This window comes from Nuphar pumila, chromosome 2, assembly GCF_984573655.1.
Source record: "Nuphar pumila chromosome 2, dmNupPumi1.hap1.1, whole genome shotgun sequence".
Taxonomy (NCBI): Eukaryota; Viridiplantae; Streptophyta; class Magnoliopsida; order Nymphaeales; family Nymphaeaceae; genus Nuphar; species Nuphar pumila.
In genome coordinates, this window is record NC_143250.1 from 139,089,505 (window position 1) to 139,144,878 (window position 55,374).

General features: G+C 36.4%; 1 protein-coding gene across 1 annotated transcript; it reads right to left on the reverse strand.

Annotated features, from left to right (window-relative positions):
* Positions 1 to 16,293: 16,293 nt before the first annotated feature.
* On the reverse strand, positions 16,294 to 41,719 carry EMB2804 (tubulin folding cofactor B). Its single transcript, XM_089996927.1, has 7 exons — positions 41,420 to 41,719; positions 40,214 to 40,332; positions 38,836 to 38,897; positions 38,578 to 38,619; positions 32,969 to 33,102; positions 17,422 to 17,491; positions 16,294 to 16,514 (listed from the first exon to the last, which is right to left on the reverse strand). Exons 1-7 carry the CDS (start codon positions 41,671 to 41,673, stop codon positions 16,467 to 16,469), a joined length of 729 nt encoding a protein of 242 aa, XP_089853053.1. The 5' UTR covers positions 41,674 to 41,719; the 3' UTR covers positions 16,294 to 16,466.
* Positions 41,720 to 55,374: the final 13,655 nt, after the last annotated feature.

Sequence of the window (55,374 nt, forward strand, 5' to 3'; positions counted from 1 at the left end):
CAAGCCCCACCACCTAAACTAGGATTTTCCCTTATTAAATATCAAAAAAACAAAATAGCTTAGAAACCAAATAACAATGAAATGTAACATTAACATCTATAGTTTACTTGTCCATATCCAAACCCTTGTTGATTCACCGTTAACTAAGTTGGGCAGGTTGTTGATCACTCCTAAAGACCTTTTTCAATGCAATTTTTTTGCTGCTAAACACGAACATCATCATCAGCACACCAATGTTTGTTGAGTGTTTGCCCTTAACATTTTTCAAAGATTTTATATATATATATATATATATATAGAGAGAGAGAGAGAGAGAGAGAGAGAGAGAGAGAGAGTAGGTGCTTGAACATTATATGCTTGACGATTGTACGGGTACTTATTTTCAATTTTTAAAGTATTTTTTCATTTTATTTTTAAATTCTGACCATACATACTTGATTTTATAAGGATCAGCTTTTCAATAAAAGAATGTGTATATATATAAAAGAGAGAAAAAGCGTAGGGGTAGATGCCTACTTCTATTTGTGCCTACCGCCAATCTATCGGGCTTCTAAAGGTTTTTTTCATGTTTTTCTCAAACTTGACTATACATATGTATTCTACATGCTTGATTTTATAGGAATGGGCTCTTGGAATGTTCCTCGTGGATTTTTACAAGGTTTGAAAATCGATAGTTTATCATTTTTATCAATATTCAAGATGAAAAATTCACATTATTTTATTGAAAAAACAAGATCGAAGTGTCATTTTCTAGCAAACCCCAAAGGGGTTGAAGTAGTAAGGTTGACCCTTGGCTATTAGGTGAGTGGTCAATGTTTGAATCTTGTGGGCATCACCTTCTGGTATAAGCCTATATATGCCTACTATAGGCCCTAGGGAAAAAGAGTCCTCGCTACACAGTTTTTCCCTCCTGAGGTGGATCCATGATCTACCTGTGAGTAGGCTGTAACAAAAAAAAGTGTCATTTTTTTCTAGTACAAAGACCATGCTAAATACATCTATGTTGTGAGATTTGTGAAAAATACCTTGAAAACCCTGGTTTGCTCACTGTAGGCTAAGTAGGCACCTATGTCTCACGATATATATATATATATATATATATATAGAGAGAGAGAGAGAGAGAGAGAGAGAATGGGGATTGTACTGTCCCTTTTTTTAGTTAGGTCACCGTTAAAACCCTAAAAAAAATCATAGTTTTAGGTGTTTTAAACTATATCATAACCATTAGATGTGTCTATCATTTCTTATTCAATAGAAAACATGTTTTTGATGAAGCATATTTGTGCTCAAATTGTATTTTAAAGAAGTACAAAAATTAATAGTTAATATTGCACTAAAATTTGATAATAAAATATTTACATTTTTGCATCAAATTCATTTGAAACAAAGCTTGTATCTTAATGAATAATCCATGATAAGCACGTGTAACGGTTCAGATCTCGCATGAAACACATAAAACATGAATTTTGGAAGGATCTACCGGTGACCTAACAAAAAAAGAGAAAGCACAATCCCTATTCTCTCATATATATATATATATATAAAGCAAAGAACCAACGTGGGGCTCCCCGTGGTTGGTAGGAGCTGTTGGCGGAATGTTGCAGGTTCAAAACCCAATGGTACTTTGAATCATAACTGGTGGGGTCCCAGCTTACCTTTTAAAAAAAAAAGTATTCCAAGAAATTTATGGTGGACAACGTCAAAGCCTATTTAAAGCTAAAAAAACTACCCCTTATCTAGAAACAAAATTAGATTTTTGGTTCAAACTTGGACTGCTGTTTCGGAATCGCTAATAATAGCATTTAGCGTGTAATAGAAGATTACTTGTATCATAATATTTTTTTATATTTTACAAGAAAAAATAGATTTTGGATCAAACTCGGACTGTTGTATACTAAATAATTAAGTGATAACATTCACTGCAAGAAAACCCGTTTTACTAGTGCCAGCAAAAATCTTTAAGCAAGAATGCGCCAGCAATAGGTGCCATGAAAGGTATCGCTGTTGATGCATTTCTTGGCGCAACTTTACACCGCCATCAAAAATAAATTTTTGCCTGCGCAAATTTGCGCCAGCAAAAAGTTAATACTAGTACAGAACTGTGCCAGTATAGATCTTTCAAAAAAATGGAAGGATTGTTTACTGGCATAAAATTGTGCCAGTAAAAACCGCAGCAAAAGTCTTTTTTTACTGGCGCATAAAAATGCGCCAGTAAAACTACAACTAATGAGGGGCTTCTTACGGGCACAAAAAATGCGTCGGTAAAAGGTAAAGTTTTTACCTCCGGAATTTTTGCGCCAGTAAAAACAAATTTTTTAATATATTCTCTGTCACTATATACCAACGTCATAAATTTAGATATTATATGGACAATAAATTGAAGCAATATGGGCTCAAATAGCATTGATCAATTTCACGACAGTAAAACTTAACAAAAATATATACAACGCCATAAATGAAGTATTAAACACAAATATTTATCGATAATCAGTGTCAAAAATATCAAATAAAGCTAAAAAGAAAATTTTAATCCATTAAGTGAATCAGAAATTTGGGATTAATAGATACAGATGACAGCCTTCCATCAATTGCCTAACTGTATATAAACAATCAGGATTCCACTAAAGAGACCAAACTCCTAAAACCATGATGAAAAAAGGAATACAAATCCAATCAAAATGCTGCATTACTTCAAAAAATTTCAGTAGGCATCAAAACAAACATTTTAAAATAGAATACATGAATGATGATCTAATACAAGAAAAAAAGCTGATCAAAGCAATTGCATCTTAGAAAAGAACAAAATTAGAACTACCACATCTGTAACTAGATCATCAAGGAAAATCCAGAAAAAAAAAGGGAAAAGAGAATCTGAGCTCTTACGATGCCGAATCCGACCGGAAGGGTATGATGTAGGAGGGCCACTGGAACTATTCTCTGTGTCATTGACATGTTTTCTTTCCCAATATTTCTAGCCACAAGTTCTAGATCACTGAATTAAGGAGAGGGCAAGGTGTTTGACACGATTAGACAAAGAAAAGTCTTACAAATTCAGGTGGAACAATCTATCAACACTTGATGGCTATTGAGATAAGAAATTACAACAGAAATAACAACAATAATATGCCATGCAACCATTATAGAAATACTAATCAGACCGTCAAAATGGTTATAAATCGTTGATAAAAGGTTAAAAAAAGAACCAGCATGACAATTCCATAGAAAAGACAGCAAGAACATGATCGGATTTACCGATGCGATCAATGACGGTTCATGCAATTTTCTCACGGAAAACGTAGCAAAATGATCGGATCAAATCCACAGAAAAATGAATTAGGGCGAAAAGAGATCGAAAATGAATAAATTCCAGAAAGACGATCGATCAAGTCATCTACCATCAGAGTCTTCATCATCAGTAAACGGGGAAATCCAGCCAGGGTTTCGGATGCATTGATATGTTCCTCGCAAAGGTCAGGACCTCCTTGGTGAATCCAACGGCCCCGACCGCCGACTCATCATCAACGAGTTCCTCCGAGACATCCTCATCTACGGAACTGAACGGGAGGAAGCTCGAAGCGAACCACGAGATCTCGGACAAATCGCTGTTAATCTCGGCTATCTGAGGTGAATTCCTGGCAGCCGAAGCGTCATCGCCGGATTTCTTGCCGGAAGAAGGGGGAAACCAAAACGATCGCATGCCAAAGAAGAAAATCACTCGAAACCTTAGAAAATCCACATTCACAGATCCAGGGTTGTGAAAAAGGCCGATCTAGTTGGCGTAGAGAGGGATGGTGTCGCCTTGCTTGTACCTGTAATCCAGGAGAGAGAGAGAGAGAGAGAGAGAGAGAGAGAGAGAGAGAGAGAGAGAGATGGTTGCGTTGAACTTAAGGGAGGGAAATGTTTAGCGCAAATTTCAAAAGGATTATTACTGGCGCAATCTAACGCTGCGCCATCTAAACTCTATTTTTACTGGCGCAGCTTGCTGCGCCAGAGAAATCATTTTTGCTGGCGCATTTCTGGTCTGCGCCAGAAAAAAAAATCTTTTCATTGGCTCTGTAATTTCTTCGTTACAGAAAACTTTTCTATGGTGCAGTGTTCGCCAGTAAAAGTTGTTTTTCTTGTAGTGATTTTGTCATTAGCAACAAATGTTTACTTGTAGCACAATCCTTCTTTAATTTCTTTTTTGGTAAACACTTAAGCAATGTTGTCACTATATATCGGCATCAGCCCTGTATCGTTTGGCCTATACCGGTACTCAAGTGAATCGTTCTGAATGGGTCAAAAATTAATTAAAAAACATTACACATGTCTATCAAAACGTAACAGGTGTTAAATTTATTAAAATAATATTAAAATTAATTAATTAATTTATTTATTAAAAAATAGCCGATTCATGGGTGAAGCCTATCGATTTTCTGCATGCCGATACTATACGCAGGCCGATACGCACCGATAATGACAATATTGACTTAAGCTGTAGCGTAATGAGATGAAAGATGTATCACACAATTAAAACAGTACGTGGGAAGGACAACAATAGTTTCACAAGGTTTTCTAGAAGTGAATATTGTCGCAATATATGTTGGCAATGACAATGACAATGACGAGGAGGATGACGATGATGAGGAAGGTGGCGATGATGATCACGATGACGTTGGTAATATCATATAAAAATACAGTTGATTTTTACAAGTTACCTCCATGTGGCCTGGACAGCCAAACTGGGGATGGCCTATGCTGGGATTCAAGCCACAGTCTCATATAATATATAATCGATAGTTTGTTATATTCAATCCCCACCACACATCTTACTTGGAAACTATGTCATTTCAGGAAACGTGAGAGTGTGGTCACTCACACGTTCATCAAGTGATCGATGTCCGGTGGTGATGGAACACAACTTGGTTATATACAACACTTCAATTAGGGTGTTTGATGACCTCAGGTCCAAGGATATGATGTGGCAAAAATACTTGCCAGTTCACCAACAGCACGTCTCCTTGTGGTGGGACGTTGTAGGTTCAAACCCTAGTGGTACATTGAATAATAACTAGTGGGGGTATGCTTAACTCCAGCTTGCCTTTAAAAAAAAAAAAAAGACTTGTCCTTCCGGTGCAACTCATCCCCTATGTCATCTTTCATCTTAATTCCCTTAAATCTTATAATGGAAGTTGTTTTGATCAAATCTGATTTTATAGATGGATTCAGCATGGTGAATTTAATAAGAATCGACCATTGAATCGTATTTTCTTGATGAAAAAATGTGATTTTTAAATCATAAAATTTTGTAGTTTGACAGCCGTTAATTTTTGAATCACCAAAAAATCCAGCACACAGGTTGGATTTGGGCAATTTAAACTTCAATCTTTACTATATGAATGATGTAGATCACATTTATGGAGTCCGATTCGATCAAAACAACTTGCATCAACGAAATTACAAGGACGGGTATTAAGACAGGCATGGGATAGGAGATGAGTGGAACAAGTTAGAGGACTTGCTGATGTACTGTGGGCCCCATGCCAAAATCTAAAATTCCATCAAACAACGGATCTCAAATCCAAGGGTAGATCAAATATGAGATCCTTGAGACAAAAAGGAGAGAGATGGTAGGATTTGAAACCCGACCTAAGGGCTTCGGACTTGAGATCCTCGGATCTTGGCTCCAATCCGAACATTTTCATCTTGAACACGGATCCCATCATTTGAAATATGATGGGTTACATCCTACGTTCAATCCTAGCCATTCATTCAACGGTTAGGATTGGTCTGCATTTTCACTTGGATCGATGTGGACTGATTCTAGCCGTCCAAGTGATTCTGTTGGATGGCTAGGATTGAAATAGGATGGAACTCATCCTATGTCAAATGATTGGATCCGTGTTCTTGTATCTTGAGATTAGAGGGATTCAAATACAGCCTTGGAGAGTGTGACCATCGCCAAACATTCATATTTAAATCAAACTTGGGTTGAAGGGGTTCACTATGCTATAGTATACCCCTCTTACTCTGTGTGCGTTCATGCGTGCGTGCGTGCATGCATGCATGCATGTGTGGTGAAGAAGCTACCATATGTCAAAGCATTAAATGAAACTTTATAAAATCTCTTGCATAGAGGATATGCATGAGCCGACCTGAGAATCTTCCTCTGCAAGACCCTTCATCTACAGTGCCAGAAGAAGCTTTAAATAGATGCAAAAGTTTCTCAAACTCTCCATCTCTCAAACCATGCTCTGCTAAAAGCCGAGCAAAAGCAAATTCACCAAAAGCGTTCACACAAATATTGAATTCAATCACACCACATTTACTAACAAAGTAGGGCTTCTCTGTGCAGGGATGTCCGTGTTGGTTTTTCTGCTTTTCAGGATCATCAAATTGCAGACCGTGCTGGGGTCTGCGGTCGGGATAACGAGGCGGGCGGTTTCGAGCTCGGTCTTCATGTTCTTCACCTGCAACGTGATCATCATCACTCTCATGTTCTTCGGTCACAGCCATCTTCTTCTTCCTCATATCCATCAATTGGAGAACTGTAAGTTCAGGTCCATCTCCACAGAGGATGAGGAAGTCGAGAGCGACGATGATGATGAGGAGGAGGAGGAAAAGGTGGTGATGGAGAAAGAAGAAGAACAAGAAACAGATGATGAATTCAATATAAGGGTTGAGGTGGAGAAAGAAGACGAAACAGATGATGAATTCGATATAAAGGTTGAGGTGGAGAAAGAAGACGAAACAGTTGATGAATTCCATAGAAGGGTTGAGGTGGAGAAAGAAGACGAAACAGTTGATAAATTCCATAGAAGGGTTGAGGTGGAGAAAGAAGAAGATTCACTCAAAAAAGAGGTGGAGAAAGAAGACGAAACAGATGATGAATTCAATAGAAGGGTTGAGGAATTCATTGCTAAGGTGAAGAGAGAGAGAGAGAGGGAGAGCGAGCGAGAGAGAGAGATATGCTTAAATTGAAGTGATCATATATTCTTTGACCTTGCTTTTAGTTAATCGCTCGAGATGAGGTTTTAAGTAGTGATTAAAGAAATTGGTAGCCGGCTCAATAAAGACGCTACCTGGAGATCATAAGTGCCCTTTCAAGACTTGTAGTAAAGGAAACCCGTTGCTTCTTTTGTAAGTTGTGTTTCTGAATCTAAATCTTGTACTGGCATTAGGAGTAAATACAGTAAATAAATAAGTAAAATTTTGTTACCTGTGTTTTTCAGATGGCATACTATCACCATTGAATCCACTTCTGCCTCGGGGTTTTACACTGTCAGGCATGGCAACCATAGCTCAGCAGGACTTCCTAGTCCATATTTCCGGTTTTTCGGCAAATCGGTTCTGTTTATCCTCAAAGTCGTCTCTATCTTCGCACCCTTTCTTAGGATTTCATTGATGCAACTTGTTTTGATCATATCAGACTCCATAGATGTGATCTGCATCATCCCCATTTAGTAAAGGTCGACATTTAAATCGCCGAAATCCGACTTGTGTGCAGGAATTTTTGGTGATTCGAAAATCAACAGTTGACAAAACATAAATTTTTGTGATTTAAAAAAAAACATATTTTTTTTCATAAAAAGTATATTTCAAAGGTTAATTCTTATTAGATTAATCATGCTAAATCCATTAGAAACTCGAATTCGATCAAAACAACTTGCATCATAAGATTTAAGAAGGGTATGAAGATAGGGGATGAGCGGAGCCCAACTTTCCCCAGTAAAAAAAAACAACCATCCATCCCATTGTGCTAATCTATGTATTTTATCACACAAAATGTGGACTTGACTGCTGTCCATTTCAAGGATGCACATCTGCAAAGCTTGTGAGCCTCTTTCTCAATTGAAAGTAGACCACTTTTTTCTTCTTCAGGTAGGAAAGTTCTTTAGAGCTTTGGGAACATACAGCTCATTTTCTCAAAGGAAAATGACCGAATAAGACGTTTGTATCTGGCATGAGACAAAATATTCCTGTCAAAGTTCTCTGATCCGCGAGAAGCAAATCTCAACCACTTTCTCAGGAACAGGAGTCCACTTTCTCGCTTGCAAACAGGAAACGCAAATCTCATTAGTGCTGGTGAGTGGTGACAACATGTCCTGTATAGTGGGACCCACCGGCTACTTTGGATGTCAAACAAGGAATAGTTACCAACTTTTTGCACGGGCGCTTTACAAGATGTAGGTAAGGCTGGTTAACGAACTGAGCAGCTCGTTACTGGGCTCGGTTAGGCTTGTCACGAATCCGGTCTTATAGTTGGCAAGCCGAGCCACGAGCAGATGCTTTAACTTAAACGAGTCGATCCCGAATACAAGGTGTTCAGCTCGGCTTGGCTCAGCTCGATAGTGCTCCTATAGATAAAATATATATTTTTATGAATAAATATTTTGTGTAATATATAAAAGGAAGATTGCATAAAATATATATATATATATATAACAAGGATGAATGAAAAATATATACATACTTTATATAGACTATTAAGTGCAATTTTATAAAAAGTTAATATATGAAAACATATGTACTATATATAAATAACATAGAATGTTTTTACACAGCCATCTCGTATTCTCATTCAGGGAGGAGCCGAGCTCAAGCTTGGCTCGGCCAAACATGAACATGAGCCGGGCCATGAGCTCAATCCACTAATAAACGAGCTGATCATGAGCATGCCCTGTTTGGTTCGTTCAATTCATTTCCCAGACCTACCTGTAAGATGTCGTTTCACCCAATGTTGTCAGCATCAGTGCGAATCGGCCTATTCGTTTCCTATCGACAGAAATTTGATACGATACTAACCTGAATAGGTTGTTTTTTAATAAATAGAAAAAATGCTTACAAATATTTTTTAATATAATTTTAATAGTTTTAACACATGTCACGTTTTGATTGACACAAAATATCTTTTTTATTATTTCACCTGTGGAGCTCTTTTTTAGTACTCTTTCCAATTTCCAAACCCATAACATATGTCATAGGGACACACTACGTACTTTGGCTCTGGTGACACACACGAATGCATGGACACGGACACTGATACATATGGATAATATTTTAATAATATTTTTAGTTTTTTAATAAAAATATATTTTAAATATTAAAATATCATAAAATTAGTTTTTTATTAAAAAAAATAAAAAATTTGCGCTCGTGTCCTATTTTTCAAAAAGTTTTTGAACTTACTACTCAAACCCGTATCATGTCCACGTGTCTTTGTGACATAGCTCATGAGTAAAACACTGTTATAAATTATTTTCACATGTACATCTGATTCTCTAAATGCGATCTATATGTTTGGTTTAGTGGAAATGGCTCTTGGATCATATTCTTTTGACATGTAGATTAGATTTTTCATGGGTTAAAAAATCAACCACCTATAATGTATCGAATTTTTAATCTTCAAAATTTCATATTTTGACATTGAAAAATACCAACCAAGTGGTGATTCCTACTTTTTGGTCCATGCTGAACATATCCATGAGGTCAGATTTAGTCAACATGACCTGCTCTTACAAGTTCCAGCTGGGGGTTTATAAGTAGGGGTGTCAATGGGTCGGGTTTATCCTGATGCGACCCGAACCAAACCCTATATAGGGTCCAGGTATGGTGACAAATAAGAAGACCTAATTAAGACCCTAGTCCGAACCTGAAAGTCCGATTAATACATCCGGGTATAATTTGTAAAATTTTATATCAGACTTGAGTCCAACCTGAGTTCCTATTAAGACCTGCAATTTTTCAATGTAAAAATGATAAAAAAAATATTATTTTACTGGGTATGGTATGGGTCTGAATCATGTAGTTCTTATCGGGTTCGAGTATGGTTTCTCTTACAGCAGACCTGATTAAACCGGGGTCCAAACTCGATACCATACCCAAAAATCTGGTACAAGTCTGGTTCCACCTAAGTCGGAACCAAACCCCAAAGAGTGTAGCCAATATATTCTCCCATCCAAAGGTGAATCCCAGCCTCGTGATAAGAAGCTGGCCAAGTGATCTAATCGCAATGTAACAATACCGAAAATAAAGTCATAACTTTTTGATGTTCATGCTTTAGTCATGGCAAATCTAAGGCTAATGTGAAATTAGGTTTTTTTTTGTAAAAACAAATGTAGTGATCGCAACTTAAGTGTGGCGACTCCCTTGGGGCAAGGGGTAAGTCCTTAGACAAAAAAGTGATCATAGGTAGGGATGGCAGTGGACTGGGTGACAACGGGCCCCGCCCCGCCCCGTATGGACCAGGCCGGAATGAAGGGCATGAAACAGGGATTGAGGCGGGGATGAAGGTTAAAATCTATCCCCGTGCGGGGATGGGGGCGGGAATGGACTTACGCTTTTCCCCGCCCCGCCCCATCCCAGTCCCAATCCCCGCCCCGCCCGTCCCATCCCCAATCCTTCAAGGGATGACTATAGACTAAGGGGAAACGGGGCCCCGCCCCGCCTCGCCTCCGTTTGGACCGGGGATGGAGGACATGAAATGGGGATGGAGGTGGGGTGAAGGTTAAAATTCATCCCCGTGCAGGGATGGAGGTTCGGATTTTGAAATGGGGCGGGGGTGGAGACCTTGTCCCCCGCCCCCGCCCCGGTCCACTACCATCCCTAATCATAGGTAGCCAGTGCGGATCCTAATGGTGGTTTCTTCGTATAAATATCAAAAAAAAAAACGTACCCACTTATTTATATTTATAGTAATTATTTTTAATAATTGCAATGGCTTCTTTGTCTCTTCATGTTAAAAACATACAAATTTGTCTAGGACGTGATGGAACACAATCTTATCAATGTATTTTAATCAGATTTTCATTTCATATTTAATGTGAATGGTGCAACATGCGCATCTGGACACAAATGGAAATATATAGATGTTCATTAGATGGTCCTTTATGCATCTATACCTTGACTTCATTTCAACATCAACAGATGGATGATATATGTATATAAAGAGTGACAGACGAACATATTAGGCCCCTCTTTTCTGGTTCTGCCCCGTTAGGCTCCGTAGTTTGAAGTGTTTTATGATAGATCCGAACCATTAGATGTATTTTACTTGATCCATTTAGTAGGAATCAACTCTTAGATCATGTTTTTTTATGAAAAAAAAATGTACTTTTATGAGCTAGAAAATTTTGATGCCTTGATAGCCATTGACTTTAGATTACAGAAAAACCTGTATACAGTTCAGATTTCAGTGATCCAAAATCCGGTTCCCACTAAACAAAACCGATAGATCACATCTATGGTGTTAGATGTGATGAAAAAAATACCAAAAACTATGACTTTCGAAGGAGCCTAACGGAGCAGAATAAAAAAACTGGGCAGAAGGAGCTATATATATATATATATATATATATATATATATATATATATATATATATATATATATATATATATATATATATATATATATCATCCTTATGTTGAAATAAAGTCAAGCTATAGGGGCAAGTTACTTTTAGGCACCTGATATGCCTAGAAATAAGTTATTGTTTGTTCAATAATTTTTTATTTTTATTTTTATCCGCTGAATTTTTTGGTTGTTGGCAAGAAGTATCATTCACCGATCCCTAGTTTGATGACCTCAGCGTAAAACCTGCCCACCGAGTTCAACCCCAGGTGAAGGATACTCTCGGGTATCGAAGTTGCGATGTCTCTTCAACCTATGACTTGCTAGCCATCCCCCTAGCCGGGAAGATGAAAGATCAGGTGCAATGTGATTGCACACTTACTTTTGGCTTGGCTGCTGCACCAGATCACCCTCCATCTGTTGTTGGGCGTTACAACTAACAGGCTGTACCCCAAAGCTAAAAAGGTGACCGTTTGGACCAACCACCATGCAGAGCCTCTCTTTGTGGAAACAAAGTTCGACCAACCACCATCCGACTTGGTTTTCTCTGAAAATAAGGTACTCCTATTGAAAAAATGAATCTGTAGCAGAGCATGACTGACCAGGTCCAGGATCCGTTTGGACCCATTTTGATTACTTAGGCATTTATGTAATTATTCAATTTGGATCTTATCTATGGATCTATCTCATATCCATAGTAAGATTAGGGTTTTAAGGTTTTCTTTGGGTTTGCTATATACAGTCATTGTAGAGAGGCCCAAAGAGTCTTTGATGAATGAATTATTGATGATTTTAGTTATTTTTCATGTAATTTCCTGTTATTTTTCTGTCTTTTCATAGCTTTTTAGCTTTGTAGCTGCAGTAGGGTATCAATTTTGGGGTTCAAGAGTGATCCGTGTTTCAACAGGAGATTGGGGTGGCCAAGTGCATATCTGCATAAGCCACCCTCTTTTTGTGAACACAAACGTACCTTAAGAATATTCATTATTGCTTATCAAGCCAAAGAAGAGAGAATAGGAGGGATTTTCTCTCTTGGATGCCTATAACATGCTCTGTGCATCCTTGACACTCGAGGTTAAGATAAGCTTCTTCTGTAGGGATGGCAGTGGATAGGGGGAAAACATGCCCTGCCCCGCCTCACCCCGCTTGGACCGGGGATGGAGGACATGAAACGAGGATGGAGGTTAAAATCAAAACCCTTGAGGGGATGGAGGCAGGGATGGACTTACCCTTTCCTCCACCCTGCCCCGTCCCCATCTCAATCCCCGCCTTGCCCTGCCCCGTCCCCAATCCTTCTTTAGAAATGAAAATAGATCTGGGAAAACGGAGCCCCGCCCTGCCTCGCCCCGTTTGGACTGGGGAGAGGCGGGATGAAAGTTAAAATCAAAACCCGTGCAGGAATAAAAGCGGGGATGGAGGGCAGGATTTTGAGACAGGGTGGAAGTGGAGACCTTGTCCCCCTCCCCCACCCCGGTCCACTGTCATCTCTATTCTTCTGTGGCTGAATACAAAAAATGAGCGTGAATAGCTATATATAGGGATGTAAATGGGTTGGACTTACTTTGGACCTAGGCATCACTAAATCAGATCTAGCCTAATTAGATTCGGAACCAAGTTAGCAATTTGATATATTTTATAATCGATTGGACCGGATTATTTGTTGAATTTGGATTCAGATTCGAATGAAATTCAGCATATTGAATTCAAATCTGCCTATTAGTTGATTTCTATTTGCTTTACTGAATCTGGCTAATCGGATGTGGATTCAATTAGATATCTGACCTCCAAAATCGATCCATTAACACCCTCTACTACCACATCCACAAGTCTAAATGATCGAAAACCAAGACTCTGAGTACGTGACACAAATTTGCAAAGTTTTTTGAAAAATAAGGCATGCAGACACAAAATTTTAATTATTTAATTGATTAAAAATATCTTAAAATATTTCAATAAATAAAAACTCATTAGAAATATAACCAAACTATTAATAATTTAACTAAAATTGTAAAATAATATCCATACATGTCATAACCTGCCACACGTGTGTCTCAAGTCCTCTAGAAAAAAAATGGTGTTCCTATGACATAAAGTCTAACATGAGAGTTGGCTCTTACATTTTTTCCCTTAGGAGTGTGTATGGATTCAAGTGGAATTTGAATCCAACTTCACTGACATCTTTCAGACACAAAAAGAATTTTAGTGGAATTGGATTCCAATTCTACTAAATTGCTTGAATCCAAACAGGCCCTAAGGAACCGTTTGCATGTCACAGAAAAGGGAAGGTTTCGGTGGAAACGCACAAATCACAAAGCGTTCCGGCAGGCCCCACCGTGGCAATGCAAACAGAGGGCCCTCTTTCCATGAATCAACGTTGCCATCCCCCTTTCGGTGGAATAGCTTTCCATAGGGGGTGGTATGATTCTGTTTCCGCAGAAGGGCGCACTTGCCCAAAAGTGTGTACCATGGAAACCAGGGAGTTTCTGCAGAAACAAACCGCAGCCACAGGCCTCCACTGCAGCAATGCAAACAGGGGCATTTAATTTAGCACATAAAATAGGCTAACAATAGCGCATAAAATCTTGCGAAATGCAGCAAATTTGAAAATAGTTTTCATCCCTAGGTTATACAATCATGGAACAAAGTACTGAGATCCTCTTAGTAACGATCAAGAGTATGTTGACTGCCCCCACAAAGTGAACAGGTAACCCATAAGGCACTATTTCCATGTCCTCCACAAATATAGCAGAAGAATTTTTTTCTCCATAACTCTAATTCCATTTAAAAATACAAGGTATAATGGTCAGGTTCTATTTTAGCTACACAACATCCAATCAACTGTACTTCCTAATGCCTCATGCCCAATGGAGAATTTTAATTTAAAGGAATTCTTATTGCACATGTTGAAGCTCCTATTCTTTGTCAAAGCAGACTGGTAGCAAGTAAATTTCCAATGATGATCTTATGCAAGAAAGAATGGACACAAATATTATGGTCATGGAACTATGTGGACCAGTATTATCAAAAACGCACCTTGAGGCACAAAAGGCGTGCCTTGTCTTGCGGCAAGGGCACCTCAAGGCGCCAGCATGAGGCGCAAAAAACAAAAAAGAAGAAGATATTATGGATTCAGTTACTTTTTATATGTTAATCTCATATATTTCAACTTTTATAGGTTAATCTCATGTTTTTTTAATACTTATTTGAGATTTTCTATTGCTTATTGGTTGATCTCATAAATTTTAACTTTTATAGGTTAATCTCATATTTTTTAGTACTTATTTGAGATTTTCTATTGCTTATTGGTTGTTGCTTTAGGACATTCTATTTTTCAATTATACAATTAGATTTCCAGTTATGTAATTAGTTTCTTAGATAATTTTATGTGTTAATATCATATTTTTAGTACTTATTTGAGATTTTCTATTTCTTACTGGTTGTTACTTCATTAATAAAGCATTTGTTTATTTATTTGTATTTTTAGATACTTTTTTATAATTTTTTAAAAAAAAATACAACAACAACAACAACTATGCCTTCATCCCAAAACAATTGGGGTCAGCGATATGAACCAAAAAAGAAATTCATTTTGGGTCTTCCACATAAATCCTTTTCCTCCAATCATTTCTATCCAACGCCATGTCCTCGGTGAGGTTCAAAGCATTCATATCCTTTCCTATCATCTCCATCCAAGTCTTCCTAGGCCTACCCCGACCTCTTTTAACTAATATATTTTTCCATTTCTCCAACCTTCTAATTGTAGCATCATTAGGCCTTCGCCGAATATGTCCAAACCACCGTAAACGATTCTCTCGCATCTTATTTTCAATGGGTGCAACACCTACCTTCTTACGTATCTCTTTGTTCCGAATCTTATCTTTTATTGTATTTCCACACATTCATCTAAGCATCCGCATCTCAGCTACACTCATTTTTTGAATATGATGTCTCTTGGCAGCCCAACATTCCGTACCATATAGTAAAGCGGGTCTAATAGTCGTCCTATAAAACTTTCCCTTCAACCGCAATGGCATTCTACGATCGCACAACACTCCAGTAGCACTTTTCCATTTCATCCACCCAACCTTTATCCTATGATTTACATCTCCATCAATTTCTCCACAAAAAAAAAATTTGACGCTTATGCTTTACGCCTTGCCCAAGTTTTAGGTGGAGCACCTCACTACGCCACACTTTTCACAACACTGATGTGGACTTTACGATAGGAAGATATTAACAGTTTAGTAAGTGAAACAACAGGTGATAAGTTTTGGTGTTGCAGTCCACTGAAAGTGAATGCTGTAGAGCTTAAGGACGTGCATTTCATTCGAAATGTGCCAGCACTCAAAATAAACATTTCATATGAAAGGGGGCTGAAATAAACATTACGTAGATGAAACACAAAAAGGAAGACTTTGCCAAGCCCCTAGCTCAGTAGCTGCAAAATCAGTTACTGCATTTTACTCCACTCCAAGTAGCAGTATGGATCCAACCATGAATGCCATAAAAATTTCAACCATATCAGTTCCTCGAAGATTAAAATTGGCTCGATGCAGATCTAAAAGGAACAGGAAAATATAAAGAAACTACGCAGAGACGAAATTAAAAAAAAAAAAAACCAGAGAATATAAAAAATAACCAGTTGTTTCATTAACAACAGACAGCCATTTGAAAGGTGGTATGTCCAAAATCACATGAATCATGAATGAATAATATGAAGAAATAATGTGCTTCAGCAGACAAGGTCAATAAGATCCTTTAGGAATCTTTTGGATCCATTAAGCAGACACAATGACAAGAATCAAATTTTGCATCAGAAGAAAAAAACAAAAGGCTTTGTCTGTTGCATTGACTTGGTAGTGGTTCGACGTGGTGCATAAGGAAACAATATACTCTGAGAAAAGGATTTAGGACAGAGGGTTGGATTGGAACTGTGTCCAGCTAAAGAAAACATATTGTGCAAATTTTCCAAGAGAATGAAAACGTGATAACTTTGAAAGAACTGCTTAAAGGTGTTTGATACACTTCAAGTAAGCTACACTAAACGTCGACTATGACAAACAGATTTGATATCAATCTTTAACACTGAAGAAAAAACATGGTAACTTGATGTGCAAACGTTGCTTCATGTTTACTTTCATATTTCATCTTCCTCAAATGGATCACGTTCAGGATAATCACCGACCTACATAAAAGACCACAAATTTAAGAATAGTAGCAGTGGCTTAGTTAAAAACAACAAATTTGATCAATTAAATGAAAGGCACTCGAACATTTAATTGACAATTAGAACAAAAGAACTCCAAATAACTAGCGAAGTAACGTTTCAATGGAAAAAAAAAAAGCATCCTTTCCAAATTCATTTTCCAATGACTCATACAACAATGCAAGGCCTACTAAAGTTACTTTTCCAACACTTGTCTTCTAGTACATTCCTAAAATTACCAAACTGCATTTGCAGATGAACACACGCTATACGGAATAAAACTATGACATTGAAAAGTCATCCTGTCATGGCATATTAGTTACTGAAGGTAACAAAGGATTACATACAGAAAAGAAAGAAAAGCAGCAAGGTGTGATACTCTTAAGAGAATGGAAAGGGATGCCGCTACTATTCAATCAGAAGCAATAGATGTTTGAAGCATTTGCAGAAAAAAGGAATCTTCCTCTATGGAATCAGAACAGAAGTTCCTGCTCCTATATGTGATAGGGGATTTAAAAAAAAAACTGTGCAGAGGGAGCCTGTCAAGTGGTCTAGGCTTGACTCCACATGTATGCACCTCTCCTTTCCATACAATAAAAATATTTGGTGAAATTTTCTTCTAACAATACATTACTATTTTATTAGAGATTGAGGACTCCAGAAAAGCAAAGACCAGTTTCTAGGAGGTGGAGGTTGGATGGGTTCAGAGAGCAAGCATTGGTAAATATATAAATACAAGCAAAACAATTGCCCCCTATTTATATCACGTGCATAGCACGTCTTTCCTCAATATGTTCTACCATTTTGTATTGATTGTTAGGTATAGCACCAAATCATAGTAAGAACATATGAACAAAAGTTTATTCAATGCATCTCGGTAGTGTACCTTGACTTTATCAGGCCTAACCATTGCACCATGAAGTGGAGGACAATTGAAGTAGCACTTTCCTTTGACCCTGAAAAGTAAATGAGAATATTTAAATGCAGCTAAAAAAGTAAAAAAGAAAACTAAAAGCATGTCAAAAGTGGCCTTTTATGTCTCAAAAAGATCTTAGGGAAAATATCCTCCAGCTTAGTTCCTTACAAATTACCGGGCTACACATCCATAAATTTGTGAACTACGCTGGAGGATAATTGTAAATTTCTAGCTGCATGCTTCTGCATAATTCCTGTCCCAGCCCCAAAACCTAGTGTTTTTGCCAGTTTGCCTTCTCATAGCCTCCTTATACAGTCTACCAGATTTTATCCACTCAGGAAAGCATAAAAAATTAATTAAACGGAGACCACACATTGAAGAAGAACTTCAGCCAAGAATCATCTACGGTACTTGGAACTCTAACAGCATAAGGTTCATGTTTCCAACATCAAATTGCTGGATTCAAACATTGGATTTTTTGAATGAGGCATCCATTACAGGCGAGGCCCCTCAGCCAGTATCTCAGGGAACGAGTGTGGCTGACACTGCTTGTACTGCCCTTTCACATTCAGAGTGGATTTCTGAGGTTTTCGACAATTCCCTTCCCAACTTAATGAGACTAAACTTGTTCAACTCATTGTTGATTTCTGGAATGAGATGGTCGGGGCATAAAACATATTGCAAGAGGTATGGAATTGAAAGCTAGCAGCCTAGCAATCTGTTCAGAAAACTGAGGTCGGACCTTGTTGGGAAGTCTTTTAATTACGGAAGGGATTATGTGTAATAGGGAATTGTTGAAGGAAGCCAAAAATCTAGTGCCATCAGCCTAACTCTGTGCTAGTTAGGAATGGTGGAATCTAGATCCAGGCATAATAACTAGAATACAGACATAACAACTTTACTAGCTCAAGCATATTGTTTTAGTCCATACATGTGAAAAGATTAAAATGCCCCTGAATAGTATATGTATAGACATACAAATGTAAACACACACACACACACACACACACATATATATATATATATATATATACACACTCTTCCTCAAACATACGGTGAAATCACCAAAAGTTTGTCCAACAAAAAATGAAACCTCGGGCAGGTCAAGGCTTTTATAAAGAAGTCTGCAAACTAATATTCTGAAGTAACATATGGCAGTGAAATAGTCTTCTTAAAAAACTCTTCGCAAACATAATGACATTTCATCTCAATATGCTTAGTCTGCTCATGAAAGGTCTGATTTTCAGCAATGTAGATAGCACTCTTGTTATCATAGCATAATCTTGATAACTCTGTCATGAATACTCCCATATCTTTGAGAAGACGCCTCAACGATACAATTTCAATTGTAGTAGTTGTCATGGCTCGATATTCGATTTTTGTGGAGGAAAAAGATACTTGTGATTGCTTCTTACATTTTCATGAAATTAGAGAATCTCCAGCACGTCTGTCATTTAGGTCTCCTCCCCAATAAGAATCAAAATAAGCAATTAAATTATGAGAAGACAAAAATAAAAATAATCCTCTAGAAGCAAAGTTTTTAAATATCTAATAATACGCATTACTGCATTCATCGGCACAGTGGTAGGAGAGAGATGAAATGAACTGGCCGTGTAAACTGCATGCACTATGACAGGTCTGGTAATGGTCAAATACGTCAATGCTCGGACATATAGAGTAGGGTCATCTAGAGGTTCTCCATAATCAATCTTCATTTTTGCATTTATCACATCTAGAGTATCTACTCCTTTGTAATCAGTAATTCCAGACCGGTCAACTATGTCACATGGGTGCGGGTGTGGGTACGGGTACGACATGGGTGCGGCGCAATTTCAAAAATTTTGAACACGGGGACTCGGTTATATACATATATATATAATAAGATTGTAAATTTTAAAGCAAAAATAAAAAAGTAATTCTTAACAACACAAACTTACCTATCCTACAATAAGGGTGCAGGAAAGGGGGGGTTGAGCCCCTGCCTATCCTGTAATAAGGAGGGTCGGCAGGCCCTGCCTGCCGACAATGAAGGAGAGAACGAAGAGGTGAGGGGGAAGAGACGCAGAGGGGAGGTCTTGGCCCCTCCCCTATGGAAACAGGGCAGCAAGGAGGGGCTCAGCCCCTCCCCTGCGAAAATGGGGCACCGGGGAGGGGAGCCCCTCCCCTGCGAAAACGGGATGGCAGGGAGGGGCTCGACCCCTCCTCTGCGCAAACAAGGAGAAGAAGAAGACAACGAGAGGGAGAGAGAGAGATTACCTGAGAGGTAGCCGAAAAAAGGGGAGTAGCTGGCGTTGGGAGATGGCGCACGGGGGGTATTGGCGCCGACTGTTGGAATACAATGAGCGAGAGGGAGAGTTGAGCGTCGAGGGCTACCGACGTCGGGTGACCGGGAAACAGGAGAGAAAAGGGAGGCTCGAGGGTTGGTGGCAAAGAGTCGTTGGTGGCCTACCGGAGCTCGGATGAGAGAGGAGAGGACCTAACCCTAGAATTCTGTAAAAAGAATTCGGGGGGGGGGGGGGGGTATTCCCCTCCCCATGTGCCTCTTAAGGGTCGGGCCCCGACCACTCGACTGTTTTGGATCCGGGTCGGGCCCCGACCACTCGACTGTTTTGGATCCGGGTCGGGTCGAGTCCAAATTAATTTTTAAAAATGGACGATTATAGACTCTGTCAAAGTTGACCGAGTCCAAAACGTGGACGGACTCGGTCTCGGTGTGTTGACCGAGTCCGACTCTTCGTTGACCGTGTCTGCCCTGTGTCCAAAGCCGCACCCGTGTCGGGGCGTGTCGATGCAGGTGTGTCGACCTTAAAGCCGAGTCCGTGTGACTTAGCCTGTCAATAATTTCAGCTGCAAATTTGGATTGAGACGGTAGATACCCTCGAGTAGAATATGCAACCTCAATCCCTAAGAAAAATATGAAAAAACTAAGGTCAGTCATTTCAAAACTTTGCTTGAGAATAAATTTAATTTGATCTAATCTATGTTTATCTGCTCCAGTTATGATCATATCATCAACATAAAGTAATAAAATAAGAATACCTGTAGTGAAATTCTTAACAAATAACGCAGTATTAGTATAATAGAAAGTATATTCAATCTTAAGCATATCATAACTAAAGTGATCATATCAAACTTTTGGAGTTTGTTTAAGACAATACAAAGCCTTTCTAAGTTGTAGAACTTTTCCCTTATGAACATTATATCCAGGGGTGGATCCATATATACTTTTTTTAAATCACCATTTAGAAATGCATTTTTAACATCCATTTGATAAATTAGTCATTTCTTAACAGAAGCTATGGCTATCAGAATTCTAACAGTGGGCATACGTGCTACAGGAGCAAATGTTTCATCGTAATCCATATCATATTCTTAAGCATATCCTTTAGCGACCAACCTAGCTTTATGTCTTTCTAGGGATCCATCACTTTTAGTTTTTAATTTAAAAACCCACCTACATCCTATTGATCTCTTGTTAGTTGGTATATCAGACAATTCCCAAGTTTGAGAATTTTCTAAGGCTCTAATTTCTTCATTTATTGCATTTTGCCACTCAGGATAGTCCTTTGCTTGATTATATATGGAAGGTTCAAAATATGAATAATTTTTTGCTAAACAAGTTGTATAGTGAGGTTCAAAAGATTCATATGGCACAAAGCTATCTGGAATTTTGTGTGGTCTCTCTGAGCGTCTAATTCTTGTGTTTTCTTGTTCTTTTATGGTTGAATATTTTTCAAAAGCAATAAGTTGTTCGTTTATTTATCTTTTTTTATATTGAATGACACTTGGATGATCATGGGGCTCAGTAGCTTGAGATTCATTGCAAGTTATCTCATTAATATCTTCATTTAGTGGAGATATTTCTAAAAACTTGTATTCACTTTCATCTTTGGATGAGATAGTGTCAAAACCATTTTCTTGTTCTAGAAATGTGAATGTGTGAGAACAAAGCATCTACACCCAAAGACCCTTAGTCTAGGATAATCATGAAGATATTATAAATTTTTTCATATGGTGGAAGATTTTGAATTTTTTAAGGTAATCTATTTATAAGATATAGAGAGGTGAGAGCTACTTTAGCCCAAAAGTATTTGGGAACACTTTTAGATATAAGAAGAATTTTAGTAGTCTCTATTATGTGTCAATGCTTTCTTTTGGCCAAACTATTTTGTTCTGACGTATTAGCACATAACCTTTGATGAAGTATTTCATTTTCTTTTAGATATTGTTGAAAGTCATTATACATGTATTCACCACCTGAGTCGGAACAAAAAATAGATATATTGGATTTTAAAAGATTTGTCACTAATGAAAAAATTAAAATTCTCAAATACTTCATGTTTATGTTTGAGAAAAATATATTCAAGTATAGCAGGACTAATTATCTACAAAAATAGCATAATAAGTATATCTTCTCTTGGAAGCAACAGGGGCAGGACCCCAAACATCAGAATGAATTAGTTCAAGCAGTTTAGTAGCAGACAAAGACCTCTTTTGATATGAAATTCAGTTCATTTTTGCAAGAATACAATTAGTAAAAGAGATTTGTTCATTACAAAAGATCCTCAGATGAGGAATATTGGATAATTTATACATACTAGGATGTCCTAGTCTTTGATGCCACAACTTTATCCAATATTTGAACATTAAGGCAAAAAGTCTTAAAAGAAATTTTCAACTAATCCATATAATACAAATCTCCTTCTCTATGCCCTTCCCCAATCTGCCTCCCGGACTAGAGATCTTGTATTAAGCATTGGTTATAAGTGAAGAAGACTCTACAACACTGATCAGTGATTTGAGAAACAAAAAGTAAATTTAAATTTAATTTTGGAACAAATCTTATTTAAATAATACTAAAAGCAGAACATTTTTCAAAAATTTTAATTCCGTTAATATCAAGAGAGGTCCCATCAGCAGTGCAGAGTAACATCGACTTACCTTTTTTTTATACAACAACAACAACAACAACTACGCCTTCATCCCAAAACAATTGGGGTCAGCGATATGAACCAAAAGAGAAAATCATTCTGGGTCTTCCACATGAATCCTTCTCCTCCAATCATTTCTATCCAATGTCATGTCCTCGGTGAGGTTCAAAGCATTCATATCCTTTTCGATCACCTCCATCCATGTCTTCCTAGGCCTACCCCGACCTCTTTTAACTAATATATTTTCCCAGTTCTCCATCCTTCTAATTGGAGCATCATTAGGCCTTCACTGAATATGTTCAAACCACCGTAAACGATTCTCTCTCATCTTATTTTCAATGGATGCAACGCCTACCTTCTTACGTATCTCCTCGTTTCGAATCTTATCTTTTATTGTATTTCCACACATCCATCTAAGCATACGCATCTCAGCTATACTCATTTTTTGAATATGATGTCTCTTGGCAGCCCAACATTTCGTACCATATAGTAAAGTGGGCCTAATTGTCGTCCTATAAAACTTTCCCTTCAACCGCAATGGCATGATTTACCTTTTTTTTATATGTCATATAAAATGATGCACCTAAGTCTAAAAGCCAAGAAATCATACCTGGAGAAGAGGAGGAGACGACAGCATCGATCACGTATTGTCCTCTAAGTTAAAGTTGCAATGCCTCCATGAGTTGAGAAAGAGACATATTCAAAATTGATTTACTTGAAGAATCTTAGTCAACTTGTAAAGTACCAACCGAAGCAATCTTCTTTTCATCTTTTTTTTTTTAATTCTGGACAAAAATGTTTAATTTGTCCCGATTCCCCACAATTATGGCAAAAAATGCCTCCTCTTCTCCTTCCATCTCCTTTTCCTTTATACAAGTGTGGGGGTTTGTATGTATGACTGTTGGCACCTGGTCTTGAAACGGCCAACACATTGTCCTTAGCTTCTTTTGCTTCATTTTGAGACCTTAATCTAGTTTCTTGCATGCAAACTTGAGCTAAAACCTCTTGAATAAGAGGAAGCTCATTGTGTCTTCTATGTATAATGTTGTTTCTCATTTATTCAAACTTGGGTCGCAACCCTCTCATAAATTGAAAGAATTGCTCATTGTTTATTTGCTTATTTCTAGTTTGGGCATCATTCAAAGTTTTCCAAACAGACTCTAACTTAGCTATTTGATCTCATAACTTTTTTAGAAAGCCAAAATACCCTCTAATACTCAAGTCTCCTTGTTCATAATTGTGAATCTTGTCTTGAAGTTGTTAAAATATTGTACATATACCTTACTGATATACGTATATCAGTCAGGGGTATTTTGGTTTTTTTAAGTATCTGTATTTAGTATAATCCATTAGGGACAGACATGTAATTTTATCTTTTTCTTTTTGTCTTTTTCTTTTTTGTCTTTTGTAAATTAATGCACCACGTGACTATTGAGAGGCAGTCCAACGACTGTTGGACTGCCTCTCTCACCTTAAGTGAGGCTCTATAAATAGAGCCTCACTATGCTCTTTGTATGTTATGCTCTTAGAAGCATATTTTGTAAGGTTTATAAAAAAACTTTTTTATATAAGCTTTTGTGCCTTTGTCTATGTGAAAGTGTTAAAATATGTATATATATATACATATACTTATATATATATATATACATCCGTATATATATAAGTATATATATACATATATGTATATATATATTGTTTCTCTTTTAGTGAAATACCCGATAAGGGTATTCTTGTAAAACTGCAAATGTATTTTTTGTTTTTTACTTTTTTGTTTTTTTCTTTTTCCTTTTTTACTTTTTCCTTTTTTATTTTTGTCTTTTTGTAAGACCACAAGGGGCCCCACTCTTGTAGTCGTTGGGGCCCCAACGACTACAAGGGAGCCCCCTTGTGGTCCCTTCTTTGAGCCTCCCTCCTCTATAAATAGAGGAGGTGTTCTCCTCTTGTTGTATGGGGTTTTCCACCCTTCTCTTCCTTTCTTCAATAATATCCAACTTATGACTTTAAGTCATTTTCTATATTTGAGAGTTTTGTGTGTGCACATTTGGTGTTTGTGTTCGTGGCTCTAGTGGTCACTCTTAAAGAGTGACTTTTGCTCTATTGGTGCTTCCGCCTCTTTTCATTACATGGTATCAGAGCTCGGTTGGTGATTGGGTTTTTCTTTAGAACGTGTGCCTCTCAATTTTTTGAAGAAAGGAAGGACTTTTTGGTGCCGATGGAACGTGACTCTAAAGTGAAGCTTTCTTTTAAGCTAAATGGGTCCAACTATCTCATGTGGGCCTCCGCTATGGAAAATCATCTTAGAGGTAAGAAACTTTGGGGTTTTGTTATGGGAACTACTCCCGAACCCTCTCTTGTTCTCACCAAAATCGAAAATGAAGTTGAAAAAGCTTTAGATGGCGATGAGCGCATCAAAGCTATTAATGAACATCAATCCAAAATTGAAGATTGGGAAAGTAACCATGCCAAAATTTTGGCATGGTTTATGAATAATGTAGACCTTAAAAATTGTGCTAATATTGCCAAATTTAGAAGGGCAAATGAGGCTTGGTTTTTCCTTAAGGGTATGTATACCCAAAAGGATCTTGCTCGACAATTTTTTTGTCAAGAAAAAATCCGTTCCACCAAACAAATAGATATGAGTGTCCGGGACTATTTTAGCTCTCTAACTCCTCTTTGGGATGAACTTGCTCTTCTTGAGCCTAAGTGGGAGGCTCCGGAAGATATTGAATTAAGAAGGGAACAAATTGAAAAGGAACATTTTTTCCAATTTCTTCATAGTCTTCGTCCGGAATTTGAACAAGTAAGGGCATCTCTTCTCCATAGAAGCAAAGCCCTACCTATTGAAGATGCCCTTGCCGAGATATGTCAAAAAGAAACTCGACTTGGCTTGAGCTTTAAGAGTGATGAAGTTTTGACCGCTACTAGGCCCGGATCGAATGTTAAAGCATATAGACCTCCCCATTTTAACAAAAATAGTAATGGGCCTAGAAAGGGAATAATATGCCATTATTGTAATGAACCGGGACACATTAAACCGGTTTGTCCAAAACTCAAAGGAAAGGTAGCCGCGGTTGGGGAAAATTCTCTAAAGAAGGAAGAAAGTACCAAAGAAGGAGATATCAAAGAAACTCTAAATCACATCTCCGAAGTTCTCCAACATCTTCTCAAGACTTCTCCTTCAACATCCGGAGCCGCCATCGCCTACTCTTCATCACCTCCAGGTATGTGGATACTAGACTCCGGTGCTTCTTTTCATATGACATCTCATAAAAACTCTCTTTCAAATGTTTTTTCTGAACCCATATCCTCTTGTGTTTCAACAGCCGATGGTACATCATTAAAAATTATTGAAACACTTGATTTTAAAGACTTTTTCGTTCCTAAAGTAAGAATCGTTCCTAAAATTAATTTAAACTTTTTTTCCGTTTCTCAAATCACCAATCATGGATGCCAAGTCTCTTTCTCACCTAAAGATTGCACCGTGCAGGATCTCCAGTCAGGGAAGTTGATTGGGCAAGGTCATAGAAGGGGTGACCTCTACTTTATGGATTTTTTGACTCTTCCATCTAAGTCATCTTGCAATCTTGTTAAAGACAAAAGTATTGGAATATGGCATGAGAGACTTGGCCATCCAAATTTTGTAAAAATGTCTCTTTTTCCTTTTTTGAACAATACTTGTAAAGACAATTACATGACTTGTAAAGATTGCATTTTTGGGAAATCTAAAGCTACTCCATTTCCTCAAAAAAGTTACTTTACCACTCGGCCATTTGAACTTATTCATTCCGATGTATGGGGTCCTTCCCCTATTTTGTCTAAAGGAGGTTTTTTGTATTACGCGGTTTTTATAGATGACTTCACTCGATTTACGTGGATTTACTTCCTAAATCGCAAATCCAAAGTTTTTTCCTTCTTTAAAGAATTTCATGCAATGGTCAAAAATCAATTTTTGAGAAATCTATCTATTCTTAGGTCCGATTCGGGAGGCGAATATATGTCCAATGATTTTCAAAGCTATTTAAAAGAAAATGGAATTTGTCACCAACGTTCTTGCCCCAACACTCCGCAACAAAATGGTCTTGCGGAAAGAAAGCATAGACACATAATAGAAACTACGATAACGTTATAAATTTCAAGAAATATTCCAAAATCCTTTTGGGCCAAAGCAGTTTTAACCTCTACATATCTTATCAATAGAAATCCTTTATCCTCTTTGAAAAAACTTTCTCCATCTGAAAAACTTTACAATATGTCTCCCGATTATAAAAGACTAAGAATTTTTTGATGTAAATGTTTTGTTCTAACTCACAAAAATGATAAACTTTCTCCTAGGGCTATTGAATGTATCTTTTTGGGATATGGCGAAAAACAAAATGGTTATCGATGTTTTGACATACTTAAGAACAAACTTTATATCTCTAAAGATGTCACATTCCTTGAAGAGGAAAATGGTTTTTCGCACCAACCAAATGAAAATATTGATTATTCCTTTCTATTTGACTTGTTGCCTCAAGAAAACATCATAGATGATCATATTGATCCTAGTGAATCCCTTAGCGAAGATCATTTTGAACATCCAAGTGATGATCAAAACTTAGAAGAAAATGTTTTAAGACAAATTCAAGTCTACTCTAGAAAGAATGAAAGAAATCCTCCTTGTGCCCTTGAAATTTTTTCCCAAAGTGAGTCAATCGAAGAGACCTCTCAAAGAAGATCAAATCGGATTTCCAAAATACCAAATAGATTTGTTTCGTATGATTCCTTTTCTCCTAATTTTCGAGCATGCCTACTTGCTCTTCACTCCTTTCATGAACCATCTCATTACAATGATGCTAAGCAATATGCTCATTGGAATGAAGATATGGAACTTGAACTTAATGCTCTTAAAAAGGCACAAACTTGGGAAATCATTGATCCTCCCAATGGCAAGAAACCCATTGGATGTAGATGGGTTTTTAAAGTAAAAACTAAAAAGGGATAGTTCATTGGAAAGATATAAGGCTAGGTTGGTTGCCAAGGGATATGCCCAAGAGTATGGGGTAGATTATGATGAAACTTTTGCCCCAGTTGCTCGAATGACTAGTGTTCGAGCCTTTATTGCTATAGCCTCAGTTAAAAAGTGGTCAATCTTTCAACTTGATGTCAAAAATGCATTTTTGAATGGTAATTTAAATGAAGAAGTTTATATGGAACCGCCTTCAGGTATGAACTTAAATGGAAAAATTTTGAAATTAAAAAAGGCTTTATATGGACTTAAGCAAGCTCCTAAAGCTTGGTATGATAGGTTTAGTAACGTACTAATCAATTTAGGATTTTCTTTTTGCTATACTGACACTGCTCTTTTTGTTAAAAGGACAGGTGACTCCATTATTATGCTTCTACTGTATGTTGATGATATGATCATTACTGGGAATGACAAAAAGGGAGTAAATGATGTAAAGTCTATGTTAAAAGAAACTTTTGATATGTCTGACCTTGGTTATTTGAGATATTTTTTAGGGATTGAAGTGGCTTATTCCCCGCGAGGATACATCCTATCTCAAATGAAATTAGCTGCAGAAATTTGTACCAAATCAGGAATATCTGATGAAAAGAAAGTTGAGACTCCTGAAGTTATTAATGCAAAACTGAGACTTGGAGATGGTGTTCTTCTTGAGGATCCAACCCCCTACCGTCAATTAATCGGATCTCTCACCTATCTATCCATCACACGTCCAGACATAGCTCATGCGGTTCATGCAGCAAGCCAGTTTCAGCATGCACCTACTTCGGTTCATATGGCAGACGTAATGAGGATTGTGCGATATATCAAAAATACTATATCCAAGGGACTCTTCTTATCTTCTTCCTCGTCTCTTGACTTAACTGCTTTTACTTATGCTGACTGAGGAGGAAATCCCAATGATTGTATCTCAATAACGGGTCTTTGTATTTTTCTAGGTGAATCCCTCATTTCGTGGAGATGCAAGAAGCAACATAAGGTTTCACTGTCATCCACTGAAGCTGAATATCGGGCCATGGCAATGACAACTATGGAAATCGTATGTCTCAGAAGTCTCCTTGCTAACATGGGCGTCCCCATTTCCACTCCCACCAAGCTCTGTTGTGATAACAAAAGTGCGATATACATTGCCAGCAATCACACCTTTCATGAGCGGACCAAGCATATCGAAATGGATTGCCATTATGTTCGAGACGAATACCTCAGAGGGACTATCTCATTACCATATGTTACTTCAGAGTATCAACTAGCTGACTTCTTCACCAAGGCGCTCTCAACTCCACGATTTATGTTTCTTCTTAGCAAACTTTCGGTCTTCTCCCCGTAAAGTTTGAGGGGGCGTGTTAAAATATGTATATATATATATACATATACTTATATATATATATATACATTCGTATATATATAAGTATATATATACATATATGTATATATACTGTTTCTCTTTTAGTGAAATACTCGATAGGGGTATTCTTGTAAAACTGCAAATATATTTTTTGTTTTTTACTTTTTTCTTTTTTTCTTTTTCCTTTTTTACTTTTTCCTTTTTTACTTGTCTTTTTGTAAGACCACAAGGGGCCCCACTCTTGTAGTCGTTGGGGCCCCAACGGTTAGATTTCTGACCGTTGGGGCTCCCAACGACTACAAGGGAGCCCCCTTGTGGTCCCTTCTTTGAGCCTCCCTCCTCTATAAATAGAGGAAGTGTTCTCCTCTTGTTGTATGGGGTTTTTCACCCTTCTCTTCCTTTCTTCAATAATATCCAACTTATGACTTTAAGTCATTTTCTATATTTGAGAGTTTTGTGTGTGCACATTTGGTGTTTGTGTTCGTGGCTCTAGTGGTCACTCTTAAAGAGTGACTTTTGCTCTATTGGTGCTTCTGCCTCTTTTCATTACAGAAAGTTCATTTTCTTATCTCTTTTATGAGATTGCATTCGGTCCATTAGAGACCACAGTTTTGTTGTGCACTTTTGTAGCCCTTTGTTGGCATTGTATTTGTGTACCATTGATTCATTACATGGTATCAGAGCATGACTCTTGAAGAAGTGAAAAGTTATTTCGGGATTATTCTACTTGTAGTGGTGCTCCTCAACTCGTGGTCCTCTTCCAACTCCTCTACTCAAAGTTCTTGAAATACATTATGGGAGAAAGAGACTCTGCCTCCGTCATCTCCTACAAGCTCAATGAAAACAACTACTTGATGTGGGTGACGACAATGGAGAATCACATCAAAGGTAAGAAACTATGGGTTTTGTTAGTGGTACCACTAATGAACCACAACTAAAATTGACAAGGAGAGGAGATCAAGTCAAAGCTTTGTCTGAAGAAAAGGAGAAAGCTTTGCAAGAATATTAAAACAAATTGGAGGATTGGGAAGCCAGCAATGCTCAAATTCTCTCACGGTTTATGAATACCATGGAGTTCAAAATCGCTACCAACATTATTAAGTTAAAAAAGTATGTGATGCATGGATCTTTCTAAAGAGTACCTTCATCTCAAAAGATATGGCTAGGTTATATTATCTTCAAGATAAGGTACGTAATGTAAAACAAGAGGATAAAAGCGTAAGAGATTTTTATGATATTTTATCTCCTATTTGGGATGAACTAGCCATGTTAGAACCAAAATGGGAAGGTTCAGCTATTGAAATAAGACGATTTCAAATAGAAAGAAAAAATCTTTTTCCTTTCTTTATGGCCTCCGACCGAAATTTGAGCAAATTAGGTCTTCTTTGCTTCATAGGACCTCGACTCCTTTTATAAGTGAGGTTCTTGCTCAAATTTGCAAGAGGAAACAAGACTTGGAATGCACAAGTCTAATGATAAGGTCATTGCCATGGCAAAACCCAAAAAATTTGTAAAAACATATAAACAGCCTCACTTTGAGAGAAAATTCAATGGAAAAGAACATAGTGGAGGAGGATACAAAGGCAAAATCATTTGCCATCATTACAAGGAACCGGAGCATATAAGACCGGATTATCCCAATTTTAAGAAAATGACCGCCTTAAGTGAAGAACCTCAAGAATCAAAGAAATGGGGCAACTTCAATGATTTGACCATTGCCCAAATAGCAAAGGTCATCTCACAAATTCTTAAGGCCACTCCTACATCCGGCACCGCCATTTCCTCCTCTTCTCCTCCAAGTAAATCTTCTTGGATTTTGGATTCGGGTGCCTCTTTTCACATAACTCATAATGAGTCTCTATTATCCAATTGCACTAATTCATATTTTTCATGTATATTAACCACCGATAGTACTTATTTAAAAGTTAAAAGTATAAGAAACCTCAATAATATCTCAAAACATTTCTTTGTCCCAAAAGTGAGGGTTATTCCAAAATTGGATTTAAATCTTTTTTCAGTATCTCAAATTTTTTATTATGGATGTAAAGTATTTTTCTCATCCCAAGCTTGTTAGGTGCAAGATCTTCAGTCAGGGAAGCTGATTGAGCAAGACCATATAAAAGGAGATCTTTACTATATGGATTCCTTGTGTTAATCTAAAAACTCCTTTTGTAATCATGTCAAAGACATTAATTTAGATCTTTGGCATAAAAGATTAGGACATCCAAGTATATCCAAATTATCTCATTTTTCATTTTTGGAAAAAATTTGTAAAGATAAAGATTTTGTATATAAAGATTGTATACTTGAAAAAAATGCAAATGACACCTTTTGGATGTAGAACCTCCGTGTCTAATGAAATTTTTGAATTAGTGCATTTGGATGTATGGAGTCCCGCTCCCGTTATGTCAAAAAGTAGTTATTCATATTATGTTACATTTATAGATGATTTTAATAGACATACTTAGATATACTTTCTCAAACTCAAATCCGAAGTTTTTTCATATTTTGAAAATTTTCAGAATCTTGTTAAAAATCAATTTGAAACAAATATTAAATTATTCCGCTCCATCTCAGGGAGAGAGTTTCTTTCAAATGGATTTCAATCGTATCTAAAACCACATAGAATTGTACACCAAAAAATCTTGTCTCATAACCCCTCAACAAAATGGCATTTCCAAAAAAAAACATCATCACATTATTAAAAACTACTAGGACGTTACTTATTTCAAAAGAAATTCCAAAAAAAATGGGTCGAAGCCGCTCTAACCACAGTACATCTAATAAATAGAATGTCTTCTCAAACATTGAAAAACAAATCTCCAATTAAAAAACTTTTTTAAATTCTTCCTAACTTGAAAAGGTTAAGGGTGTTTGGATGTAAATGCTTTGTGCTTCTTGAAAAATATAACAAACTCTCCTAAAGCTATAAAATGTGTCTTTCTGGGATATGTCAAAAATCAAAAAGGCTATTGATGCTATCATCAAACAAATGATAAGCTTTATGTTTCTAAAAATGTTACTTTTCTTTAAAATGAAAATGGATTTGTTTTTTGAAAAATCTAAGAAAGAATCTGAGTATGCTTTCTTATTTGATTTGTTACCTAAATCAAATAATGAAATTGTTGATAATGATATTGGTAATTTCGAGTCTATTAATGACTCAAGCGAAGAAAGAGAATCATCTCATAATCTCCTACAATACTATAGCTGAGATAATGGGGAGCATCCATGTACGCTTGAAAAATATAATCAATCAACAAATGTTGAAGAAACTAGTGTTAGAAGATATGGACGAATACATAAGCCTAAAAATAGATTTGTTTCTTATGAATCATTTTCTCCAAACTATAAGACTTGTCTTTTAGCCATTTATTCATATCATGAACCCTCTAACTCCAACGAAGCTAAAAACATAAAAGAATAGGTTAAAGTCATGAAAATAAAATTAGATGCATTACATAAGGCTCATACTGGCAATTCAACTTCTACCCAAAGGAATGAAAACAATAGGGCGTAGATGGGTTTTTAAAATCAAAACAAAAAGTAACGGGTTCCTAGAAAGATATAAAGCAAGATTAATTGCGAAAGAATACTCTCAAGAATATGGAATAAATTATAAAGAAACATTTGCCCCAATAGTTCGTATGACCACAATTAGAGTTCTAGTTGTAGTAGCATCCATTAAAAAATGATCTATATATCAGTTAGATGTTAAGAATGCATTCTTAAATGGAAATTTGCATGTTCTCTCTAAGGGATTATTCCCCAATAACATTAATTATACATGTGTTCTCAGCCCTTTCTGGCTCATTCTTGTGTTTTCATGTGTTGTTGTTGACCCATAAGAGGTCAGATTTTCAAAGTGTTCTCTTGCCCATAAGTGGCACACCAAAGCATATTCAGAGCAGAGTTTGAGCCCTATTTGTATGTGTGATGCTTCAACTTCCTATTGCATATTTATAAACTAACAATTCAAGACTCAGATCATTATGAAAATTAAGTATATGCATATCAATGATAAATTATAAAAATAACAGTGGCAGTTGACAATTAATGCTCAAGACAGTGAAAGAGGCAATTAGCATCAACAGAGACTGAAAAAGCGAAACTATATCACATTGAGATCCAGTGCCAAAGTAGAGTAAATAATATGTAAGAAATAACAAGCAATAGTAACTGCACAGATATCAATGCTCTTTAGATCTAAAAGAATGAGCTAGTGCATGAAGACCATACATCCCATCATGTTTGCCAAGTGGCTCATCATACTGCACTCCGACCCAGAAACCAGGTGCAAGTGTTTCAGCTCTGCCAACAAATTTTACTACACCTCTCTTCTCTCCAGGCTCAACTTGACATCTGTCTCCAACCTGAAAAACAAATATTACTTCCAGGAATATTTAACACAATTAACAATGGGAAAAAACTAAACTTGCTTGGTTGAGCTCTCAGTGACGTCATTATGGGTGAATGGCCAAAGCAGGTTATTTATTTAAACATAAAGAAAAATGTGGCATTTGGACACATGCATCCTAACTGTCTAAAAGATAGAATATCAGCAAAAACATTAGACCAAGAGACCTTGTCCATCATGCAGCGGAGGAGATGAAGGTCACAAATAACCTGCTAATTAAAATTATGATTCATAGAGCAGATTAAGAGAGGACCTTACAGAACCACAGCACAGCAAGTTTTTATCTATGTTATATTGTATCACATGATGGTGGGGTTGAAGCTAGTAACAATTGATAGGCAATAAATCGAATTTGCTGCAATTTTGTAGTGACGAATTCTTCAAAAACTAAATTGGTAACAGATTCCCAATAAATTCAATTTATCACTACTTTCTGTATATTGTGATAAAATCATGATTTTATCCTGATTTCAATTTGAATTCATTTTTTATTTTCTTTCCAGTTTTTGTGTTTTTGTTTGTATTTGAAATCTCTTGTTTCTTCTTTGCTTTGAAATTCACTATGTTCTTGTTTTAGAAAAATCATTTTTGAAGTATTTTAAGATTTTCTGATAAAATCTCTAGAACAAATTGATGTTTGATGAATGAAGCTTAGACAGGCTAGTGGTATTCTGTATGAAAATGGCGTTGTGATTGGAGCAATTCTATAAGATTGTAAGAAGACATGTGCAACCACTTAGTGAAAAGTGTTGAGTAGATAAGCAATTAGAGGATAGAGTGCAGGATATCTGCCTTGAGATAGATGATAGAGTACAGGCAACCAAGATATTTGTCTTAGATAGATGTCTGAAACAATAACTTCAAAATCAACTCCAGGACATGTTGCAAACATGTCAAAAACTCTCACCAGGGAAAGTAGGTTACCTTTTCTACAACAACAACTATGCCTTCATCCCAAAACAATTGGGGTCAGCGATATGAACCAAAAGAGAAAATCATTCTGGGTCTTCCACATGAATCCTTCTCCTCCAATCATTTCTATCCAATGTCATGTCCTCGGTGAGGTTCAAAGCATTCATATCCTTTCCTATCACCTCCATCCATGTCTTCCTAGGCCTACCCCGACCTCTTTTAACTAATATATTTTCCCATTTCTCCATCCTTCTAATTTGAGCATCATTAGGCCTTCGCCGAATATGTCCAAACCACCGTAAACGATTCTCTCTCATCTTATTTTCAATGGGTGCAACGCCTACCTTCTTACGAATCTCCTCGTTTCGAATCTTATCTTTTATTGTATTTCCACACATCCATCTCAGCATACGCATCTCAGCTACACTCATTTTTTGAATATGATGTCTCTTGTCAGCCCAACATTTCATACCATATAGTAAAGTGGGCCTAATTGTTGTCCTATAAAACTTTTCCTTCAACAGCAATGGCATTCTACGATCGCACAACACTCCAGTTGCACTTTTTCATTTCATCCACCCAACCTTTATCTTATGATTTGCATCTCCATCAATTTCTCCATACTTTTGAATGATAGATCCCAAATATTTGAAACAGTCATTCACCGGTATTTCTTGCTCACCAAGCTTCACTACACTCCTATCACTACTTTGTTGCTTGCTAAACCGACATTCCATATATTTTGTCTTACTCTTACTCAACTTAAAATCTCTTGCTTCCAATGACTGTCTCCATAATTCTAACTTAGCATTAACCCCAGCTCTAGACTCATCAATCAAAACAATATCATCAGCAAACAACATACACCACGACACATTTTCTTGAATTGATCTCGTAAGCTCATCCATCACTATAGCAAATAGGAAAGGGCTTAATGCAGATCCTTGATGTAACTCAACCGTTATATGAAAATTGGTTGTCACCTCTCCACAAGTGCAGATATTGGTTATTACTCCTACGTAAATATCTTTAATTATACTAATGTACTTGAGAGAAACACCTTTCTTCATCATTGTCCACCAGAGAACATCCCAAGCTACTCTATCGTATGCCTTCTCCAAATCAATAAAAACCATATGCAAATCTTTGTTCCTCTCTCTATTTCTCTCAATAAGTTGTCTAAGAAGATGTATAGCTTCCATAATTGATCTTCCAGGCATATAACCAAATTGATTCTCCGATATCATGACAACTTTCCTCAACCTAGACTCAATCACCCTCTCCCAAAGTTTCATAGTATGACTCATGAGTTTTATACCACGATAGTTTGTGTAATCTTGTATATCACCCTTATTCTTATATAGAGACACCAAAGTACTCTTCCTCCACTCATTAGGCATGTTATTTGTCCGCCAAATCTTGTCAAAAAGATTTGTCAATCATTCTAAACCTTTCTCTCCCAAGCATTTCCAAGCCTCGAGAGGTATACCATCTGGGCCAACTGCCCTTCTTGATTTCATTTTCTTCAAAGCCTCTGCAATTTCTTTCTTTTGAATCTTGCGCATGAAGTCACGATTCATCTCATGAAAAGGAATGGAGAAGTCTCCAAGATCCTGAGCATGACTTTCATTAAATAGCTTATCAAAATAATCTTTCCATCTCTCCTCTATCTCCTCATCTTTGAATAAAACCTTTTGTGTTTCATCTTTGATACATCTAACCATACCCAGATCCCTCAATTTCTTATCTCTCATCTTTGCAAGCCTATAAATATCGTTCTTGCCCTCTTTAGTATCCAACTTGTCATAAACCTCCTTATATACCTTATCCCTCGCGTTCCGAACTATTTTTTTAGCTTCCTTCTTTGCTATCATATACTTCTCCAAATTCTCATTATCATGACTCTTACTTAGACTTCTATAACACTCTCTTTTAACCTTAATAGCTAATTTGACATCCTCGTTCCACCACGATGTATCCTTACCTAGCGGTGCACCGCCTTTAGACTCACCCAATACCTCCTTAACCACCTTTCTCATGTCACCCGCTATCTTATTCCACATTGATTATGAATCCTCCTCGAGACACCAATCAATTCTTTAACTACTTGCTCTACAAACATTCCTTGTTTATCTCCTTTCAATGCCCATCACTTAATTCTAGGATTTATCCTATGTCTATCCCTTTTGCGACATTGTCTAATTCTAAGATCTAAAATTAAGACTTTATGTTGTGTAGCTACACTTTCTCCCGATATAACCTTACAATCGATGCAACAACCCCTATCTCTCTTTTTAAGTAGGAAAAAATCTATCTGACTCGTATTAACCCCACTTTTAAATGTTACTAGGTGAGACTCCCTCTTCCTAAACCAAGTGTTTGCTAAGATCATATCATAGGACAAACCAAAATCTAAAATCCTTTCTCTACTTTCGTTTCTTTCTCCTATACCATAGCCTCCATGAATACTCTCAAATCCATCCCTACTAATGCCTACATGCCCATTAAGGTCACCGCCGATGAAAAGCCTTTCTCCATAAGATATCCCTTGTACTACTCCATCTAAATCTTCCCAAAATTAATGCTTAATGGAATCATCTAAACCTACTTGAGGTACATAAACACTAATAATATTAATAATATTCGTACATAATACTAATTTAATAAGTAAAATCCTATCACCCTTCCTACGGACCTCAACTACATTATCTATAAACTCACGACTCATAACAATCCCTACTCCATTCCTATTCTTATTTATTCCTGTATACCAAATCTTATATCCCCAAGGTTCTATCACTTTTGCTTTCTCACCTACCCATTTGGTCTCTTGTAGACATAAAATATCAAACTTTCTCCTACACATAACATCTACTAACTCTACCAACTTACCAGTTAAAGACCTTATGTTCCAAGTGGCTAACCTAATTTTATGGTCTTGGACCAGAGTTACCAGTCGAGGAAGCGGGAGCGGGAAGCGATACGGGAAGCGGGAGCGGGAAGCGAGGCACTTTCAAAAATTTAGGAAGCAGGGAAGCGTGGAACCACTTAGAAGAAAATTTCGAACCGTCTCGGAAACGACCTAGGAAGCGAACCGGAAGCGAGGGGAAGCGAAAAAAAATGAAAAAAATGGGGAAGCGAGGGGGAAACGTGGGGGAAGCGCGCTTCCCATTTATGGGAAGCGCGTTTCCCATAAAAGGGGGACGCGCTTCCCAAAAAAGGGGACGCTTCCCCTCACGCTTCGGAAGCGCGACGTTTCGCGCTTCCCCTTTTGCCTAGGCGCTTCCGGTAACTCTGTCTTGGACTAACTTCTTTACCCCCACTCGTCCAACAAAGTGAGGGAACCCTTGCCTATTCGACACCACACCCGGGCACCGGTGTGACGCGTCGCTTCCGGGCGACGACCTAGCAACCCTTGCCCATTTATCACTGCCTCCGGGCCTATAGACGACTATTAGGCCCGCAAACATGTGAATCATTTTCCTATGAAATATGATTCATGGCTCATAAATTTGTGAAAATTCCCTAACATTAGAGGAAGCTTACACATAGCACCTAAAAGATAAGATTAATGGATGTCAATTGAGATGATTCAGGCATGCAATTGTAAAGCCTACAATATCATCAGTAAAAGAAAGAACCAATAAAGGTGTGGAAAGGACAGGACACTCAGACATGAGAAATTTTGGAGTTACTCAAGTTTAGGGTTAGATATGAATGGAGAAATATCATTACTAACCCCAAGTATGCATTGTAAAGCTTCAGTGATGATGATGATCGATTCTCCTTCAGTTAATGATTTAAGTTAGTGCCTCTGTGTGTGGTGGGATGTGGTCAACCTAGATAATTGACAGACTGGCTAGCAACCAATATCACATGGGTCAGTCATAGATGCTGGCATTCAGCTATTTTGATGGGGTTTTCCATTACAAGTAGTACTTTAACAGAATAAGTGACAGGAGTCAAATGAAATATCCATGTGACATAGCTTGCCACTTGGAAATATTTAGAAAATCATTGGAAACTGGGACCTAAGTGCGCTATGGATTTTTCTCTTTTTTTTCATCAATGAAATATAGTTCCAGATGAGCTAAAAACCAGGTGAGGCCCAAGACCTAGGCATTGCTTAGCTGTTTTGACTACATAGGTTGGTTCTGGCCAGATTTGTGTCATTTTCTTTATATTTGACGTGAGGTTTTTCATGTGCTCTACTATGTGTAATCCTTTATTCATTTAATGCTAGTGAGAATACAAAACTTTCTGTTGCATGAATACTTATTTCCATATTATACATGAATTGCTCACATAATATCCAATTGAAGAAGGCATCATTCAAGAGAAACAGTCAATAAGCTTCTTAAGGCAAAAAAGATAGATGGCCACAAGGGACACATTGTATCACAGAGAAAACTGATAGTATCGTGTCAGAAAGATACTAACTGGATTGGAGAAAATTCAAAAACTTCAAGATCAGTAACATACTAAACCTAGCATGATGTGGAAAATACAAATTACAAACCTTTATAGCCGAGCAAAGGTCCTCCATATAGTTGTCATTTATCTGTCACAAGTCAAGTCATAGATATATGTCAGTCACATACACAAATTAGTAATGGAACACCAATAACTCTATGCAGTGAAAAATCTTTTATATGAAATGAATCATGGATGAAGAGCACACTAACATTTAAAAGTATGCAAAGGAGCCTAAACATTATCCTCAATGCTCTCCTATATAGACTAATAAATAAAGGACTATTAACAATGTCGAGCATACATTATCTTCACTGGCTGTGGACATTTGTGGTGCCAATTTCTCCTTAAATTTTCTAAAAGTAACTGCAGCAGAGAATGTTTGCAAGTGGATAAGACATTCTAAGAATTTTCATCCATATGGATGAATTCTTAAGAGCAAAAAGAAATAGAATATTTAGCAGCATTAAAAATGCTATTGAAAATTAAAACAATAGAATTTGGCGATCACATAAGCCACACAATCATGGGACAGATATTAGTCATCTTTATGATCAAGTCTTTCTTTATGAACAAATATCAGCAATGAAGTATATTGTCAGCACACTGACATACTGACAAAGAGTTAATACCACGTAATAACCACAATCCCAAGACTGATTGCTGATCTTGGACATTGGAAATTATTGAAACCAATCTTCAAGGAAAGAGACCCTAGAGAAAGAGGACAATAAGAATAATAAAGATATGATAAATCATAGCATGCCTCTCATCTTGAGAATGTTTACTACAAATAGATCCTCAGTATTTTCATGCAAAGGGCATTAGGACATACACATACAGCTATGCTGTAAATTCCCCCAACATCCTTGCCAGCCCCACCTCACCCCCCCCCCTAAAAAAAATAATAAATAAATAATAAAACATAAAAATAAAACGCTAAAGGGAAAAAAATATGCTAGAAAATATCAGGCTACATAATTGCTTTATTTGTAAAAATCCATCTATGAAATGCAAGTTGAGAACTTCAATTATTGAAGTCTATTGCTGAAGATCGAATGTTATCCAAACAGAAGGGTTATAAAAGACATCTGAAAACACAGCTGAGCTCTTCAATTTTTCAACTCTGTTGCTGAAGTCTTAAATAAATAAAAGGGTTGCAGCGGCTAATATTTTAAATTTCTTCAGATAAATTAGAAGTTGGAATATCTCATGTATAAATGTCTGCAAGACAATAAAGATGGGAGTGGACAAGAAAATATGTTCAGTATTTTGATCTTCTAGAATTCTAAGAAACCTAAACACCAAGAACTTCAGGAACATAGAAAATGAGACTCCTTACAACCTGATAGATAAGTAAATGATGGCTCAGAAATGAAATTAATATACTGGAATGGTATTTAAACAACTCTGAATTGACTCCCACCCTTGAAGAGTTCAATCAACCTTGCACATAAGGTCATGGCTATTTCCAGAATGACCTTTACTAAGGTGAGTTCAATGTTCGCATGAGGACAACATGATAAGTCAGTTAGTAATCCACTAGAGACATTGTTTCAACAGATTTTGTAATATGTGCATAATAAGCATATCCATCAGAGCTATTTATATGAAAAATAAAAACAATCTACATAAAGAATCAATTTATATCATTAGATCAAAGAAGCCATAAGGGAACATACAGTCGAGTTTGTCATAGGCTTCTTCAGAAATTGTATACTTTTGTACCAATGAAGTGTCTTCCAACCAGCCTCCAGCAGTCACTGAAGAAGGGTCAACATCTACAATATGCAACCTGTACCTGTAATTATTTAAAGGAAATTGAGCATCAAATAATGCTAGATGACTCGTTTGAATCAATGTTGTCAACATCGATTTCTTCACTGAATCATTTTTCAAGATTCAGAAAATCAGCTGATTCAGAATTGAATCAAATCGTTTTGAATGATTGAATCATCCTTTTTAAAAAAATATATATTTTTTAAAAGAGTTCAAAAACCAAAAAAGATAAAAAACTTACAAAAAAAAGGAAAAAACATGAAAATACAGAAATGAAGTAAATAATGACTTATAGGGTCCATTCAAATTCAAATTCTAAAATATGTATTTAATGCCTAAACAATCAAATATAGCTATTATAAGAACGAAAAAACAAAAGGAAGATCGATTCAGCCAATTTTCTAGAAAATCGGTGAAAGAACTGATTCAATTCGAATAAGCAGATTCATGCCAATTCGTTTCTATTCAGACAACATTGGTTTGAAGTGACATATGAATGTTGACACTTTTAATTTAAGCATTGCAAAAAGGTTGGGAACTTTTCAGATATATGAAACAAACCCAAGAGAAAGAAACCTAAATGTAAGGCACAAGAAAATCACAGGCCCTAAAATAACAAGGATATCAAGAAAAGCCACACCAAAGGAGAAAGGCTGCGGCATAAAATGGGTTAAAGACTAAAATGTTAGGCATGTTATGTAGCTCATTGATAGAATGCCAGCCTGTAAATCTGTAATCTTTCTAAGGTCAAATTGTAGAATCACCATTTTCCGGTGATTTGTAACACTGCCAAGTTCTCGTAACAGCTTCGCATACTAGATCCAATTAAAACCCGAACAACTACCAGAATTTCAACAAGATGGACAAGTAAAGCAATTCAAAGCTGAAGAAACCTTTCAAGACTGAGACTCACATCGTGTATTAAAAAGCAATTCATCCAATGATACTAGCATACGAATCGGAAAGGATCTACGATCACCAGATAACGAAAAATAACGAAATCAAAGAAATGCAATCGATGGTAATCGCCAAAACAGCTTATAGACTTACAACTATCAATGAAACGATCGAAAGAAGATTGACAGAGGAAAAGGAGAAAGAGGCCCCACCCATCACGGGGAGAGAAGAATCCGAGGGGTCTGTGGTCTTCGGCGAGGTCGCAGAGTTTGGCGCCGGCGTCGTCGTAGAGGTGGAGGGACATGGAGTCGACGGAGGTGCCGGTCTTCTTCCAGAGCTTTTCCTTGACGGACTCGACGGTGCTCTGGAGGGAGAAGCGGACGTCCGCTGAGAAATGGGAGAGGTTGGAATGGGTCACGCGGAGAAGCACGCTCTCGTCGCCGGCGACGTGCAGAAGGGAAGCCATCTCTCTCTCTCTCTTCTCTCTCCTCTCTCCTCTCTCCTCTCTCCTCACGGTTAGGTTGGCCGATCCGGTGCTTTAAAATTTGGGGTTGTTTTGATGCGGGTCAGGTCTAAGAGTCCACTTATTTTGTCATTATTTCTTGGTGTGTACCAAGCGATCGTATGTATCAGATCTCGGGGGTGGGCAGTCAGGATTCGACTTGTGGGCGCTACCCTCTTGCATAAAGCCAAAGCCTAAAGATTCCTTTGGGGCAAGGGGTGCGCCATGGGTTTACACCACCCTACAAAGATTGGGTCTCGGATCGCGAGAGGTGGTTTTCCCATTCCTCATGAGAAAACACGGCATACTATGCTTTTTGCACCATGCGAGCAATTGTCCTTCAAGTTTTTCTTCGGTGTTGTGAGTTTTCATGAAGATGGAAAGCTTCTAAAAACATCAAAAGCTCTGCCTCAGGGACATATTTTGCAATAATTGATTGTACCTATAATCGATTTAGTAAAAAAAAATTATTTTTATTGCTTTTTGGTATAAATTTAACAGCATGCATGAAACATTTGATGTAAGGATGTTCATGCTACATTTTGTAAGATTCGGCTTTTGAATAGCTGGAAGTCGATGTGTAGTGGTTTTTTGATGATGCCAGAATAGTTATAAACAAATTAAATATTTTTACTAAAAAAAACTTGCTTTTGCTGAAAAAACACGATCCAATGGTTGGTTGCTGCTAATTCAACCATGTTGAACACATCTACAAGGTCTGATTGAGTCAAAATGACATCATGAAATTCTCAGCAAGATTGCGGCAAATACACACACATATATATATATATAGGTCATGCATAATTATGTAGAAATTGTGTAGATTACATAATTTCTTTAGTAGGAAATATGGTTTAGGTCATGCATTTGCAATATGTAAGCAGGGTTTTTTAATGAAATAAAAATACAACGACACAATGTGCCAAATTTTCAAGAATAAAAAAAGTTGTGTTTTTTCTTCAAAAAAATATGATTCGGGGTGTGTTTCCTAGAAAATAAAACACACATTGAACTCATCTATGTTGTCAAATTCAGTGGGCACAACTTGCACCTATGATTTTTTAATTAGATTATATATATATATATAACATGCTAAAAATAGGTTCTTATGAAGATTAGACACTATGAAACCTTCTAATATAGTAAATAAACCATGCTAAAAGCATTTGCATGGTTAGATCTACCATTTGATGGATAAATCCATACAAACAAGAGTGTGTACCCCCTTATGTTATCATAGTAGAAGACCGCCTTTTATATATATATATATATATATATATATATATATATATATATATATATATATATATATATATATATATATATATAGAGAGAGAGAGAGAGAGAGAGAGAGAGAGAAACCGAAATATGAAAACTAGAAATATAGGCATTTCTAACACTTTTTCTGCAAATCTAATGTGGATGCGCTCGGCATGGTGAATTTGCTAGGAATCAACCATTGGATCACGTATTTTCGATGAAAAATATGATTTTTGAATGCTTGAATATTTATGAAGATTATGAGTCATTGATTTTGAACCTTAAAAAAATTGGATGATTCAAGAGTGGGTTCTTATAAAACCAAGCATGTAGATCACATCCATTTGGTTAGATTCAGAGAAAATAACAAAAAATTCATGAAAATAGTGGTCCACACATTAGCTCTCTCTCTCTCTCTCTCTCTCTCTCTCTCTCTCTCTCTCTCTCTCTCTCTCTATATATATATATATATATATATATATATATATATATATATATATATATATATATAGTCGGGCATAATTGTGGATGCCCGTCTTATCGAGTATGCATCGAACGACCCTCGTTCATGGATTTCATAAAATCTATGGTCATCAGCAGTCACGACCGCAACTAATGACCTGTGCAGAAAAAGGGTCATCAGTGGTGGTCACGATCACTGCTAATGACCCTTTTAATGCAAATTTTTTTTGTCATTGATTTTTGCATGACCAGCTGTGGAAATGAGTTCGACAACAATGGACACTTTGTGCATCCTCTCTCTCTCTCTCTCTCTCTCTCTCTCTCTCTCTCTCTCTCTCTCTCTCTATATATATATATATATATATATATATATATATAAACTTACAAAAGAGCAATGAGAAACATAAGTGAATAAAAATATTGCACTATTGTAACAAAATGTTTGCATAAAAGTTATATAGTTTAACAAAATGCTTACATAACAAGATCTTGGATTACAAGTATGATGATTTGATAAAACACTTACATAAATAAATTAAAATATAAAATGCATTAAAAAGGCAATAAAAGAATGTTGTGATGATGATGTAAATATGTTAAAAATCTAATTTATTCAAAGTAATTAATTAAAATGAGCATTTTAATAAGTCTTTATCAAATATGTTTTAGTGAAAGAGGTAAGACATTTTAATAAAAATAATAATTAGAAAATCAACATTATAATATGATTTTACATTTATATTTTCATAATTTAATTTTGTTTTATTGCTTTGAATTCTTTGTTTTCTTATTAAAAATATTAAAAATAATTCTATGTTAGAAAATGATACTAGATTACAAGTTGGATAAATTAACAGAACACTTGCATAAAAAAGTATAAGTTAAATGATTTGACAAAACACTCTTATAAATAAATTAAAATAAAAAAAGTACATTAACAAAATAATAAAATAGTACTTTGATGATTATGTCAATTGGTTGATTTTTTATTTAAAACAAATAATTAAAATAAACATTTTAACAAAGTAATATAGAATAAGTATATGTTTTAATGAAAAAAATGAGTTATCTTAATAAAAAAAATAAATAATAGATTATGTTATAGTGTAATCACACATTTAGATTTTCATACTTTATGTGTTTTATTGCTAATGATTTTTTCCTTATAATAAAAAGTCATTTGAAATAATTTCAAGTTAAAGATACCAAATTACAAGTTTGATGGCTTACAAAACATTTGCACAAAAAAGATATAAGATTAAAAGTTAGATAATTTGATAAAGCACTTATATAAATAGATTAAAATAAAAAAGTACATGAACAAGATAATATAATAGTGATCTAAATATGATGTCAATTAATTAAAAGTTTGATTTTATTTAAAGCAAACAATTAAAATTGGCATTTTAATAAGTTGATATAAAATATGTTTTAATGCAAAAGTTGGATCCTTTCAATGAAAACATTGATTAGTAAATTCAAGTTAGAAATTGATTTTACATTTCAATTTTCATACTTTATAATCATTATATTGCTGATGAATTCATTGTATTCTTATGAAAAATATTTTAAAATAGTTTTATGTTAGAAAAAAGATACTTGATTACAAATTGAATTGCTTAACAAAACACTAGAATAAAAAATATAAGATTATAAGTTATATAATTTTATAAAACACTCACATAAATAGATTGAAATAAAAAAGTACATTAAGAAAATAATATAACAATGCTTTGATGATTATGTCAATCAATTGTAAATTTTATTTTTGTTTAAATTAAACAGTTGAAATGAGCATTTTAACAAATTGATATCAAATACGTATAGGTTTTAATAAAAAAGGTTAATCATTTTAATCAAATAATTGATTAGTAAAATAAAGTTATAGTGTGATTTTTAATATTTTATATTTATTTTATTAATTACTAATCATTTCTTTATTTTCTTAAGAAAAATTATTTTAAATAATTTTAAATTATAAACTGATACAATATTACAAGTTGTATGACTTAACAAAACACTTGCATAAAAAGATATAATAGGAATAAATCATTAAATATTAACTATTTTTCTTAGTAAATGGTCGCACATGTAAGATTTCTCTCATCTCCTCCTCGCAGGACTTTTAGAATCTCTAGACCTCCTGAAAAATTTGTCTCTTATGAATCTTTTTCACCCTCATATAGGGTAGCCCTTGCATTAATTAAATCCTATGTTGAACCTTCCTCATACTTTGAAGCCAAAAATCATGAAGAATGAAATAGAGTTAGATGCATTAGAGAAGGCCAACACTTTGTTCATCCAAGACTTGCTTCTTGGAAAGAAACCTATAGGCTGTAGATGAGTCTATAAAATCAAAATCAAAAGTGATGGGACCCTCAAAAGGTATAAGGCACGACTCATGGCCAAAGGGTATGCTCAAGAGTATGGCATTGACTACGAAGAAACATTTGCTGCTATAATCCGAATGACCACAGTTTGAACTTTAATTGCTTTAGCTTCTATAAAAAAATAACCTATATTTCAAATGGACGTCAAAAATACTTTTTTAAATAGGAGTCTTATTGAAGAAGTTACATGGAAGCTGCGCCGGGTATCAATCTTCCTAAGGGTAAAATTCTTTGTCTTAAGAAAGCTCTTTATGGTCTCAAACAAACATCAAAAGCCTGGTATGACAGATTTAGTTATGTTATGATTGATATTGGTTTTCGTTCTTGTTTGACTGACACTGTCTTGCTTATTAAGCAATCTGATGCAGGTATCATCATTCTTCTTCTTTATGTGGATGATATGATCATCACTAGAGGTAACAAACAGGGAGTTGTCAATATCAAAACTCTTCTTAAAACTCATTTTGAGATGTCTGACCTAGGACTATTACGATATTTTCTAGGAATAGAAGTTTGTCGCCAAATGACACAACTTAAAAAAAAGAAATATGCAATCTTAAGTATTGAAGTACAAGTTGTATACTTATGCCATCATTGTCGTGAGTTTCATCCCATTTGCAAACTATGTATTTATCTCATAACCCACGTTATCAAATCATCACTAATAAAGAATGACCAATGATGACATGTATAATTTAGTTTATTAAAAGATTTGAGATGTATTAATTCAAAGTAAAATTTGAAACAAGGTTGAGATCAATCATTGCAAGTTCTGAGGATGAAGTTGGTTAGAATAAATCATTAAATATCAATTATTTTTGCTTGGTAAATAGTTGCATCATTTAAGCTAGTTTTCGGCATGATTATCTTATTATCATTGAAGAAAGAGAGGCTTGATGTCAAGGGTGTAGCAGAGGCCTGTAATTGAGGAAGTCCCTCCTTTGCTTGAGAAGGGTGAAAAAATTAAGGTCTTAGTATCAGTAATTATTATTTTAATTTCACTTAATTTGTTTTTAATCTTTTAAGTGTCAAGATTTTGATTATTTGATTACGGGTGACAATCGGGTCAGGTCGATGGGTTGGCGGGTCAGCATACCTCAATACGAACCTGACCCATTTATTAAACGGGTCGGCTGTGGCAAACACGAACCCGACCCATTTATTAAACGGGTAACCCAACACGACACGGTTAACCTGTTTAATAAACGGGTTCGGGTAAACGGGTTGGCGGGCGGGTCGGGGTCGGGTAAACAGGTTGGCGGGCGGGTCGGGTTCGGGTAAACGGGTTGACCCGCCTGCCTAACCCGTTTATTAAACGGGTCAGCCGGGTTGGCGGGTTGGCATACCCCTAACACAAACCTGACCCGTTTAATAAACGGGTTAGGTGGGTCGACCCGTTTACGACACGAACCCGACTAAGAAGCGGGTTGGCGGGTCATGTCAGATTTTGCCACCCCTATATTTGATACAATCCTCTCATATTTAATTGAATAAAATTTATATTTTTTTCATTAATCTACCTAGTGTGCAAGTTCATTATTTCAACTATTTATTTTGTTTTTATTTAAAATAAATAATTAAAATTATCATTTTAACAAATTGATATGAAATAAGTATAGGTTTTAACAAAAAAGGGTGGATTATTTTAATAAAATAATTGATTAGTAAAATTAAGTTATAGCGATTTTAATCTTTTTATATTTGTTTTATAGCTAATAGTTTCTTTGTTTTCTAATGAAAAATCATTTCAGATCATTTAAGATTATAAAAAGATACAAGATTGCAAATTGCATGACTAAACAAAATACTTACACAAAAAAATATATACAAGTGAATCATTAAATATTAATTGCGGGAATCTCTCTGTGCCACACTGGGATGGAGCTTTGGAGCACTGCCTTTTAAATACCTCAACCTTTCACTTTTCTCAGGGAAACTTCAAGGCCAATGGTGTTCTGATCTCCTTAACAAGGTTAGGAATAAGCTTAATGGATGGCAATCACGCACCTTATCATATACAGGGAGAGTGCTTGATTAAACATGTCCTATCCAGTACCCTGTTACATTGGATCTTATACTTTAAGATGCCCTCATCAGTTATCAAGGAGCTTGAAAGACTTTTTTGCAATTCTTTGTGGTTTGGAGCACGCCCCATACCAAAGCTACATCTTCTCAAATGGAGCCAAATATGCCGACCTAAAATGGAAGGAGTGAGAATACTTAGAATCAAAGAAACTAATCAAGTTAACCTTGCTTACCTAGGGATCCAATGCATCACCTCCAAATCCAAATGGACTCAGTTCCTGCATCATAAATATCTTCGGCAAAAGAGCATGTGGTGTCATAAGACTCCGCAGAGAAGATCATATGCATGGAAAGGAATACATTGGAGATGAAATAGAATTGCATCTGAGGTTCACTGGCAAATCGGCAATGGTGCCTTAACTAAATTCTGGAAAAATCCCTAGAACAACCACTGATTTGTTGATATAATCACCCCTTAACAATATGGAGAGGTCTACTATGATTTGCACCTCACAGTTTTTGAAACCTCATCCCTCTATCAGCAACGGGAAGATATATGAAATTGGTTACATCCAAGGCTGACTCCCAAGCTTCATGCAAACTCATTTGGGAAGCATTGCACACTAAATATAATGAGGAATAATGGCAGAAACATATTTGAATAAAAAATCACTTGTTGAGGGCAACTTGAACTCTTTTCTTGGCTTGTAAGAATAGAGTGCTCACATATGACAGATTACAAAGGATTGGTATCTCCATTGCCAACAGCTGCCCACTATGTCACTATGTCGTGCCAATGAGGAAAACCAACAGCACCTATTCCTCCTATGCCCAGCAGCCTGTACCTAATATCATGGGAAGATTTGGCAAATCTAGAAGGATCAATCGATCACTCATTCAAAAGCTACAAGTCCTTCAAAACACCCTAGTTGTAGAGATATTGTTATAAATCATTTCATCTGACTGTTTGGTTCGTCTGGAAGCTTCACAATAGATTGGTTCATGGCAAAGAGAAGGTCTCTCTAACAGCTGAAATATGCGCCCTATGGAACACATGCAAGGAAAAAAAATTCAAACTTGACTGGTTGGTTGATATGAGATCGCTTCTTTCCTGTTGGGACTGTTTTCATATTATCCCTCGAAGATGGGTTACTCCTCCTATGGGCATTCTGGATATTCAAATTTTTACCCAAGCTGTGGGCTGCGGTACTCGACTTTCTTATGCTATGCATGACAACCAGGAGCACTACTTGGCCATAAGCACTGGCAATCCATCCCCAAATTCCTATTATAGAAGAACTTCTTCACATGGTCCCTGCGAACCACTTAAAGGTATGGGTCCATTCTAACAACAAGGAATGAATTCATTGCATGAAGGTAGCTCAAGAGAGATGAACTCAACTTTCAAGCCATGAGAGAGAGAGGGATATAATTCTATCTCAATGTATCTTCAGGGTGAGAGATCTGGATGTGAAGGTTTGTCTCCTTATGAAACTCATCAATAGTGATGACAAATGTGTATCATGAAAAGATAAAACCACCTGATTAGCAGTTTGATTGTTACCACAGTAGATCATGTCTGCTGTTGGCAAACGTGTGAGCCTTAATCTCCCAGCTTGATAATAAAAAAACATATTAACTGTTTTTTTTTGTCAAATGGTCGTATCATGTAAGCTTGGTCACATCATTTAAATGGTCGCCAATTCACACAACTTGAAGAAAGAAAAGATGCAATCTTAGCTTCTAAGGGACAAGCTGTATTTTTATTCTATCATCGTTATAAGTTTCATCTCATTTGCAAACTATATATTTATCTCATAACCCACATTATCAACTCCACTAAAAAGTTTGTTCAACTATTAAGCAATTTATCCCCAAAAAGTAATGACAAATGGCTACAGGTATAATTCAGGTTACTAAAAGATTTGATCCATATACATTTTAAGTAAATTTTGAACCATGTATTGGGATCACTCATTGCAAGATTTGAGGATGAAACCAAAAAAGCAACTATTAGGAATTAATCATTAAATATTAATTGTTTTTTTATCAATAAATGGTCACATCATGTAAGCTAATTTTAGGTAATATTCTCTTAGTATCATTGAAGAAGTATGGTCTTGATGTCAATGGTGCCGCAGAGGCAACTCCTTCAAATGAGGAAGTCCCTCTTATACTTGAAAACGGTGGAAATTTGAAGTCTTAGTATCATTAACTATCCTTTTATTTTCACTTAATTTTTTTTTTATCTTTCAAGTGCCATAAAATTTTGATTATTTGATACAATCTTCTCACATTTGATTGAATAGAATTTTCAAGTTTTTCATTAATCTAGCTAGTATACAAGTTCATCATTTCAATTGTTTATTTTATTTTTGTTTAAAATAAATAGTTAAAATTTGCATTTTAATAAATTGATATGAAATAAGTATAGGTTTTAATAAAAACAGATGGATTATTTTAATGAAATAATTGATTAAAAATGAAGTTATATTGTGATTTTAATATTTATTTTATTGGTAATATTTTCTTTGTTTTCTTATGAAAAATTATTCCAAATAATCTAATACTATAAAAGGATATAAGATTACTAGTTGAATGACTTAACAAAACACTTGCACAAAAAGATATATATAAGAGGCCAAAATATATATATGAATGAATCATTAAATATTAATTGTTTTTTCTTGGTAAATGGTCGTATCATGTAAGCTTAATTTGTCGCATCATATAAATGGTTGTCAAATGACACAATTTTTTCTCGATGAAAGGCAAACCTCCACCTGTTTATTAACTGAAAATCAAAAGACAAGAATAATTACAAGGGAGAAGTCCAGTAAGAACTCATTTCCAACCACTGGATATCATTTCCAGGGGTAAAGGCATTGTCATTGTTGTTGTCACTCTTAGCATTCTAACTCACAAATTGTGATGATGAGTTTGTTGCCAAGATACGTCGTCTTTGGAGATGATCTGACCAACTAGCTTTCCTAGACATATTTTTGTCACGAAGTGAGGGTTTAGTAATGTCAAATGCACCTGCTTTGTAGCGACGTCGATTTCAAGCAGGGGTCAATAAAGTGGGTTTGGGTGCAGCGACCTCAGCTGTTAGGGCAACATGCTTCTTATTTGTTTGTGTGCCTGCAACAAAGAGAAACTTGAGAGGACATTTTGAATATTGAGCAGGATCCACCATAGTTTCCTGCTGATTTTTAGCCTAGTGTGTAGGACTCGTGGGGGCAAACCCTACGTGGGTAAGGAACCTATCTAGTGTGGCAAAAACAATACATGTTTTTACCACATCAAATGATTTTATGGGAAAGAGAGAACGTGGGCAGTTAGATAAATGATCTAATATGGAGAATCCCCCCATATGGAGAAGGTGAGGCTATCACCTGATTGCTAGAAGTGGGAGGAAGGTTGAGACATAGAGATCATCGTCTTTCATCACCGTCGGAGACAATAGTGCCTCCTGCCATGTGGACCTCATGTCCACATGGCTTTGGGGACCGGTTGATATGGCAATTCCTGAAGAAATGCCATATGTAAAAGGGGGGAAGTTAACCAACTGCTCTGGCGAGAGAGTGGTTCTAATGGTTGCTGCCAGCCTCTTCTTTGGTCGTTGCTCCTTGCAAGAAACTGAGAGAGACTTTGTCACTGCACCTGTTGTTAGTGAATATGTTGGAGGTTGTTCAACCTCTATTAAAACCTCTGCAACTTTGTGGTCATTGGAATGACCAGCTTCCTGAAGATCATGTGAATCTGAGTGCAAATTGTTGCCCAATTCCCTTTCTCATGATAGAGCAGCGAAGCAGTTCACTTTAGGTAGCTGTTGATTCATCCTGTGTGGGAGGATTGTTCTTCTCCACCTTCACCGTGCAAACTGCAAGTCCTCCATCAAGTAACCAATAATAAACACTGTCCAGAGCACCGATGGAGTAAGTGGAAATGACTGCAGGCATACTTGAGCATGAGTAAGTCTATTTAATGAGACATAGAGAGAGATTGTTAAACCGTTTGGCGAGCAAAGGGTGATGTTTCTTTGGTCATGTCTTATCATGTGCTTAATAGATTGGCCAATGCATTTTGGATTTATCTTTTTTATTTAATTGTTTTTTTGGCATTCTAAAAATCAATTTATTAATTTTATTAGAGAATAACCTACCACTACAAGAAAAATGCTAGTTAGTGATGGAAATTTGCAACGGATTTTTTTCGTCACAAATTTGCGACGGATTAGCGAGAGAAGGCTATTCGTCGCTAAAATTTCACTTATTTGTGAAATTAGCGACGGAAAATATTTCATCGGGAATCCTTCGCTAATTAGCGATGGAATTTATTCCGTCTCAAGATCCACGCAACTTAGCGACGGATCAGTGGCAGAAATTTTCTTTCGCTACCCCATCATCAAGTAGCGACGACATAGCCACAAATTTTTTTCATCACTGATCCGTCGCTAATCTCCCCGTAAATCCCTAATTCGAGTCTCTTTCTTTTCCTTTTTGTTTCGTCTCCATCGCTCGTCGTCCACCGCCCGCCCCTTCGGCTCAAGTAACCCCTGACTCCCCTCTCTCTTTCTTTTTTCGTCAGTCGATGAGCTCTCTCTTTCCTTTTTCGCCAAAGAGAGGTCGAGCATCCCTGTCTCCCTGTCTTACGGGATGCGAGGGAGGGTCTCGACCCCCTCCCTGTTCTTTTTTTGCCAGGGAGGGGCCGAGCCCCCTCCTTGCCTCCCTGTCTTACGGGATGTGAGGGAGGGGTTCAACCCCCTCCCTGTTCTTTTTTTGCCAGGGAGGAACAGGGAGGGGCCGAGCCCCCTCCCTGTTTCCTTTTTCGCTAGGGAGGGGTCGAGCCTCCTTTCTGTATTGTTTTGTATATTTGTGCTTTGCAAGTACGTTACTGAGTTAATTGCGCGATACTTAGTGCTAAGCATCACATGCGACTAAAAATGCAATGCAAAAAGAAATAATAAAAAATGCAAAGGCAAAAGCAATGCAAATCGGGTAAATACTCGTGGTAAGTAAGTGATGCAAGCACATCATATGTTATTTAATTTCTTGGATGCAACACTTTTTTGTTCACACACTCACTTAGTTGAGGATATCTAGGACTGCTTTGATGAAGTTTGGATATCATACTGAGTATGATTTTAATGTATGAAAATAGAAGTGTTCTTATTTTTGGAGTTCGGATTCCATGCTAAGCATGATAGTAGTTAGCGGAATATTGAAGTGTGTTTGCTGCAGGTACATGTTTGACATTGTTTTGATATAAATTTATTGCAATATTTGATATGACTGTATCCATGCTTGCATGAAGTTATTTTTCATTTGATTACACCTTCCATGTGAAATTATATCATGAAAATATGCTTTAAATGAATGTATTATTTTATGGAATGTGATTTCATATTTCTAAATATCCTTGTGATGTGTATAAATATGATGTGATGATGTTACACACAAAAATATTGAATTATCAATGCATGCATAATAGTTCATAGAATTGTATTTTATGTTAAGCATGTTTGTAGTATAGAGAGGAAGAAAATTTACGCATTAATTGAAACAAAAAAAGTACTCACAAACAATCACCAAATAAAAATTAATAGATAAATTAGATATTTTTTTCATCATAGCATTATTATGATTCACTTTTAACTGGTGATGATAATATCCGTAACATTATAGGACAAAATGGTTGTAAACCGTGAATGGATGTACCGTAGGATAGTTGATAATAAGGTGTCGCATCAATATATGGACGGTGTTGACAGTTTTATTGAATTCGCAATGAGAAGTGGCAGTACAGCGGATCCCACTAGTCGGATCAGATGCCCCTGCACGATGTGTAAGAACAATTGATTTGTAGAACCTCATGGCGTTAGACATCACCTATACAGGAAGAATTTTGTTAGTGGTTATCAGAATTGGACGCTTTATGGTAAAAAATTTTGGAATAATTTTGATGCACGGGTGGATGTGGTGCACAATAATCCATATGTGAATTTGATATTTGATGTTGCAGGACCAGACATGGGTTTTGTTATGGGACCTAGTGATGTACCAAATGGGGTAGAGGAAGAAACAACAAACGATGCAGCTAGTAGATTTTATGACTTACTTAGAGATGTTGATGAGCCACTGTAGAATGGTTGCAAGAGTCACACTATCTTGTCTGCAGTTCTTCAACTACTGAATTTGAAGTCAGAGTATAATCTAAGACAATCATGTTTTGACCGTCTGTGGTCTATTGCGAAGAGTATATTGCCCAAAGATGAGAAATTGTCAGAAAATCTCTACCGTGCAAAGGTTATGGTCAACGCTTTAGGTATGGGGTATCAAAAGATAGATGTTTATCCAAATCACTACATGTTGTATTTCAAAGATCAAGAAAATAGCAGATCATGTCTGTCATGTGGGCATCCTCGGTTCAAGCCAAAGACAAGGGGCAATGGTAGCACGAGGTCAAAATAAGTGTCATACAAGTTACTCCTCTACTTCCCTCTCACCCCTAGATTACAACGAATGTAAATGTCTTCGAGGATAGCTAAACACACGATATGACATGCAAATAAAGTTTGACATAATGAAAACAAGATCACGTATCTTGTTGACGTGGAAGCTTGGAGGCACTTTGATCGTACTCATCAGAACTTCGCAATGGAAGTGAGAAATGTTAGACTCGGTTTATGTACAAATGAATTTAATCCATTTGGGGGTAGATCAACCCATACTCATGTTGACCGATATTTGTCACTCCATACAACCTTCCTTCAAGATTGTGTATGAAGCGTCAAAATCTTTTTTTGTCTCTATTGATCTCTGGTTCGACTTCTCTGAGCCAAAATCTTGATGTATATTTAAGGTCATTGATTGATGAAGTAAAAATATTGTGGGATGACAGTGTTCTCACGTACGATGCCCACCAAAGATAAAACTTTGATATGAAGGCTATTATTCTATGGACAATTAGTGACTTCTCTGCATATGGTATGTTATCTGGTTGGATCACACATGGGAGATTGGCATGTCTGTACTGCATGGAGGATACAAAATCTTTTAGATTGACGCATCAAAGGAAGTCATGTTGGTTTGATTGTCATCGTCGATTTCTACCCAACGATCATCCATTCCGATGACAAAAGAATGTGTTCTGAGCAGGCATAAATTGAAATAAAAGGTTCACCTGCACAATTGTCGGGCATAGAGATTTTAAGATGATTGTGATACTTTTCATATGGACTGACAGATGCTCGTAGTGCGAGGCTCTTTCTTGGATTTGGGAAGGATCACAATTGAACAAAGAAATCTATATTTTGGAAACTACGTTATTGGTCGACCTTATTGATACAACATAATTTGGATGTGATGCATGTGGAGCAAAATATGTTTGATAATGTTTTTAATACAATAATGAATGTCAAAGAAAAAACGAAGGATAATCTGAAATCCCGTATGGATTTAAAAGTAATATATAAAAGACCAGAATTGAAACTCCAAGAGTACAATGGCAAAGTACAGAAACTAAA

What these genes read in the sequence shown, in the direction of transcription:
- EMB2804 (XM_089996927.1), bottom strand. Translation starts at nt 41,673, where the DNA reads ATGGCTTCCCTTCTGCACGTCGCCGGCGACGAGAGCGTGCTTCTCCGC. An exon ending in CCACAGCCAGTGAAGATAAT is followed by an intron (nt 38,620 to 38,835) that starts GTATGCTCGACA and finishes GACTTGTGACAG; the next exon opens with ATAAATGACAACTATATGGA. An exon ending in TTAGGCCTGATAAAGTCAAG is followed by an intron (nt 16,515 to 17,421) that starts GTACACTACCGA and finishes TCTTTTATGTAG; the next exon opens with GTCGGTGATTATCCTGAACG.